Source organism: Lolium rigidum, chromosome 4, assembly GCF_022539505.1.
Source record: "Lolium rigidum isolate FL_2022 chromosome 4, APGP_CSIRO_Lrig_0.1, whole genome shotgun sequence".
Taxonomy (NCBI): domain Eukaryota; kingdom Viridiplantae; phylum Streptophyta; class Magnoliopsida; order Poales; family Poaceae; genus Lolium; species Lolium rigidum.
In genome coordinates, this window is record NC_061511.1 from 40,529,662 (window position 1) to 40,601,750 (window position 72,089).

The 72,089-nt window shown below is 45.1% G+C and overlaps 1 protein-coding gene across 1 annotated transcript; it reads right to left on the reverse strand.

The window, feature by feature from the left end:
* Positions 1–28,497: 28,497 nt before the first annotated feature.
* LOC124646944 (WAT1-related protein At1g44800-like) lies at positions 28,498–32,554 on the reverse strand. The gene is made up of 7 exons (XM_047186978.1): positions 32,131–32,554; positions 31,744–31,806; positions 31,304–31,658; positions 30,905–31,221; positions 30,590–30,755; positions 29,169–29,501; positions 28,498–28,677 (listed from the first exon to the last, which is right to left on the reverse strand). The coding sequence occupies exons 1-7, from the start codon at positions 32,322–32,324 to the stop codon at positions 28,498–28,500; spliced, it is 1,608 nt and encodes a 535-aa protein (XP_047042934.1). The 5' UTR covers positions 32,325–32,554.
* Between the last annotated feature and the right edge of the window lie 39,535 nt (positions 32,555–72,089).

Here is a 72,089-nt window from a genome sequence, read left to right on the forward strand (position 1 = left end):
AGGAACAAACACCAGCACGTACTTAGTGAGACTAGAACTAGGCTATGCTCGCCGGGCTATATATTGCCGGGGCTATATGGTGGGGTAAGCGGCAGCAAAGACTTGCACTATAGAGACACGCTACAACATCCGTCTACTCAGAGGAGGTAAGAAAGCGCATAAGGAACCAACTAGATACTACATAAACATAACCCAGCTAAATACACATATCCCCTTCAATCAAAGCGAAGAAGCAATATATAGGCACTCACACGGTTGACAAGTTTTATTAGATATTAGTTGTAGTAATGCTAACTTACTATGCAAGATTATTAGCAAGTTATTTAGCAACAAGTATAAGGTGCAAGTTGTTCTATGATCGAGTCATACATTCCAAGTCGTCCATAACCACGGACACGGCTTTTCGAAAAGATTTACCCTGCAGGGGGGCTGAAAAATATACGCATACACGTTATTAACCACACCGAGCGACAATGAAATCTCACAACAAGACCGTTCCTAGTTCTGCAAGAAAATCTAGGGGGGCACCACACTAAGCTACCCATAACGAAGTTCGGCCGTACTCCGAAGCGGACTCAGGGTTTGCACCGGTGGCTAGGCTAGGCAAACCACCTGCTTTCGCTAAACGTCCCGCAAGATACAGTACAGAAATGTAAACACCCGAAGGCAACAGGAAGTAAAGCACCCGAAGGCAACAGTAAGTAAACATGGCATACATGGCATAGCCAAATAAAACCAAAGTTGTGTCCCCCTTTTCAACAGACTTGAGAAAAGGTAATGGGTGAGGGGGTCATTAATAATCCCCACGTATGGCAGAGCTCCTAGCTCAGAACTGATAACAAGAACTCGGGTCCTAGGGGACACAAGCGAGACAAAGATCCGATGCTTGCGCAAAGGGGCCCGCCGATGCCACTGCATTAAGTATTATCCCACATCAAATTTTAGTTGCATCAAATTATCATGATTAACTTCACTAACATTATCCATAGATGAAACATGTGTCAACCTCCCAACATATCCCGAACAGATATCGAGATAACAACAGCAACCTAGCATGCGCTACGACTCGCAAGGCTTGCCAAACAAAAACAACTGCAATAGGTGAGGAAGAGATACATATAGGCTCATTGGGGTAACAAGTGTAATGGGATACGTGACTCAATAAAGAATCGTAATATAAGGGTAGCAATAAGAGCGAGAGCAAAATGTAAAATAGGTGAAGAGAGAGGGCTCGCCTGTGAAAAGCTGCAGAAGAACTGGCGGAAAACTTGTCGTATCTCACAACACCACTTCGTGGTCCTATCCGGGAAGAAGCAAGTGCTAGAACACACAACGGATGCAAGTCTTACTACTACAGAAGAAGAACCAGCATACTCGAGATGATATGCATGGCATGGAAACGATGATGCGATGCAACTTATCCAATTTAAACGGAATAGGAATCCAGACACACAATTAGGGTTGAAGTTGCTTTTCTACCGGCAAGATTAAATGTTGATTAGCATGGCAGTAGCATGGCAAGGGTGAGCTACTTCAATTTTAATCGGAGCGGGGAAAATCCTAGTCGGTGTCCAAAATACTCCGGGGTTCGGTATTAGGTGATATGCACAACTACATAGGCACGACATGATGCGAGACACAAACTTGGGTATGGATGGCATATTTGAATTCCTTGCATTTTTCTGAACAACTTTCATATATAACACTTTTTATTTTGAATTACCGATTAAAAGTTATTAACAGATTGATTTTTATTATTTAAAATATAATAACAGAAATTATTTTAATTGGAAAAAGGACCCGAATGAAAATTCAGCCAGGGAGAAGGACTGCGGGTTAGTTTTCAAAACTTGAAGGGGTTTTCTTCAAAAGGGTCAGGGACTGGGGCCGTAGGTTTAGGAGACAAAATGTGAGGAGCCAGATTGCAAAATTTCATATCCAGATCTGGGCCGAGTTTTTCTCATCGGGATGGAAGCGAGCCCGCGCCACTGACGAGTGGGCCAGCGGGCCACGTGGTGAAGCTTCACTGAATCTTCTGTCGAACGGAACTGCAGCGAAGGGCGGGTCGGAGTAGAGTGGTCGCACGCTAGGAGGCAGACGAGCGGGCCAGAAGCGACGGCGTGGTGGCGGAGCCTGCGCGTTGGAGGGCGTCGCGGTGACAGGGTGGAGGCACCGGCCACCGGTGGCATACGGCGCTCACGCACGCAGGCGGCGGCACACGCGGAGAGGGGGCAGCGTAGGCCGGCGGCTAAAGACGTCGGCGGTGTGCACGCGCGGGGACGCGAGAAGGCGGCAGAGGCGTGCAGCGTCGAGCGCTTGTTGGCGGAGGAGCTTGAGACGAAGAGGTCGGGCGCTCGGCCGACGGGGACGGAGGCGAGGTCGCCTGCACGGAGGCTGAGATCGTGGCGGTGAATTGGGGAGGCCCCGGCGGATGATGGAGGATGAGCACGGAGGGTGTGTGCGGAGCTCTCTACGGCGGCGGTGCTCAACGCAGACGCGCGTGAACACGGGAGGAAGGCAATGTGGGGTGGCGGCAGCCAGAGGAGGTTGCTCGCGGGGTCGGGGAAGGCGGCGAGAGGAGAATGACGGCGCGGTGGATGAAGAGGTCGATGCCGGCGAGGTCGGGTCGAGGACGAGGAAGGCTGGCGGCGGCGCTGGGCCTGCTTGGCGGCGGCGGAGTGGGCCGTGGCGAGGCGGCTAGGTTCCCTGGTTCTTCTCTGCTTTTCTTGGCGTGAAGAGGAAGATGGTGGAGGGGAAGGAAGTGGGAAGTGGCGGCGACGGAAAGGGATAGGGGCTAGCAAAAAGAAAGAGGGGGAAAGCATGGTGGTGGTGGTCGAGGATGACGTCGAGGGAGGAGGGAACGCGCCTTGCGTGGCTGGGGAGAAGAAGACGACAAGAGCATCTTCTCACGAACATGTAAGTGGGCCACTTCGGTGATGAAAATAATGAGGCCAAAGAAAAGATTTTGCTAGGGGAAGAAAAGGTCGGCCTTCTCTTCTCTCTATTTTCTAAAACAAAAACAAAACCCCTTTTTATTTGAATTCTGTTTTGAAACCCTTTTTCAAATCAAACCAAAACCAAACTTTGTTTTGAGAAAGAAAACATTTGCAAATAATTTTATTTTGTTTAGTAGATTTGGATTTTTGGGGTTTGGTAGAAGAATAGACAAAGGAGGTTTAATAAATAAACCATATGAGAGAGGGAAAACAACAAAATATTTTATTTGATAATATCTTTATCTTGTCAAAGCCATGATTATGATGTATGCATGATGCTGATGACTTCGGAACGACACGGAAAAACAGGCAGCGGTGAAAAATCTAATTTAGGGTTTTTCCGGATTGTTACATCCATCTTGGAGAAGACATTGCAGGGGATGCAAGAAGAAGGTTTGTTACCTCCGCGCGAGGTATTTCAATGGCGGGTGGTGCCGAAGCAACCACGACCGGTGCCGGAGGTGGGGGAGATGGTACTACTCACCTCCCACATTGACCAGGGCCTCTCGTGTCTACCTTCGGATTTCTTCCTCGAGGTACTGTCTTACTACAAGCTGCAGCCGCATCACTTGCCGCCTAATAGCATACTAGCCATTGCCGAATTCACAGCACTCTGTGAGGGTTTCCTTGGTATTAGACCAAGGTTTGATCTATTCAACTACTATTTCCAAGTCAAGAAACAAACTATGGAAGCAAAAGGGGCTCTGGCTGACTGTGGTAGTATCAGTATCATGATCCGGCTCCTCATATCCTCGAAGTACCCTGTGATTTCCACCAATGACTGAGTCAAAGGCTGGACAAGGGCATTCTTGTATGGAAAGGATTTTTCTGTTGGGGGCACAGCCTTAAAGTTGCCCGCCTTCACGATGGTTTGGCTACAGATCGAAAAAATATCTGGAAAAGGAAGCCGGCTAACCCACTGCTTGAGGATTTGGACCGTCTTACGCGGCAGATCGGAAAACTGGTGGATGAAGGCCTCACTTGTTTCGACTTGGTGGCTTGCTTGACGCGAAGACGGATCCAGCCTCTGCAACATCGCGATAATCTAATGCATGAGTATACGTGGGACAAGGACAAACTCTGGGTTTCGGAGGTTGACCTGCAAGAAGCAACTTTCCATTTGAGTATGAAGAACTTGGTGAAGAACTAGGACCCTGAAACAAGGGATGTTCCTGGTATCACCAAGGACATGTATGAGATGGGCCAGTGTCCCAAGGTAAGCCGGAAATAACTTGTTCTTCAGCTTTTACCACTCATTACTTGCCTATATTTTGCTCACTCGAATCACTTTCCGGCTTGCAGATTGAAGAGCTCACAGAGGCTGACCTAAAAGCGTACAATGGTGTACCTGACTTGGATGAAGCCGGCTCTGGAGACGAGGAGGTAGTGGTGCAGCGGGCTGAGGGTCCTAAGAAACGAAAGCTTTTCGGAATGACCTTGGCAGATCGAAGATGACCAAGGCGGATACAACTTCGTCCGCATCAGCAGCTGTTCTTGATTCGAAGAAGACTTCGAACCTTAAATCACAGAAGAGAAAAAAGGTGGGAGTGAAAAAGCTATCCACATCTGACAAGTAAGACCTTATCTCTTCCAGGTTTGAGTTGTTTACAATAGACATCTAGCTTACTGATTACTTCTTTCATTTGTGCAGGGTGAACAGACGAATCTTAGTTCATTTCTGACTAGCAAATCTTCTCCTGCCCCTGCACCTTCTACCCCGACCTTTAGCAGGCCAAGCTCAGAGATGGCAAAGTATTTGGTTTCAGAGGCGGATGTGATCATCCATGTTGCTCCACAATCTCAGCCGGAGATAATCCCTGTACCATTTACTGAAGGGGTAATCAAGTACACTGAAGCCGACAAAACCATAGCTACTGCCAGTGCTCCTGAAGCATCCAAGACTACTGAAACTACCAAGTCCCGTGAGGTTGAAATACTGACCAAAGAGAAGTCGGCTGAAGCTACGGCTAATGATGCCGTTGAAAAGGCTAAATCCGAGAAAGCCAAGGTGGTAGCCAAGCAGAAGGAAGTGCCCAAGGCAGCAGAGCCGAACAAAGAATTTTCTTCTAAACCGAAGACCGGCTTGGATGCTTGGAATTTTTTGATCAAAGTGTTGTAGCCCACGAGGCTTATGTTGCCTTACCATTTTAGGCGGCATGAGGCTTGTCTTAGCCACCGAAGCTTTACTAACTCTGATGACTTCACCTCTGCAGAAGGATGCCAAGAAAATGGAATCGCAGGCTGGTGAGATTGTGCAGCTGAAACAAGCTTACAACTAGCAACTCCAAGCCAACAAACTGCTGAAGGGTGAGCATGACAAAGACAATGGTATGCATTAGTCTACTGCTTTTATTGCTTTTGCGTTTGTCTCTTCGCCAACTAACCCAGATTAAATCCCTCTTTGCTTTCCCAGAGAAATAGGAAAGGGCAGTGGAAATTATGGATGCCTCCCAAGACTTTGTGCAACTCAAAGATAAGAATTCTGCCATAAAGCTGAAACTTGGAGAATTGGAAGGTGCATACCAGATTTCTCTGAAGGAACAAAGTGCGGAAGACGAAAAGGGATTCCAAGTTTGCGGCGAAGCAGCACTGAAGGAGAAGGAGCAAGACGTCAAAGAGATGAAAAAGTTGCGCGCAACCCTAGAAATCAAAGACAATGAAATCTTCGAGCAGCGCGGTGTGATCAAGGCATCCTTTGACGAGCATGACACAGTGGATGATCTTATCCTCAGTAAGCCATCTACCGTCTTGGCTTGTCCTTTCTACCTTTACTCAGTTGCTTGTACTGATGCTTTGCGTTTTCCATTCCCAGAGCTCGCAGGTCATCAAGATGATACGAGCAAAAATGACCCAGATTCCCACCTTGTGCGCATTCATCAAGTAGCCGAATTGTTTAGGGGCTTCTTGGATTCCATGCGATTTGTCAATAACATGCTTTTCCCGAGTAGCGCTAGTGGAAATGAAGCAGCGGAAACCTTGGAGAAGCTCAAGAATGCCCCCCACCGCCATAAGGCATTGGAAGAGGTCCTCAGCCAGAGGCCACACAATTACTGCCTTGACAATGGTGAAGGCGCATCATCCAAACATCTACTTGTCGGTTGTGACCGGTGCAATTCCCCGTCGTGACTTAGCCGGAAATGAGATTGACCAAGATGCCCTCTTCCAAGAAGTGGAATCTTTCGGCTCGCGAGTGGCTGGATTTGTAGGCCTAAAGGGCGTTTTCGAATTCAAGCCACTTCCAAATGCTGCTGCTCCCGATGAAGAGAACAAGGCCGATGATGATGCCAAGGACGAAGACGAAGAGAGCGAAGGCAGCTCCATCTCCGGCTCCAAGAACCGCTCGGCTGGTCCGTCTTTGTCGAAGGCGGCGGAAAAAGGTGATGAAGCTGAAGAGCAAGCGACGTCCAAGGCAGATGAAACTTCGTCTTCACCCAAGCCAGTTGCGACCGAATGAACTGTTCCTGCAACAAAAATAATGTTCTGTGCTACGTTATTTGAACTTTTGGTCTGTAGTAATACTTAAGTAACTTAGCGTAAGTTTTACCGCTAGTGGTACACGAACAAGTTAAGGATTTTGTTTAGAAAAACTTAAGCATTTTCCTTCTTTTGACATCTGGTCTATGCGTTTCAGAGTTTTCGTAAGATGGCCGACCTCCATGGAGCAGCATACTTGCCGGGCAATAGAGCGAACTATCGCTAGACCGTTTGAACCAAGAGACAATGCTGACCCTTACAGTACCGAAGCATCTAAAGGTATAAACGATGCCTCCCATAGGGGGCTTCACAACGATTTGAGAATTGTGGCCATTGGATCTTTCCATCTGGAGTCACTTGGTGGATCTCATCCATTCATTCCGGCCCCCAAGTGGTTGTCTTCTCTAGCTGAAGTTATGCAACAACCAATTTGTACCCGCTTTCTTCTGCGTTTGGGACCCGCAGCTCGAACGGTCCACTCGTCAGTCGCTTGGGGTGGGTTTCTGGTTGGTTAAACATGACTGTGGGCCAATCCCCAGCCAATCCCCAATTCCCCACTCACGTTTCTGCAGGGGGAGGAGAGGGCCACCCACCCAATCCTCACTCACGTTCTTCTCCCCAAATCCCCACTGACCTTCCTCTCCTAATCCCTCAAACCCTAGGACAATCCCCACCCGCTCGCCGCCAGCTCCCGCCCCTCTCTCTTCCTCAGCTCCGATGGACCGCAGCCTGCAGCGCGATGCCTCCTCGTCGTTGGTAGAGAGCGGGCACGCACGCGCGCACGCAAGGCATGCGCGGGGCGAGCTGGCGACGAAGGAGCGGCGCTGGTGGAGGCTCAGCGCGACGGCGGAGCTGGATTGGTTGCACACATGGCCTTCTCCGATCTGTGGCGGGTCTCGCTGGCCCGCAAGGTCAGCTTCGGCCTCCTACCTCGCATGTCCTCAGGGCCCTCCACGAGCAGATCATGGGAATCCACCTCAAGGCACGTCCTTCTCTGTTTCCCCTTTCACATCTCACTATTGCCTCCATTGCTGAGGTACAAGGTGTTTGATTTCGGTGATGCTTCAACAGATCTCCAAAAAAAAATCTGGGGGTCTCTCTTGTGATTGATCTTAGAATGAAAAGATGGTTGATGTTTTGTCTGAGTCGCTGCTAATATTTGCAGTTTCGACATGGATCTGAGGACATGATTTGAGTATGGAGAGAAGCCCTAAGAAGGGGATTTGTAGGAGGGAGTAAACCATGAACTAAAGCATGTTATTCATCATAATTTTGATGCACAGTCGTATATATGTTAGCAAAGAAGTATCCAGTGATATGTGCTAAGTAAAAAAAGCCTATACTTGCAAGGAATTATTTTTCCAAAGATGATTTAGCATGTCAAACTTGGGTTGTGCTTGTGACAAAGTCATCTCGATGTACACTTTGTGTTTTGAGTACATCTAGATAAGATGCACCACTTTAATAATCAAGGGTGATACTGTAGGATAACGTTGCATAGAAAAACAAAAATTTTCCTACCGCGAACACGCAATCCAAGCCAAGATGCAATCTAGAAGACGGTAGCAACGAGGGGGTATCGAGTCTCACCCTTGAAGAGATTCCAAAGCCTACAAGATGAGGCTCTTGTTGCTGCGGTAGACGATCACTTGCCGCTTGCAAAAGCGCGTAGAAGATCTTGATCACGATCGGTTCCGGCGCCACGAACGGGCAGCACCTCCGTACTCGGTCACACGTTCGGTTGTTGATGAAGACGACGTCCACCTCCCCGTTCCAGCGGGCAGCGGAAGTAGTAGCTCCTCTTGAATCCGACAGCACGACGGCGTGGTGTCGGTGGTGGTGGAGAAATCCGGCGGAGCTTCGCTTAAGCGTGCGGGATGTGGTGGAGGAGAGAGACCGCTAGGGTTTGGGGAGAGAGGGGGGTTGGGCGCCGGCCCTCTAAGGGGTGCGGCCAAGGCTGAGGCTTGAAGTGGTCAGCCCCCTCTCTATGCCCCTCATTATATAGGTGGAAGCCCCAAGAGTTCTAGTCCAAGTCTTCGAATAAGACCCCAACACTAAAACCTCCCAAAAGTGGGAAACCTACTCAAGGGGGGAGTCCTACTCAAGGTGGGACTCCCACCTTTCCTTGAGTGGGGCTGGCCGGCCACCAAGGTGGAGTCCACCTTGGACTCCTCCCCTTTAGGGTTTGGCCGGCCATGCTAGTGGACTCCCTCCGGGACTCCACCTTCCATAGTGCCATTTTTCCGGACTTTTCTAGAACCTTCTAGAACCTGCCATAAATGCACCGGATCATTTCCAAACTTGGAATATGACTTCCTATATATGAATCTTATTCTCCGGACCATTCCGGAATTCCTCGTGATGTCCGGGATCTCATCCGGGACTCCGAACAAATATTCGAACTCCATTCCATATTCAAGTTCTACCATTTCAACATCCAACTTTAAGTGTGTCACCCTACGGTTCGTGAACTATGCGGACATGGTTGAGTACTCACTCCGACCAATAACCAATAGCGGGATCTGGAGATCCATAATGGCTCCCACATATTCAACGATGACTTTAGTGATCGAATGAACCATTCACATACAATACCAATTCCCTTTGTCACGCGATATTTTACTTGTCCGAGGTTTGATCTTCGGTATCACTCTATACCTTGTTCAACCTCGTCTCCTGACAAGTACTCTTTACTCGTACCGTGGTATGTGGTCTCTTATGAACTCATTCATATGCTTGCAAGACATTAGACGACATTCCACCGAGAGGGCCCAGAGTATATCTATCCGTCATCGGGATGGACAAATCCCACTCTTGATCCATGTGCCTCAACTCATACTTTCCGGATACTTAATCCCACCTTTATAGCCACCCATTTACGCAGTGGTGTTTGGTGTAATCAAAGTACCTTTCCGGTACAAGTGATTTACATGATCTCATGGTCATAAGGACTAGGTAACTATGTATCGAAAGCTTATAGCAAATAACTTAATGACGAGATCTTATGCTACGCTTAATTGGGTGTGTCCATTACATCATTCATACAATGACATAACCTTGTTATTAATAACATCCAATGTTCATGATTATGAAACTAATCATCCATTAATCAACAAGCTAGTTAAGAGGCATACTAGGGACTTCTTTGTTTGTCTACATATCACACATGTACTAATGTTTCGGTTAATACAATTATAGCATGATATATAAACATTTATTATAAACATAAAGATATAAATAATAACCACTTTATTATTGCCTCTAGGGCATATCTCCTTCGAGTCTCCCACTTGCACTAGAGTCAATAATCTAGTTTACATTTGTAAAGATATAACACCTTGGCCTTATGGTGCTTTATCATGTATTGCTCACGGGAGAGGTTTTTAGTCAACGGATCTGACACGCTCAGAAACGTATGTATTTTGTAATTCATTTGCGTCTCAACGCATCACTCATTTCCAAATGAGTTGGCATTAAATATGTTTGATCTTATGGTGGAACCTTAATTCCGCGGTCTGAAATAAGTCACTAATATTGTCACATACAATATAGCTTCAAAGTTCGACACTATCGGAACTACACCAAGTTCTCAAAGAACTTCTTGACTCAACATCCTCGGTCATTTGTCAAAACAAATGACATACTCTGCCTTCGTTTTGTAGAATCCATCACAATATTTAGAACTCTTCTAAATCTAACATAGACAACTTCTAGTTCATTGTGCTACCTTTAAAACAACACTTAGTCTAATTTGAGATTGAAATTCTATTTTGATATGTGACAAAATAAATATCGGTGTAACACCTTACAGCGATTTGTTTGTCATTTCTTCATACAAAAATATATATGTATATCCTTAGTTCTTCTAAAGTACTCAAGGATATTCTTACTGTCGTCCAATGATCATCATATGAATCATTCTGGTATATGCTCATAACACTTTATAGCACATGATATCTGATTGTGTACATATTATTCGTGATCTATAATCACTCATGTGTTTTTACTCATTGAGTGTCGGATACACTCAAGTCTTGTTAAACCTTCACATGACAAGAACATTTTCTTAATATTTCTATATTGAACTACTTCAATATCCATCATATGTACTTTGACTTAAACTTATTTATGTGTTTCAATATATCTTCATAGATCTGGACACTAAATTTGTTTCAGTCCATATCCTTTCATTGAAGTTAATTCTCAATGAAACCTTTTAATCAAGTATATAATTACATCATTTATAACCAACTATATGTCACCTACATAAAGTATTATAAATGTGTCTTAGCGCTCCCACTTAACTTCTTGCAAATGCAAGCCTCTTCATCGTCTCTGATGAAATCAAAAAACTCTTTGACTATTTCATCTGCTGAAGATTCCAACTCCGTGATACTTACTTCATCCAATTGAAGCTTGTATAGCTATCTAGTATTCCACGGACCAGCAAAACTCTTGGTTGTATCTTGTATACATACTTCTGTTAAGTAGTGTATTTTGCCATCCTACTAGCATATCTCATAAAAGAAATATGTAGTGATTACTAGAATAATCCACATAGACTATAAGCATTGCTACGGAAGATCTAATCTTATCGTATTCAACTCTTTGAACTTTGTCGTAAACAATTTTTCGACAAGTCAAGCTTTCTTCAAGGATATTTCATCCAAGTCTATCAATTTCATAGATCCATTTACTTTCATAAAGTATTCATCTATCTTGGATTTCATGGCGTATAGCCATTTTAACGGAGTCAGGGCCCATCATAACTTCTTTGTTTGTAGTTGGTTTATCATTGTTCAAAATCAATCCTTTGTTCACAAATCATTTATTTGATCACAAAGTAAACCATACCTACAAGGTTCAATATGTACTTCGATCTCCATGGCTAAAACACTTTGTAGTCATGGGAGCCATGATCGTCGTGGCCGCTTCCGAAACAAATTCCGATGCTGCGCTACTCTGATCATTATGCTCAGGTTCAAAAATCTTATCAAATTATATTGTCCTCCCACTCAAAAACTTCACTAGAAACAATTTCTTGGAAATAAGAAACATTGACAAACACTTTTGTCTTTGTCTCCATAGTGGGAAGAATTCCCAATCAATTCTCTGGGATAACCAACAAAGACATTCATCCGATTTTGGTTGTAAACTTATTTACTTATGCTATGCATACCAAAATTTAAGAAAAGACTATCAGGTTTCATACCCATGCCATAACTCGTATGGTGTCATTTCAACGGATCATGATGATGCTCTATTCAGTGTAAAAGCGGTAGTCACTAAAGCATAATCCACAAAAATATAATGGCGTCATAATATTTTATCTCATCATTAATCCAACAAGGTTTGGATACATCTCTCGGATACTTCATCATCACTATGATACTCCAAGAAACGTGAGTTGTAGAAAAATTTCATAACTCTCTTAGATGTTCGCTAAAACTTGTAATTCAAATATTTCCACTATGATCCAATCATAGATATTTGACTTTTCTATTACGATGATTTCCACTTCATGCTGAAATTTATTTGAATCCATTCAAAATGTTTCAAACTTTTCCTTATTGAATATATCCACATATATACTCAATTCATTGTTTGAAAGTTTTCATGAAGTAGAAGAATCTCCCGCACACAACTATGCCCAGTGAACCACATACATCATCATGTATTTTTCACTAAGTTAGTTGCCCGTTCAACTTTTGGCCTATGAACGGTATTTTAATCATTCTCTTTATAAAAGATTTGCAAGCGCCAAATGATTCAAAAATCAAATGACTCCAAAAATCCATTTGCATGGAGTTCCTTCATGCGTTCCTTTCTAACATGACCTAAATGGCGGTTCCACAAATAAGTGGAATTCAAATCATTTGCCTTATGGCATTTTAGCGTCAGTGTTATGTATGTGTGTTTCACCATTAAGATTTATAATAACTTATCCATCGTACATGGAGTAATGTCATAATTTAAACAACTCATTGTTTTATTTGACCAGAGCAAAATAACAATTTATTAAGCTCTTTATTATAAATTCTAAGGGCTAGATAGAATGCCAACGACGAACATAATAACACTTTATTTTTGTTTCTGACGTGCATTCCTATCATATTCCTTGTCAGTCACTTAGGCCTTTGTATTCTTGTATTGCGTTGTTTTGTATGACACTTCATACCAACCAATATAGTACTAATACCCAAGAATTTCATAGTGTGACTTAACTAGAAATACAACCATAACATGTATATCATTTATATACACCTGAGCTAGACTTTCTAGTCTTTTCTTTTTCTTTTTGCCAAAATATCTTTTGCAGTTTCTCTTTTAGCTTTCCTCATTATTCAGAGAAACATATCAACTTCAATAACTTCTCGGTTTGTTGGTCGAATACCAATAACCTTGAGGTTCTTACTTTGAAGTTGATCATCATATGACAAGTGTTCCAGATTTCACTATTAGTAACTTTGTAATATGATGAACAATTTCACTCATAATTTTATCCATCATATCATGACGACTTTCCGAGACCATGTCCGTACATGCTAGGCTCGTAAAGTTTTAACCTTGGTATTTGCATGTGCAAATCTAGCTTGCACCCGTTGTATGCACTCGTAGAATCTATCACACCCGATCATCACGTGATGCTTCGAAACGACGAGTCTTAATAACGGTGCATATTAAGGATGGTCACTTCATGGATATACGAATATTGTTAGTGCCCCAATAGTTGGAGGATTGTGACGCTCGGCGTCTTCAACCTTCATACATTCCCATAAAACTTATGAGTTTATGTAGTCTCACCAAATTATATTCTATTATCTTGTAATAAGGTCTTAGATATCACATATATCTCATACCTTGATTATTTCTGAAAACTAAATTTTCAGCTCCTTACTTTTCAAACAAATTTGAACTTCAAGTTTGACGGAGACAAGATAACTTTAGGTACTAATTGAAAATATAGCTCTTTGAATCAACAATGTGAGGTTTACTAAAAGTTTGCAATAGGACTTAATCAATTCTTGATTCTTTAACAATACGGTACCAATCCGTAAAGTTTCTTGTCAGATTTTAACAGTATTTCTATCTCAATAACAAGACTAGCGCATGGTAGAAAACGGATGCCAATACTACAAAATTAATTCAAAATACTACTCAGACTATGTTTATGATAATTAGTTCATGTTTTAATCTAATTACAAATGAACTCCCACTTAATACAACATCCCTCATAGTTGTTAAGTGGTACACGATCCAAATCCACTACACCAAAACCGATCATCACGTGAGATGATGTAGCTTCAATGGTGAACATCAACATGTTGATCATATCATCCATATGACTCGTGTTCAACCTTTCGGTTTCCGTTGTCCCGAGGCCATGTCTGTACATGCTAGGCTCGTCAAGCAAACCCAAGTATTCCGCGTGTGCAACATGGCTTACACCCGTTGTATGTGAATCGTTGAATCTATCACATCCGATCATCACGAGATGCTTTGAAACGACGAACTGTTACAACGGTGCATACGAGGGGAGAACACTTTATTATCTTGATATTAATGTGAGGGATCATCTTATAATGCTACCGTCGCGATCTAAGCAAAATAAGATGCATAAAGGATTAACATCACATGCAGTTCATATGTGATATGATATGGCCCTTTTGTCTTTGCGCCTTTGATCTTCATCTCCAAAGCACGGACATGATCTCCATCATCAACGGGCATGATCTCCATCATTGTCGGCGAAGCACCAAGGTCAATGGCACCGTCTTCATGATTGTCCTCCATGTAGCAACTATTACAACTACTTTGAAATACTACTCAACATGAAATTTAAAGACAACCATAAGGCTTCTGCCGGTTGCCACAATACAATAATGATCATCTCATACATATTCATCATCACATTATGGCCATATCACATCACCAAACCCTGCAAAAACAAGTTAGACGCTCTCTAATTTGGTTTGCATATTTTACGTGGTTTAGGGTTTTCGATATAGATCTAATCTACCTACGAACATGAACCACAACGTTGATACTAATGTTGTCAATAGAAGAGTAAATTGAATCTTTACTATAGTAGGAGAGACAGACACCCGCAAAGCCTCTTATGCAATACAAGTTGCATGTCGAACGAGGAACAAGTCTCATGAACGCGGTCATGTAAAGTTAGTCCGAGCCGCTTCATCCCACTATGCCACAAAGATGCAAAGTACTCAAACTAAAGACAACAAGAGCATCAACGCCCACAAAACCATTGTGTTCTACTCGTGCAACCATCTATGCATAGACACGGCTCTGATACCACTGTAGGATAACGTTGCATAGAAAAACAAAAATTTTCCTACCGCGAACACGCAATCCAAGCCAAGATGCAATCTAGAAGACGGTAGCAACGAGGGGTATCGAGTCTCACCCTTGAAGAGATTCCAAAGCCTACAAGATGAGGCTCTTGTTGCTGCGGTAGACGATCACTTGCCGCTTGCAAAAGCGCGTAGAAGATCTTGATCACGATCGGTTCCGGCGCCACGAACGGGCAGCACCTCCGTACTCGGTCACACGTTCGGTTGTTGATGAAGACGACGTCCACCTCCCCGTTCCGGCGGGCAGCGGAAGTAGTAGCTCCTCTTGAATCCGACAGCACGACGGCGTGGTGTCGGTGGTGGTGGAGAAATCCGGCGGAGCTTCGCTTAAGCGTGCGGGATGTGGTGGAGGAGAGAGACCGCTAGGGTTTGGGGAGAGAGGGGGTTGGGCGCCGGCCCTCTAAGGGGTGCGGCCAAGGCTGAGGCTTGAAGTGGTCAGCCCCCTCTCTATGCCCCTCATTATATAGGTGGAAGCCCCAAGAGTTCTAGTCCAAGTCTTCGAATAAGACCCCAACACTAAAACCTCCCAAAAGTGGGAAACCTACTCAAGGGGGGAGTCCTACTCAAGGTGTGACTCCCACCTTTCCTTGAGGTGGGGCTGGCCGGCCACCAAGGTGGAGTCCACCTTGGACTCCTCCCCTTTAGGGTTTGGCCGGCCATGCTAGTGGACTCCCTCCGGGACTCCACCTTCCATAGTGCCATTTTTCCGGACTTTTCTAGAACCTTCTAGAACCTGCCATAAATGCACCGGATCATTTCCAAACTTGGAATATGACTTCCTATATATGAATCTTATTCTCCGGACCATTCCGGAATTCCTCGTGATGTCCGGGATCTCATCCGGGACTCCGAACAAATATTCGAACTCCATTCCATATTCAAGTTCTACCATTTCAACATCCAACTTTAAGTGTGTCACCCTACGGTTCGTGAACTATGCGGACATGGTTGAGTACTCACTCCGACCAATAACCAATAGCGGGATCCGGAGATCCATAATGGCTCCCACATATTCAACGATGACTTTAGTGATCGAATGAACCATTCACATACAATACCAATTCCCTTTGTCACGCGATATTTTACTTGTCCGAGGTTTGATCTTCGGTATCACTCTATACCTTGTTCAACCTCGTCTCCAGACAAGTACTCTTTACTCGTACCGTGGTATGTGGTCTCTTATGAACTCATTCATATGCTTGCAAGACATTAGACGACATTCCACCGAGAGGGCCCAGAGTATATCTATCCGTCATCGGGATGGACAAATCCCACTGTTGATCCATGTGCCTCAACTCATACTTTCCGGATACTTAATCCCACCTTTATAGCCACCCATTTACGCAGTGGTGTTTGGTGTAATCAAAGTACCTTTCCGGTACAAGTGATTTACATGATCTCATGGTCATAAGGACTAGGTAACTATGTATCGAAAGCTTATAGCAAATAACTTAATGACGAGATCTTATGCTACGCTTAATTGGGTGTGTCCATTACATCATTCATACAATGACATAACCTTGTTATTAATAACATCCAATGTTCATGATTATGAAACTAATCATCCATTAATCAACAAGCTAGTTAAGAGGCATACTAGGGACTTCTTTGTTTGTCTACATATCACACATGTACTAATGTTTCGGTTAATACAATTATAGCATGATATATAAACATTTATTATAAACATAAAGATATAAATAATAACCACTTTATTATTGCCTCTAGGGCATATCTCCTTCAGATACTACCGACGGTAGAAAGGGAGATGAGTTTGTTCTATTAAGTTTTTTGTTCATTCTATTTTGATAAAACAATTACAAGAAGTTTATTCCAAAAAGCTAAATTATATTATTATAACTGTTGATGGTTATTTTCTTAGCAGCAAAAAATCTCATCAACTTCTTTATTTGTTGAAACTCGACCAAGGTCAGAGGAATGAGTTCAATGCCCACTAGGTGTTCTCTTTTTGCTTTGTTTCTCCTTATATTTTTGATGTTTTCCCTTGATGTATTCTTGGTTCTCTAATTGTTTGCCAGCTGATGGATGGAAGCACACGGAGGCCGCGGGCTATTGCAATGCCACATGACAACAACTTGAGTTCATCGCCAACGTAACTTTCCTCCCCGGCATTGAGTTTTTTTTAGAAAAATTGCAGCCGCGGACCTATATCAATTATGATTGTACATTCTATAACTGTGTATTTCAAAATTTAGTATTAGTAGCAGACAATGCTAAAAGGTCAAGTATGATTTGAAAGTTCTCTGTGTGGAGCATCAGGCACATTCAACGTTGAGTATCAGGTACATGGCTGAATTCTGTAAGTATAATCGGAGTTACAAACGTCATATATCAGATTTTATTAGCCTCTATGTGGAGCCATGCCACTTGTATTTTTCTGGGTCAAACTGAATACACCATGCGATTGTGTCTCATCCACCAGTTTAGTTTTGAATTTCTTATACATGTACAAGTTTTAAATAAGTTAAGAAATCAGAGGTGAATATATGACTGAATCTAACCATGTGTTGGTGTTTCTGCAAGCTTTTAAGGTTTGCTCACCAATTTGTTCTCATTTCCCCCTTATCTTGCTGCTTTACCAATGCCTACTCTTTTAATGTTTAATTTGGTTTCTTTTTTGCTCTTCTGTACAGATTACCAGTAATAGGCCAGAGCGTCTCCATGCCTACTGCTTCTATCTTCTTATTTAGAGCTCATATGTGTTGGTGATTCTTTTCTATATGCAATGGATATGAGGACAGTCTGCTGACCAGGTAGGATTTTCCTTCTATGAAGATATATAGGATGTTGCTGGGCAACTGTGTCCAATGGGCAACATGGATTATGGTATTTTGGATATGAAGTGGTTTCTCAATCAAGGAAAAGGATCGAGTTTGTGGTTCAGGTACATCTCCATTAGCGGACAAAATTGATACATGAAAATTTTGAAGGCTTATATATTGGTTATTCATGTGTACACCCATCTCTCATATGCTCATCATTTGTTATAAATATATTTAGGATGTTTGACATGATACATTGATTGCTTGGAACATGTTACTTAGAACGCTGCAGTGAAATGTGGAACGAGCTGCTCGACTCCTATGGAATGATCCTGATGTTCCTAGCGACCATCTTGAGGGCAAGCCCTATTTATTATGCCTCCCTACTTTTCATCGTTTGAAGCACAATTTACCAAAATATTATTGTTTGGAGCTCCCTGTGATGTTTTCAGTTCAGGTTTTGAACTATTTAGTTACTTGAACACGTGTTAGGTAAATTTCATTATTTACTATCATTTACCCTTAGTTCTGAGTGCTACTACATATACCGTCAAATTGCACATTCTGATATCCTTTTTGGTTATGATATGTTGTCAGCAACCATCATATTTAGTGAGATTGTTTTATAGAAATTTCTGGTCCTATCAATTGCATATTATTTGTACTTCAGCTGGTAATGTTTCCGTTCTTTACAGGTACTATATGTGTTTGGGTGATGGAGTCTTGAACAATGTATTGTTGATATATTATTTAATATGCTTCTCACTGAAGACAGTGATACATGGGATCGACCCATTCGTTGGACTTAAGGTTGTAGCCGCCGAGGTATTCTTGTTGTTGTCTAATGGCACTGGTGACCTTGCCACTTTCGAAGGTACCAATACCATTGATCTATCTTGCTGATGCCTCTATCTTCTGCATCTTTGTCTATAAGTTCAGGAAGTATGGATTAATTACTCCCTTGTATTTTGCATCGTTGTACATAAGGTCATAAAGTATATCTTCTTATTTTGTCTTGGGGCTCCCACTCAATCTAATTTACGTTCCCCCTGCCCTTGACTTGGCTTTGAGTAGATGGAAGATAGGTGAAGGCCGGCTGAGCATGTGTATTAAAGGTGCACCTTGCCTTCTGGTTGACATCTTTTATCCAAATTGGGATACCCACGGTTTTATAGCACCTCCCAGGTGCACTTGTATTTTGCATCGTTGTACATAAGGTCCGTTTTATGGCACCTCACAGCGAATCCTGGCCGTCCATTCTTTCACGGCGGTCATATAAAAGGTGCAGCCCATGGTGGAAACCCTAGCCGCCAACCCCAATCCCCTCACGCTCTTTCTCTTTAGTTAATAGGTTATGGCATAATGGTGGAGCTTTGTTATATTTTGAGTTGGCGGTTCTTTTTTCAACTACACCTGAAAATTAGGGAGGTGGCAGAAAGCAATTCATTTTTATTTTGATTAAAGTTGCAATTCATATACATTGTCAACATTGCTAAGTAACACTATCAGTTTCTCATTTGCTACAATATCTTTCTCATTTGATCGAGTTTAGGAGGGTTTATGTGTAATTTATCTTTGATCACTCTGACTTACCAATGCTCTTTGATTGATAATTTCAGGCCATGGTCTTATCATCATGAGTGTCCTGAAAATAGTATATTTCTGTTGTTGCCACTCTAAATTTTGATGTACCCAACTGACCACTAAATAGAAAACTTTACAAATCTGATGTCTTCCTTTAATATTGTAGATGTCTCTCCCATCTCCTTAGTGTTCACACAACAAACAAAATCTCCATGTTAATATTTCATCGATGATTTATAGGGCACAACTAATTTATCGCTGGGATTTTACTGGCGTGGATTGATTCTATCAGATTGTATCGCCTCGCCGGTAAAGACCAAAGCACAATGGCTGGATGGACTTTGGGGTATATGATGATTTCCTCCTATACAACTTTGTTCTATTCGAGTACAGCTAAACCGTTTACTGAATGAAAATTTGCATCGGTTATATACTTACTTAGTCTTAAGAGGGTGCCACCAGTGCATTTTCAGATATTAAGAAGGTGGCATGTGGTAAGCCAGGTTAAAAAGAGATTACTTATCGACCTCCTTGCTACATGTCTCCTACAATACATGTTAAGCTAGCACTATGGCTGTGGTTTTATGTAAATAGTGCTAACACAGTTGGGTCATAGTAGCATTTACGTGTTGGCGTCACCTTACAGATGACCTTAAACTGTTTTGTGGAATGTTTTTACCTAATCAGATTGGATGTCAAATATAGCTCCCTAATTCAGAGCTGCTTTACTTGGTACTTACTGACTATGATTTTCTATTGTACAAAACCTCTTGTGTGGCTCCTTTGCGGCGCTCAATAGGAGGTTCGTGGGCTGCCGTTGCTGCCTCATGCTTGGTGCCCATTAGGAGAAGCATGAGGTGGCGCCAAAACTGCGCCAGACGACAAAGTTTGGTCTTATTAACATATCTTGAAGACATCCTTCTCCACAAAGAGGTGGGGTTATTGTCCCTTTTCGGAAAGAAAAGAAAAGACCCTCTCGTCATTTTTCCAAGTTATAGGTTACCATAAGAATCTATATGCACCAAGTTATTCATTGCAGGAGATGCAATGACATTTAATAAGAGTCAAGGGCAGACACTTGACAAGGTTGGTGTTTATTTACCAAAAACTACTCTTTCTCATGGTCAACCTTATATTGCTATATCAAGAGTGACTTCGAGAAAAGGGTTGAAGGTGCACTTGATGAAAATGGGGAACCAACAACACTATAACAGAAACAAGAAATATAGTATACCAAGAAGTACTTAATAATCTCTAGAAGACATGTGCATAGGTATTTATTTTTATGTGTACATTTGAGGTGCATTTTCCTTGCCCATGTATTGTACTTTTACGTCTAATTTCTCTCCTTAATTTTGCCCTTTTATTATGTTTCAGAATTAGAAAAACTTTCTGTTGTTTGATGCAATTTGTATGCTCCAGCTGGCATACTAAGTTACTGTATCATATATATGTAGGCAGATTTCTTAGTCTTATTCGTGTTGTGCACCTTTCTAAATATATTGTACACTCAATGAAACTGTTTCCTGTCTTTAATTTTCTTTTTGCAGGGGTTCCTCTTAGTGTCAAGTCCATTCTTTGTAGCTATATGTGCCGACTGTGAGAACGGCTTTATGTTGTCCATGCTAAGAGGCTAAGGGTCTTAACCACAATTTCCTTTTTCCGGTGCAAGGGTGTGTCCACAAAATCCGCTCACTGTTCTTCGATGTTGACTGCAGATATTTACCATCCTACAACAGTCAACCAAGTACAGATACGCTTTTGTGGATTAGTCCATGTACTTACACATAATGTTAGATTATGTGTTGTCAGTTTGTCACTATGTGATTGCAATCAATGTACTAAATCGCACCCTTACACATCTTTATGTTACTTCTAATTCCTGTGACCGAGTTAACTTAATAGTCAGCTTACAGTTTTTGTTTTCTCTTCACTATTTGGCATTTTTGTTTTCTCTTTACTATTTGGCTTCACTTTTATGATCAAACATATAAGGTTTCGATATACTGAAATTAAACTGCCTACTTCGGAAGAAAATTAGCTCTATACTTCATAATAGAATTTGAAGCAGACTGATATATTAGCTACAAGCAAAGAAGCTTACTCTTAGTAAATTTTGCCCAGAAAATCATACCTGTTAATAGTCAGCAGGCATGTTAAGTGCTCCCGAATTAACTTGATCCTCTATGATTTCGACAGATGTAACATCGGTATGTTCCTCCATTCTCTAACATAGCCTCCAAGCTCTTCTCCTTCATGTGTATGCTGGGACAAAAGAACATAGAATTTCTGCAAATTGAATATTAGAATATATTATGTAATAAATTTTCAGTGGTTTGAAAACGGAGAGTTCTGCGCAGCTAATCACACTTGATAGCACATAGAGGATAAAAGTAATACCATGCGAAAAACCATGTTGCAGATATGGCTTAGGCAATCAACACCGTAATTCATCCTGTCAGCGGCACCAGCTTCCGTTCGGACATGCCGGCATCCAAGTCGGCGAAAAAAACTTTGTGCATAGAAGCGTGAATACTAAGGTAGCAGCGTATGAGTGATAAAGCACTACAAAACATGAACATTTACATGAGCCATAAGATCCACAAGACACCAAACATATGAATGGTCTGTCGAGGTATCATAATGGGTACCAAGGCCGGTACCTTACAGAGCACACACATCATATGAAACACTGGTACGTATAAGTGATAAGTACCAACATGCGGAGGACAAAATTGAAGTAGTTAGCTGAACATGATTAAATTATTTGTAGGTACTAATTCAGCTCAGAGAATACACTACAATATTGGTGGGGCAGAAGTGTGTACAACAATGGAAAGACCCCAACGAAGGGGCACTATATAGATCCTATACCTTCAAGCTTTAGAACTGCATACAACACAGAGTCGATGTGAAAATAAGGATAAGTGCAAAAGTAAATAAGAACATGTGCCTGCATAGTGGAAGGTAATATATCAGAGTATGGTCTCCTAGCAGACACTTCGGCATCGTCATTTTTGATAATCAAAGATTAAGAGAGCAAACCAGCCGAGTCTGAACAAAACGACCAACAAGACGATAAATACAGTTACAGGACCTTATGGCGCCCCAACAAGAGTCTAATCTCCAGAGTACAGATGCACCGGAGAGAATCATCAGCACTCACCCGGCGCACTCAGAGGAGGAGAAGGCGGGCGGGCAGAGCGGCAACCTCTTGGAGGCCTGGGAAGGGACCAGGGTAGCACGGAAGAGGAGGGCCGGGCTGAACTGCCGGCCCCAGGTGAACTAGCCGCAGTTGTGGACCGCGCCGGAGCCTGCAGCGGCTGGCAGGGCAACACGGCAGCATGACCGCGGCAGAGGCGAAGCATGCCTGCGACGCCGTGCAGCAGCTTTGGAAGTTTTCGACGGGAGGAACGATGCGAACCCATTGGAGCAGCTGCCTCCTCCCTACCCCAGCTCCCTCACGAGGCCGCACAGTGGCGCAATTCCATGGCCGGCCTCGCGAAATCGGCGAGATGCCGCTTCTCCCTGCATGCTGATCCCCATTCTGCTATCTTGCCGATGTGGAACATGGTGGCACAAGTTCTGGAGAGACGACGAAAGACTCACCACCAAGGGATGGGAAGCATTGTCAGTTAGCTAGAGAAAAAGGGGATTCCGATTCCCATCCCTGTATTTGCCGATGAGCGGTGCAATTCTTTATTTCTTTTTCTACGGCCAGCTTCTTTCTGATTCTGTTGTGCTGAACGGAGTAAGAAGGGAACAAAGACCAAAAAAAAAAACACTTAGGAGAACACCGCTTACTCATTCCGGCCCATCAATATGGCCTATCAACAGATATACTCCTAAGTGTTTTTTTGGCCAGGCCACTTTATTATAGGATAAAGAACAAAATTAGCACTTCTTGTTTCTTTTTGTTCTTCAGTTAGTTCTTTTTTAATATAATAAATATTCACCACTGCATATTAAAATGATGTACATCTGGCTTCTATATATGTAATACCAGGCCCAACCACACCTTATTACCTGTGTGTTGCTTTTTAGCATTCTTTCGTGCTCAATTGTTTGTGTACTTCCTTTGGAATGAGTAAGTTCTACAGCTTACACAAAATAGATTTCCGTGCATGATTAATATAGTAGCTGCTGAATCATTTATCATTGTGAAAGTCGAGGAATGTGCGCCAAGGTTGCTAGCAGAAGAACACTATAGGAAGAAGCTTGCTAGACTCTGATTTCTTGTTGTGAGATACTATTCAATGGTGTCTCCAAAATAAGGTTGCCTCAACTGTGTCTTACATATTGTGAAACAAATGGATTAATAATATTCTTGAAAATAAAGAGAGCGAATGACTTTGTAATCTGAATTATCATGTGTGCACATCTCTAGAAAATACCCCACTATTTTTTTTACATGTTCATTTGAACAGGTTATAAAAAATTGCTCTTGCATATATTCTCCAATGTTTTCATTGTTTTTATGTATCAATTCTAGCTTTGGTTATTTTTTAGTATTTCCTTATTTTGAGAACAAAATGAGATGAAATTCTAGGTTTTATATTTTGATTTAGTTGAGATAGATAAACAATGATGTTCCTTTTAAATAAATTTTATGTTGATGTGATACATGTCTGGAAATTAATTTTCACATGTGTCTTCAGTTAGTGGGTGAGTTCAGTGGTATGTCCACTGGTCGAGCGGCAAGGTTGAGACGTTGCTGCTGAAAATGGTGGTACTATAGTGAGGAGGCAAATTCATTCTTCTGATGATTAGGGTGCACATAAGTTCTAATGGCATATGGTCTTTAATTAGCTTTGAAGTAATGATACCGGTGTTCACATTTACATTTGGCTCATAGTTGCTTCAAATAAACTAAACTGATAGTTAGGAAACCATCAAATGTATACATGTACTTGAAAATAAATTTCGTGACGCCCAGCGCAGGAAGGAAGCACGGCATGGTGGGAAAGGACGAACCGATGCGGGAATTGGCTGTCGGAGCCCCGCCACGATCGCCCGCCCCTCCCTCTCCAAAATTTCGCTCTACTGCGTCGTGGTACCGCGGAGGACACACGGCATCCGCCCTGGAAAGCGACAAACTGATTGAAGACATATGATATGTTGTGTTCTCCCTGTATAGAAAATAAACATTAGCACAAAGTCCACGGGGTGGTGCGCCAAGGCGCATACCGATGTTCGCATTTACATTTGGCTCATAGTTGCTTCAAATAAACTAAATTGATAGTTAGGAAACAATCAAATGTATACATGTACTTGAAAATAAATTTTGTGGCGCCCGGCACAGGAAGGAAGCATGGCATGGTGGGAAAGGACGAACCGATGCAGGAATTGGCTGTCGGAGCCCCGCCACGATCGCCCGCCCCTCCATCTCCAAAATTTCTCCATATTGCATCGTGGTACCGCGGAGGACACACGGCGTCCACCCTGGAAAGCGACAAACTGATAGAAGATGATCGAATACCTAAAAAATTATGTATTTTGCAAGAAAAATATTAGGGTAACAATAGAAAACTAAATAATATTTACGTTTGAAAGATCCATGGAAGACATTTGAAACAATTTACTTATATTGATCGAGCTAACTATATGCCATGATTCGTATTTTTACCAATAGCTACTTGTGTACATGTGTATATACATATGTATCTATAGAATTAATCACAAAAATATTATGAGTGTCATTGTTTTCCTGCACATTTGGGAAGGCGGGAGAAAAATCATGTCATCGGCAAAATTGTTTACGACTATTAAAGTGGAAACACACTTTTGAACATGGGAGCATATGCTCCTGCTACATAGGAAAAAAATTAAATGGTCAAAAAAATCTAAACCAAAAAATGGCGCCTTATGTGTCAACATTATATGTTATATGTGTGCATGGAAAATTTCACGGAAAACTACTTTTTTGTGTCCTATGTAAAAAAGACAAATAAATTTCTTGTGAAAAGATTTTTTTAAGCACCAAATTTTTTTTTTGCACATTCACGCAAATTGTCAGTTTTCCGCAAAACGACTTTCGAAACACATATGATGTCGAGATGTACACATCAATTTTTTGTTCAGAATTTTTTGATGTTTCCAACTGTGTTTAGAAGACATTTCAAAAACCGGGAGCATATGCTCCCGGGTGCCAAAACGCCTCATCCTGTTAAAGTATTTTTCTTCTATTAAAAGGAATCGGAGTAGAGGCATAATAAGTCATATTCGATCAAGCTCTGAGAATTTTTATTCCACATGTACCAGCTGGAACATCTGCTTGGCCAAGGTAAGTGATGTTGAGGATTTGCCAGGTCATTAGTTTTGAACTGAAATCTATTAGATATGAGTGTTAATTGTTTGGGGTGTGCTTGGTTTGTAATTTTGTGGTTGTTGATGGTGTCTTTTCCTGAAATTGTTGCTTCTTGTTGCAACTTTGGTTTTTGGGGATTGTTTTTTGGCATCACTAATTTAGCCTATAGCAATCTGAAACACCACATTCCTGGATGATTTGTCATGCTCCCATTCTGGCTTCCATGGTCGGGTTCGTTCTGCTCTTCTCATATTTTGGGCATATGAACAAAAAAATTAGTTTTACATTCACCATATTATGGCCATAGGTATAGTCATGTTCATGTGTGTGCCTTTAAAAGAAAGGTGATGAACTAAATAAAATTTGAAACTTTATTGTCATAGGAGATTAATAAATTGTGGTAGTGACATAGTGTATATGAGCAGTGACACAGTTTAGATCATGAACAATACCGTAGACTCAGATTTTGATCAGGACAACTAGGAAAGAAGGGAATCTGTTGTATATATGTTAGCGAGGAAGTATACGAGTGATATGTGCTAGGTAAACATTCTTAAACTTGCAAGGAATTATTTTTCCCAAGATGATTGAGCATGTCAAAATTGCGTTATACATGTCAAGAATCCTTAAGTACATCTAGAAGAGATGTACCACTTCAATATTCAAGAGTGAGATTACTGATGGTAGAAAACAGAGATGAGTTTGTTCTAAAATTTTATCTTTGTGCATTCAATTTTGATGAAATAATTACAAGAAGTTTATTCTTGAAAAATATATTATTTATTACGGATGTTTAAGGAAATTTCCCTCGCAGCAAAATTTCTCATCAACTTTATTTATTCGGTGAAATGCGACCAAGGTCAGAGGGACGAGTTCAATGCCCAGTGGCTATTTTAGAAAACAAAGGTACTGGATGCCCCTTTTCTTTGCTTTGTCTTTCCATATATTTCTGATGTTTTCCCTTGATGCATCCGCGATTCTTTGATTGCTTACCAGGTAAGATATTGTCTTTAGTGCATGCATTAACCAAGAACAACATATTCAAGATTGGGATATCTTAATTCAGACCTTATGTGAAGATGATTTTCTTTGATTTATTGTGTATTTTATAGAAAAGATGATCCTCCACCACTTATATACATGTTACTCTAATTTGTCGTAATATGCATGCTTTCCTGATTCCTCAGTATCAGTAGCTTGCATCTCTTCTTTTCCTATACCCACATCTCTTCTTTTCCTATATCAAATTGCTAGAATAATTTATGAACTTCAAATATAATAAGTGAGCAGTACAAGTCTATATATATGTTGCTTGCATTTCTCCTTTTATGTGTTTGCTCCTGCTTGTGTGTTCAATTGTGGATCTTCTCTCTGTTTGGAAAGATTCTCCATGGATCCTTTTGTATGCTTAAATTCTTGATGGAAGATGGTTTGATCACACCATGATTCCTTAGTTCTTGGAACCACACCAAAATCCAACCACATGGACATTTGAAGTATTGTAGCATGGAAAATTAAATTCTTTTACATGTATGTGTATTTGATTTAAAACTTAAAAGACGAGGAATCGGTTATCTCTTAGGCAGCCATATTCATTTTTATAATACAAAAAACTCTAGCTGTACATTTGTATTTTGAAATACATAAGTTGTTGAATAATTTCTTTACTTCATTCCACATAAATTTTGCAGGTTATGGTAAGTCTGAACCAATTAGCGAAGCTGATGGAAGTGCTTTGCCTGTTGCTGATCATATAAATGGAAGACCTCCTGTTTTATACCATGTCCTTTGACTTAGAATGTGTGCTTGCATGTTGGTTTCCCAAACTGTTCTTAGTGTGAATGCATTGTTTCCTTCAAATTCATTTCGTGTTATCCCAATGGCTATTGATGGTTTTAAGGCATCCCAATAGCTATTGACCGTTTTACATGTACAAGTTGAATGGTAATTTATTATCTTCTCTTTATTGTCAAATTGCTTCTAAGATTATAGTATTCTGTTGTATCAAACGTGAGCTAATCTTCTTCTCTTACCGTTTCTTATATGTGGCTCACATTTAACTATTGGTTGATTATCTTTTCATTGCAGCAGTGTTAAGTTTTGGTGGTGCAAGTACCTATTAAATATACGTTTCCTCTATGGTGTGGCCTCTAAAAATAATGCCACCGACAACGCTTATAAGCAGCTTATGTAGATGTTGTTTTTGATGTTGCTTCCGTACTCCTAACAGACACATCGAGTGTTAGTTACTATAATAATATTCTTCTATTACCCTTATTGTATATAAATGTTTGCTATTCCGTGTGCATTATCCTAATTCGATCTTATAGACTTTGTTTTGTAAAATCAAAGAAACCTATTACCATTTTTCCAATTTATTTTATCATCATTGTATAAAATTTAAATCATTGCGAATTTCACGGGATCGTGCGCCAAGGCGCACATTTAAATCTAGTACTACTAAATAGCCTACACATAAACAGCCAGACGTGACCCAATCCGGAAAAAGTTTAGGCTTATGCCCTTAGGCGGCGTTTTTATTCAAGGTGGCGTATCATATGAAATAAACACGAGCAGGTGTACTTTCATGTATTCATTGATAGCATAGAATATGATCAAACAGAAAGAAAGTGTAAGACGGCATGATCTCAGAAAATATGAGCGAAACACAACTTTATTTCATTATATGATCATATATTGCAGGAATAATCTTAAAATAAAAGGGATGTAGCTGTGCTATATTGCATGGATGATTTGACTCGGAAAATTCATCGTATGAGGATGAGGATTCTTCGTCTAACGTGCCCTTCCTCTCCTTGACTTCCTGTTCTTCCTTCTCGCGAATATCGACGAAGTAGTATGATCCATTATGCAGCACTTTGCTGACTACAAACGGTCCTTCCCAAGGCGGGGAAAGCTTCTGCTGTTGCTTCTTCTTCTTCTTCTTCTTCTTCTTCTTCTTCTTTAAGTGAAGGACTAGGTCACCTTCTTTGGGCGGCTAGCAAATTTTCTTCTTCAAGGAGGTCAACAACACCTTGTCTGGCTAACTCTGCATCTTCCTCGTCGTAGGCGGTAATATGCAAGACATTGTGGAGAATATCACTGGGCAGGATAGCTTCTGCTCCATACACCATGAAGAAAGGGGTATAGCCGGTTGATATCTTAGGAGCAGTTCGTAAGCTTCAGAGTACAGATGGCAGTTCTTGTGCCCAAGCCCTAGATGCTCACTGCAAAGGCGTCTCAAGACGGAGCTTGATACCTTGTAGGATTAGGCCATTGGTGCGCTTACACTGTCCATTAGACCGCGGGTGAGATATAGAGGCTAGGTCTAGGTGGATACCCATCTCTCCACAGTATTGTTCAGCTTGCCTTGGAACAAGTTGCTGCCATTGTCAGTTATAATACTATGTGGAATACCATACCTGACAACTATATCCTTGACGAACTTTGTAGTTATAGCGCCGTCGGGTTTTGCTTCAACCCACTTGATGAATTTATCCACCGCAACGAGTAGACATGTGTATCAACTCGAAGCTGTCACGAAAGGGCCAACCATGCCAAGCCCCCAAATGGCAAAAGGCCAGGTAATAGGCATTGTCTTCAGCTCTGTAGCTAGAACATGCGGTTGACTCGAATACAACTGACAACCGACACAGGTCTTGACAAACTTCTCGGCATCCGCCTTAGCTGATAGCCTGATCCGGAACTCTGCCGCCTCTGCAGAAAGGGTAGAACCAGATCCGGCTTGCGTCTTGATCTCCGCCGATGGGGCGGGGAGGTTGTTGTTGGAGTCGAAGCCGGCCTCCTGGCCGGTCCACCCGATGAAGATGTGGAACTCACCAAACGGGATGACCGTGTAGGCGGTAGGGTTGACGGCAGCCAGAACCCATGTTTTGACAGCCGGCATGAAGGGGATGTTCCCGTAGTACATGACGCGACCGATGGCGATGTTGTCGCCGATGCCGCTAGCAGCTTTCGCCTGAATCTGAACTCCAGTCACAAAAATATGAAACAACTATAATTTAGATTACTAAAGCCTAGAGTCTAGCTCAATATCTCCCGACCCAATTCTAATTGTTACGCAATATAAGTGTAAGTGCATCTGCCGATCCAGAAAAAGTAACTCCATAAAAAATCCAATTCAAGAAAATTGATTGCATATGTCTACTACTCAAGAAAAACAAAGAAGCACAATATGGAGATGGCGCATCAAAGTGAGGGGGAATCTTCCCGCAAAAAAAAAGTGAGGGGGAATCAGATGAGGGGAGAGCCATACGTCTATCTGCTGCTTAGTTGGGTGATAGACTCGAGTGTGGAAGGTGATGCTGCAGCTACAGCCGGTCAGACCTAGATGGAAGCCCTGCCAGGCAGAGCTCCGTGCTTTATCTGGTGTAGGAGCCGAGGTTGATGGTGGCAGATTGGGTAGGAGGCGGAGGGGACAGGGTGTCGTCTGCAATGGCAGTGGGACGGCCGAGGGAAGGGGACAAGGCGCTGTTGGCGGCGGCCTCGGTGGAGACGAGCGGAGAGTGGTTAGCAACGGCCGACAGGCAAAAGAAAGTGGAGGTGGGAAATTTGTGGTTACCTCGTCCGTTAGATAGGGATCCGCACTATTTCCATCTGGGGCCACATGACCTCGCGACGAGTGAGCGCGCCGATTGCCAAATAGTGGTCAGCCAGGAAATAGAAATTGGGATATATTATTGCACACAAATTAAAGCTATTAATCGCAGTACGTGGACCAGAAATAAGCGATCACGATCAGTTCAATCAAAAGTAGTAAATTAATTCCCTCTCTACAATAGCAGAGGGAAGCAGCACTACATGCACGCACGACACAGGCTGGTCTATTACCCAGCTACATATATAGATCTCAAAGTCAAAATGTAAAATAAGAAACTAGACCAACGTAGGACACATGCAACTTCTTTTCTGCATTACAAGTTACTCTAGCTTGATCATACACGAGAGATCGACGAAATGCATGCGCGCGATATACAACGGATGGCCACAGCTAGCTAGTAGCAGATCACACCCTTCACCAGCTCCGGTGTCTCCACGTCATCGATCGGCGACATGCCTGCCACCATTGGCGCCGCCGTTACTGCTGTTGCCGTTGGCGACGACCGAAGTGAGCGGCAGGGCCAGATTCTCGGCGGCCGTCTTGCTGTCGAGGATGTCGTTGCTCTTGCCCCAGATGAGGGAGTAGAGGCCGAGCACTATGATCGCTGCGCCAATCACACTGTGACCACAGAAACTGGAGTAATTAAATTGGTTATTAATTAATATAATCAGATAGTTGTGTGCTTAAAAAAAACTACTCGTTAAAACATGGTGGAGCTTAATCAAGGGGACGAGCAAGTAAATTATTAATTTGGTTTTGATACGTACCTTCCTAGCGTGGTCTCTTCTTTGAGGAGAATGGAGCCCATGACGGCGGTGATGAGCATACAGAGTGGCTGGAACGCCGTCACGAACACCGGGCCGCGCGTCTTGGTCACCAGCCCCTGCAAGTAGAACGCCACGCCGGAGCACACGATGCCGGAGTAGACGACGGTGAAGAGGCGGGTATCGAGGCCGATGACCCAGCAGGCGCCCATGTTCCGGCGCTCCGCCACCAGCGTAACTGCGGCGTTTACCACGGCACCCATCGCGCAGATTATCGACGTCAGCGTCAGCGGCGCCGGGTAGCTATTCAGCGTGTTTGACTGCGCACGTCACGGTCACGTCGGTTCATCGCTCGGCAGGGCCGGAGACTAACTAATTCAAGGGTCCGTCCATCAACTTTACCTGGAGGACGAAGAAGCCGGCCCAAGCGACGCAACACGCGATGATCATGACGGTGCCGGCGAGCCAGGTGGCGCTGCTCTGGGCGGCGGCGGCCGCGGACGGGTCGGCGTGGTGAGCCCACGGGAACTGCACCACGGGGCCGTGGTACATGATCATCAGCACCGTGCCGGTGACGGTGCAGATGGTGCCGGCGACCTTGGCCTGGCTGTGGAGGCTCCGGAATCGGAGCTTCTCCATCCGGAGGATGATGGCCATGATGAAGGTCACGGTGGGGAGGATGTTGACCAGCGCAGAGGAGAAGCTCGCGGAGGTGAACTTATTGCCGAGGTAGTACAGGTTCTGGTCAATCACAGGCCTGCAGGTCGTCCATGTTAGTACTAGTACTTACTCCCTCTGTCCTCGAATAAGTGGACATCTAGCTCTAAACTTTGTTCACGTACTCGAGTAACGTGAGGCTGCAGACCTTGACGAAGATGGGCATTGTCATCTTCGGTCTCAGTCCCCTACAATTAATATAGCAAAATTGAAATTAATTAGTTTCGACTAACTACTAGCACTCCCTTCGTTCCATAATTCTTACCGGGTGTACCTAGCTATACTTACTAGTACTTAGAAATGGAGGGAGTAATAAAGAATTATGAAATGGAGGGAGTAATAAAGAAGGAATTAGAAGTCAATATATAGCCACTACTTACCGGGTGTACGTACTTACAACTCGAGTAATAAGAAAATAAAAACAAGTGTCATATCATGCAAACCAGTACTCGAACACTTTGTATCTATGAATCGCCGGAGAGAAAACAGCGCAGCTAGCTAGGTACCTGAACCTCTCGAAGATGAGGGCGAAGGGCGTCATGACGGCGGTTGCGACGATGTTGCGGTAGGTGACGAGCACCAAGTGGCTCATGCCCTGTTTGAGCGAGGCGACGGAGACGATGTACATGCCGGCGTACCCAATCTGCAGCAGCACCATCATCATGTACGGCTTCACGTCGTCCAGCACCTTCTTCCCCACGCCCATGATCCAGCACGTACTCAACACACACGGACGGACAGAGATGATCGAGGCACACTGCTCACACGCACCGGCCGTGTTAGCAATAATCTAACCTTTAATAAAAGAGTTAGCGTTTAAGTCTAGTCAGGTTAATTAGGCAAGTTTCCTAGTCGGCTTGGCTTTGCATGCCATGTAGTCAGTGCTAGCTGGTCCGAGTAGTACTAGGGTACTAGTTGAGTCTTTGTACGAGTAGGTTTAGCTGAGTTTGGATCGGTTTGAGTTTGGGTCGGCCAGCTAGTAGGCTTTGGTCCTATATATACACACATATACGTGTGATTTGTACAAGTTGTAACCGTGGGATTTGACAGAAATAAAGAGAAAAAATAGACGGGCATGACACGTGACTTTTGCAAAAGTTTTGCGACCTTGTGTGCGTCTGATTTGATGTGATCGATCCATGTGAGAATCCCAACATGTGAGGCTGTGGCGCGGCCAAGGTCACACGCTCTAGCTTGGGTTGCTTCTCCAAAACTCCAGTATGCGGCGCTGAAGTGAGCTAGCGGACGAGCGTATTTATTATACACGCTTTATCTGATCAGTTTGTTATTTTTAAGCAGTAGTATTGTTATGTATGATACATATGTTCTGGACCCCGTTGTATGCATATGGATCGACCATGTCGGGTCGTCTGTATATAATAAAGCAAAATTTATGATGGAAATATGTGCCACTACTATTCAGTCGAAGCTACATTGTCTCCTGCCAATGTTTTATCTTATACGATTAGTTTTATACTAGGATAGGAAGTTTGACCAAGCTTATGGGTAAATAATATCAACATCCACGATACCAAATATATAAATACAATATGAAAATATATTTCATGGTGGATCTAGTAGAAAAACCCCTCTTTAGTACCGGTTTCAGAGGGCCTTTAGTACCGATTTTGTAACCGGTACTAAAGATTCGGGACTAAAGCCTCCTCCCCTTTGGTACCGGTTTCTTACGAACCGGTACTAAAGGGTACCGGTGCCATTTTTTTATATCAAATTTTTTTATCTATTTTTTCGCTCCCTCTTTTTATCTATTTTTTCGAATTATTTTCCACTCCCTCTTTTTATCTATTTTTTCAGAATTTCTAATATTTTAGTTATTTGACAAGTTTAATCTCTAACTACACTCATCTCTAGTCAAATTACTTACTCGTGGTCAAACTTCCCGCTCGGTCACCCATCCTCTCAATACTCCAGCACTAGCACACTTAACTTCCGAGTTCCTTCCCATCTCACTTCCAAGTACTTCGCGCGCATGTTATTGCTAGTAGTATCATATCAATCCTATTAACATGTTGGTCACGATATCACACTTCTTTATTGTTTGAATTCCACATGATTATTTTAATAAACAAAAGTAAAGATGTAAAAATAATATTGAATAAATAAATAAACAATAAATTTTTAATTATTTTTACTTTTTAAATATATTTTAAATTTTAATTTGTTTTTTCCTGAAAATTTGTAAATCTAAAAATTTACTAACCTTTATGGTTAAGTAATAGTAATCTTTATGCAGGAAGGAATTATTAATTTAAATTTAAAAAAATAAAAAATATATAAAATTCTGAATTTCGGGCGAAAACTAAAATGTTCCTGCTTTCATATTTACATTTGGAATTTTGAGAATCTACAAATTGGCTAACCGGGTAAAAAATCATTGAAAAAAACATTTCTATACCTATCAATGTAGATCATTGAAAAAAATTATTTCTACGCCGTCTGAGCTATATTTATACGCTTCCATATGTATCCAAATGTATGGTGAGCCTATGTAGCAAGCTTTATTTTTTGAGGTAGGTCATGGAAGCTTTTCCGGATATCTGCCTTTCAAATATGCATATAACCTAATTATTGCAAATTTAATGAAAATAAAGTTCACAAAAGGTAATCTGGAAACAATGCAATGCTCTATGATGTGGAAGAATTATCTTAGACGGGTAAATTTACATGACTGTCTGAGATAGGAGTCAGTCAAAGGCGTAGTGGGATAGTGAGATAATAATTCTTATGTCATTCAGGTGCAACACATAATCATATGAAATAGGTAGTGAAAGAGGATTTGTGTCACTCGAACCAATTGGAGGTCGGTTTTTTATTTTATTTTATGGCAGTTTGAAGCTTTTAAAATAAAAATAAAAAATATCCGTGAATACGTACACTGACCTGTACTCGTGCAAATTTTCGCTAAAAAGGGCGTCAAATTTTGGGCTGCAAAAAGAAAAACTCCTATTTATCTCAAACTTTATCTTTTATATGTTGCTTAAAATACAACATCTTTTCTAACGGAACTTGTAGCGTACTTACTCTATGTGTATATGAGATGAATTTTTTTTCATTATATTTGGATATCAAGAAATAAACTGTTTCCATTTTTTTTAAAGAGACCACTGGTGCTCTGTTAGTCAAGTGCAACTAGCCGGTACTTTGCCGGATTAACAACCAGCCGGCCTCTGGGTTAGATAATTAGATTGATAGGCATGGAATCTAAAATTTTGGTATACGAACCGGTACTAAAGGTGTAGCGCTGGCCCCACCGCCGTCTCAAATTTGGCGCGAAACAAGATCCCAACGAACCGGTACTAAAAGTTGCCGTCGCCCTGGGCAGCGAAACTGGTACTAATGCAACTTTTAGTACCGGTTCGCAACCTTTAGTACCGGTTAGTAAGGAAATCGGTACTAAAGTTCAAATCCTTTGGCCGTTTTTCTACTAGTGTAATAATATTAGTCTAGCATTAGGTATAGATGTTGATATTTTTAGCTATATATAAACTTGGTCAAAGTTTGACTTAGGACATGACAGAAGTAATATACCCTATATTTCGACATAAAAAGAGTATTATGGAAATGTTGTATCAGAGCAGTGAGAAGTATACTTCCGGTTGGTGGTTGATGAATGTACATTCATGTACTCCCTCCGATCCTTTTTAGTTGATTCGGAATTAGTACAGTCAATTAAAAGGGATCGAAGGGAGTACCACAAATTAAGGTGAAGGACTAGATGCGTTTAAGGAGATGTGGGCATCTGTCGACGTGGAGCTAGCTTTAAATAAAGCAAGGGCGCACGGAACAGATGCATGTGCTGAGTTGATGTCCAAGGACTTGGTGCTGTTTAGGAATGAAGCATCCATATTCGGACCAACTTAGTGGCGCAACAAGATCGAGATAGAGACTCAGAATAAAATCAGACTCGAGCCAGGATATCGCGAAATGACAATTGTTGCAAGAAAAGCTATATGGCGATAATTAACATTAGTTAAGTTGTTGGAAATAATAAGCCGAAAGGCCTTTACGAATGACAATCATTTCCTTTGTTGGAAAAATATATATGCCAAGAATAAGAATGACTCGAGCCTGATATATCGAATAGTAGTAGTGCATGACTGCTCATTGGTCTCGCATAACTGTGGTTTTACATCTATGTCGAACTAAACAAATTAAACCGAGGCATGAACAGAATCTAGATACCAAATTGCGGGAAGGTGGGGATAAAACCTGATACAAAATTGGGAAGGTGAAGTGCCAGAATAGAACTTGATACTACAAAATAGAGGAGGGCAAGCGGGACTGGCTTTTCAGAACCTGGGTGCATGTGAACCCACTTTTTCAAAAGTGTGTTTGTGATGTAAAAACATGTTTTAAAAATCGAAACACAAAATGAATGCAAATGTGATCTCAAACATGTGCCCTGGACATGAGTTTCGTGACGAAAAAACCTTGTTTTGCCTCGGCAAAAAAGTGAAATTTTGCAGGGCTATATAGCAGTATATATGTGACGTATTTTGTCTTTTTTAGATTCTGAAATAAAAAAGTGGTTTCTCCGCGAAAACTTTCTACGCACACATGAAACATGCATACGTACCCCGTTATTTTTATTTCAGAATTTTTTAACATTTGGAAAATGCATTTCCCACCTGGGTTCACGTGTACCCAGGTTCAACTGGGACTTTTCCAGGGCAAGCGCCCTACAGAAAAATTGCTAGTTCACACAGTTGAAGATGCCACAGGAAGCTTGTGACGAGCTACTACGATCACTTGGCATACGCAAATGGTACCTTCGCGGAGCGATTAATGGCGTGAAATATTGTGTGATGCCAATGTCTAGACGTGCCCACACAAGCGTTACCACCAAGGGGAGAAGATCAGGGCTGCAAAATTATGGTATCAAAAAGGCATTAGAATCAAGTTGCAAGTTAATCAATAGTTATTAAGTATTATAACCTAAACTCATTTCATTCCATCCCACTTAGATTGTTCCAACCAAACGGAATATGGGACCACCAAATATGGACCATTCCATCCCCAAAAATCTGGATGATCCATCCCATCCCTCTTAAGTCAGCAACCAAACGCACGCTAAGGGCATGTACAATACTACGGAAGACTAGCATCCTCTTACCAGTCCACGCCATCTAGAGAAGATAATATATATAAGTTGTACAATGCATTATCTCTTATTGTCACCCTTAGCAACAAATGAGAATTAATTAAATTTTCGTAGAAAATTGCGTTGCTAAGGGAAGACAAATGGTATAATGGAGAAAATAGTCTTCTCTTATTTCGTAAGAGAAGGGAAGACAACTTTCTATTTCTTAATTCTCTCTCCTCCAACTAAGCAAAAATCCGACGTGGCAAGCGTAAGGGAAGGCTGACGCCACCCAGCACTTGTACTCTTCATAGAGGTGCGCCCGCACCATGTCGTCTGCAGGAAGGAGCGCGTGAAACTCCTCCATGAGGTCGATCACCCACCGACAGTTTGAAACCACCTCCGCGGGCCTCTTACGTGCGCGAGCCCACTTCTTCGAGGCCGCACGAGCCCACTTAAGGGACGCAGACGGTTCTGGGGACGAGCCCACATGTCCGACACCAAGGCACGATACGAAAAACCCACGAGCGTTCAAATCGGAAGGTTTGGCTCGCAGGTGCGCGGTGTTGAACAGCCGTCCCCCCCCCCCCCCCCACCCTAGCGGAATTGATGAGGGCTCGATATCAAGGTGTCCATTCGACCAGGTGAACCGCATGTCTAGCAGCGGCAGCTCCTGCAACTCCAAGTCATCGGTGAGGCCGTTCAAACCATCGGCATCACGTACATCAAAGTTGTCGTTGCTCCAGTCCGTTGAAATCCCCAACAATCAGCCACGGGACGCCATCAAGGTCAGCGAGAGACCTGACCTCGTCGAGGAACGCGGTGTCGCAGGGGGCGTACACATTGGTGATGGCGAAACATTTAATCGAGAAATGATTGGTCTAAAGTTTGCCCTAACGAAACATAATATTTTTAATAAAAATATTAAACTGAAGCCCCACGCAAAATAAGCACCTAAGAAAAAGAAGAAAAAAAGAGTATCGCGGAGGAACCTGGGCTTGGACGATGTCGATTTCGTGGGATTATATGTCTCGGTGCCGGCTAGTTCAATTTATGGCACGATATGGCTGTGACCTGCTTGATTGTTTTTTGGTCCAGATTTTTCTGCCAGGACACAGACACAAGCACCGAAAAGCCTAATAAGACATCACACAAGTATGGCATTGTGAAGGACCGCGTGTGGGAGAAAAGAACCCCGTTGGGGAATATGACCGCTAGGTTCTCCTCTCGCGCTCTCTGGAAGGCGACTCTGAGGCAACCACGGGCACGACGCAGTGGTGCGCCGCCCCGCCGGCCTCCGCGCTTCCAGGGAGCTCCACGCCCTGCGGTGGTCGCTTCTGCGCTCTGGCCAGCGAGTGCTTTGATGAGGAGGAGGTAGACGAGTGTGAGCTTGAGCCGGGGACCGGCGCAGCGGCACCCGTTCCTGGGGCGGGGCCAGCAACGGTAACCCTTGGGGACTACCTCGATCGGGCATGGACTTCGGTCAGGAAGCTTTCGCGGCGTGCAGAAAGACGCCGACGGGCGGCGCTTGCCCCTGGTCGTCGGTGTCGAGGGATCACCTCGCCAATGCCTACGGATTGTAGACTTGGGTTTCGGAGAAGAGCGATGATGGAGATTCCGGGAGCGAGATTGGGCACACGATATACCCAGCTTCGGGTCCCCTCGGTGGCGGATCCCTACGTGCTGCTAGTATATTTACAGGGGGCCGCTGTAGGTGGAACTATGTCGTCTCTCTTGTCTATATTGCTCTGTTGTCTATATCCCCCCCCCCCCTATCGGGTGCCCTGGCTGGCTTTATATATACAACCAGCCTAGGGTTTTACAAGAGTCCTAGTCGACTACTTCTTCAGGTTGCCTTCTTGGGCCTTCTCCATATTGGGCCGAGCAGGGTATGGTAATAATGGGTACCCAAAAGGTATGCCCATGACAGTAGCCCCTGAGTATCTAGAGAAGTCAAAGACTTGCGTAGAGACTCCAATCATAATCATCTCCGAAGTCGAAGAAATACAAGGCGGGGCCATTGATCCGGAAATATATCAGGTCAATGCCGTAGATCATAAGTAGCGTAGACGCTGTCAACGATTTTCGAAGTTATTTTTCTATCGGGTGCGCGACCAGCGCTCCCGATGGGAGTAGCCCCCGAGTCTATGGGCAGGTGTTTGCACCTGGGCATAGACTCAAGTTGTACTACTCGATGAAGAACTTGACTATATTCCTGGGCGCAGCCCCTCTTTTTATCGACTCCTGCTGGAGGACTTGATATAATTGTCGAGTCCTGTTGGAGAACTTGATGAAATCCATGTGCTCCCGATGGGAGTAGGCTCCACTCGAGTCGCAGAGTCGAGTTGAGTCTAGAAACCTTGATTTATTAACCATGAAAATATTGGATCGAAGAATCGGGTTGAATCTTACCCTGACTTTTCTTCTTGATTTTTTCAACTCCAGGCCATCGCAATTTTTATTCGACATCTATATTGCACAGGGATATTGGTAAATGCGGCTGGTGCTTCTGACATATCAGGAACCAGTTAATTGCTCTTGTGGCAAATCCGGATAAACCTACTTCAGACCCGAGTCACTGGACTCGAATTCGGGAAACTAGCGTAATTCAGGACGTGCCGCTTTAGAACTTATCGAAAACTGAATTCCAACTAAGTTATCGGGTACCCAACGCGTCCGCTGGGATTTTCTTCACATATGTTGATGTGGATAAAGTGGGAGAGCGCATTCGGGTGCGATGTCACGCCACACAGGACGGATCCTGTGGTCTTACCTTCGTGACCCTTTTACAATTCACGGCATTCAGAGTTTTAACCGCGGCGGACGCGCTCTGAAAATATATTGTCGAGTGCCTTTGTTCGGCTGATGGAACGACCCATTTTTTGGGTTCTTCTATATTTTTCTCGGGCGTGATGCAATAGCCAAATGTATTGGGTTTTTCTATATTATCGTCGGGTACACCGCCGGTGCTGTCGATGGGAATAAATAACAAGTCTGCGGACTCGAAGATTTTTCCATCTCTATTTTGTCGTCTTCTTTCTTTGAAGAATTTTTTCGTCAACTTCCCTTGAAGTAATTTTTTCAGCTAGTATGCGATTGAAATAAATGACGAGTCAGTAGACTTGAAGATTTTTCCATCTATATTTTGTTGCCTCCTTTCTTTGAAGAAAATTATTCGGCGCAGCCCCCAAGTGTCGATGAAATCGTCGGGCACAACGAATAAGTAGTGTCAAAGTAGAAACTGTCGAGTAACGTATGTGAAGGCCACCAAGTCGTTGATGAAGAAACCGCCGAGCCCCCGAGTGTTGCTGGGACGATGTCATAATCATTGCTTAGACGTCCTATTGCAATTGTGACCAAGGACAAAGTCGTCGTCGAGCCCCCGAGTGTTGGCTCCATGGATACGTGATCTTGTGTAAAAAAATAATACCAAGTGGAGAAAATTCGATTGCATATTTAAATTTACAAAATGAGACAATTAAATGGATGAATAGCACATGTTCTTTGTTTCGCCTAGAGAATCATGACCACACACGCCTGGATCACGACGAAGGTTGCGACATCTTCTGTTTATTTTTTACTTCCGATAGAGAATTCGATGAAATTGTCAACCCCATTGAAGATTGAAGATTACGCCATTAAATATGAAGCATATATTGAAGATGAATCCGCTCATATCATAGAGGATGAATCCATTGACCCGAAGAAAATAAATCCAATAATAATCATAGATGATAAATCCATTGACCCGGAAATGCGTCGAGTAGTATTATATTAGATGAAACCAATGATAACCCGAAGAAGATAAATCCACTGAGCCGAAGATGATAAATCCACTAAGCCGAAGAAGATAAATCCACTGAGCCGGGGAAGATACATCCAGAGCCGAAGAAGATAAATCCACTAAGCCAAAGAAAATAAATCCACTGAGCCGAGGAAGATATATTCACTGAGCCGAAAAAGATAAATTCACTAAGCCAAAGAAGATAAATTCACTGAGCCAGGGAAGATATATCCAGAGCCGAAGAAGATAAATCCACTAAGCCGAAGAAAATAAATCCACTGAGCCGGGGAAGATATATTCACTGAGCCGAAGAAGATAAATTCACTGAGCTGAAGAAGATAAATTCACTGAGCCGAAGAAAATAAATCCACTGAACCGGGGAAGATATATTCACTGAGCCGAAGAAGATAAATTCACTGATCCAAAAGTGCATCAGGTCAGTATTATATAACTTGCCGCAAAATCCATGCAAACAATGGTAATGTTTCTTGCCCTCACGCATAGTAGTGCTTAGCCTTATCGCATAAGTGCACAACTTTTCCAATATCATAATTGAAGTCAAAGTAAATGGTCTTGCCTATCGTAACCAACAAATTCTCGTATAGTAGAAAACAAATTCACAAAGATAAATTACAATAAAAGATTAACATCCAAGAAAAATTATTGTTGAAATATTCTAACGATGAAAAAGACGTGTTTATGCATTTGATAGTCAGGTACTTGAATGCTATATCAATTAGGTCATTGCATATATAAATGAAATAATACGCAGAAAGAATGGGTTACCGATGAGTTTTACTTCGCAGTACCCGAGTAATCGAGTGTATTTGCGGTAACGATGTAATGGTGCATCCCCGAGTATTCGGGTGTGGCGAAAGTAAATAATAATTAACTCTTGGAAGAGGAAAACTTAGCTTTTTTATCGACTGCGACGGAGTCGACGTGGAAGTAGGTCGTCCGGCAGACGGAGTCGACGAAGCGGACGCAGCCGATGAAGCGGAACCATGCGGCGTTTAGCCGAAAATATTCGACACGGTGGAAGTAGTCAGCATGGAGGAGAGAATCATCGAGTTCGCGGCGGTCGAGCCCCGAGCGAGGCAAGTGCGCGTTGTCGGGTTTACGGCGGGCGAGCCCCCGAGCATGTGACTGCACGCGGCGAAGTAATCGGAGCTTGTTCCGATCTGAAGTTGTATTGGAGCGCGGAAATCTGCGCGCAAATAACAGCACGAGCCGAAAAATATTTGGCCAAATAAATTTTACGAATAGTAATTAATTGGAAATATAGCACCTGATGATCTCTTCGTCGGATGACGAAATCGTGATGGTATGTCCGAACGGGATGAGTCCATGACGAGTTGTGCTCTTCCTCGGGACTTGATCTTTTTTCCTTCTTCGTGGAAATTGTTAAGACATCTGGTTGCTTGCATCCTTGACGTCGCACGCGACGTACTGCTTGAGGCGACGCGTACTGTCGGGTACAACTTCGGTTGTCTGTGACGTTGATTTTTCCGAGTAGCGCGCCAGCTCTTGCGTACGCGCCTTTTTTCCGATTGACCCCTGCCGTAAATTGACGATGAACCGGCCAGATGAGATCTGGTGATTGTTGATGACGAACTCAATGGATCCCGCCTGAATAACGAAATCCAATCATCGTGATTCCCACAGACGGCGTCAATTATCGAGGGATCACCTCGCCAATGCCTACGGATTGTAGACTTGGGTTTCGGAGAAGAGCGACGATGGAGATTCCGGGAGCGAGATTGGGCACACGATATACCTAGCTTCGGGTCCCCTCGGTGGAGGATCCCTACGTGCTGCTAGCAATCTAGTATATGATCATAAGTATGTTTACAGGGGGGCGCGGTAGGCAGAACTATGTCGTCTATCTTGTCTATATTGCTCTGTTGTCTATACCCCCCCTATCGGGTGCCCTGGCTGGCTTTATATACACAACCAGCCTAGGGTTTTACAAGAGTCCTAGTCGACTACTTCTTCGGGTTGACTTCTTGGGCATTCTCCATATTGGGCCGAGCCGGGTATGGTAATAATGGGTACCTGAAAGGTATGCCCATGATAGTCGGGGTTCGCGGTTTGGCCGGTGTGGCCAAATTGGGACATCGCGCCCCCAAATCCAGTGCCCGGCGGCCCCAGCGGTGGCCTCGGCGTCCCGGATCCCATGGGGGCATCACAGAGCACCACGAGGCAGGGCTCTCCTTCTCATCCCCTGGCTTCGCCGGCCCCTTCGTTGGCGGTGTGCAATCTCAGTGAAGGAGAGGGAGCTGGAGACGGTGGGAAGCAGAGCGGCCTAGATCGGGGCCCAGGGGCACAGTGGGCCGCGGCCTAGGCTACAGCCCACCGTGCGGAAGCTTCCAGACAACACTCTACAGATCCGTTACATGACGTCCACGTTACCAGGCAGGCCAATCCTACGGCCTCGCCCGCTAAAAGGCCTTTCGGCCCAGCAAGAAGCCCACGCTCGAGTCAGTCACCATTTTAGTGGCTGTGGGTGCCTGTCGGAACCCTAGATCCCATTCTAGGCTTCGCCGCCACACTCACAGACATCCGTGCTTGGTTGCGTGCCACCAGATCCACAGCCACCATCCCCCGCCGTCTCTCACCACCATCCGTGCAGCCAGCTGGCTCTGGTGTGCCATTCTCAATGGACCGTGGGAGAAATGACAAACGCGCGGGAAGCAAGCGCTCCTTCGACGAGTTCAGGGTGGATGAAAGGAGAAGGTTTGATCTGGAAATCCTTCAGTGCAGGGAGTATGACGATGAGCGCCGTCGCTGGGAGAGGGGCAGCGGGGTGATCCGCGGCGGCGTGAAGCCGAGCCTCGATTCGAGGCGGGTCCCTCCAACACCTAGGACCGTCCCAAGAGAAAGAAGATCGGGGTTCGCAAGGTGAACTCCAGGACAAAGGCAAGGGCGGCAGAGCCGGCTCAGGTGCAATCTGCTCCGATTCCCTCGGTGGTTCACTCGTCGCAGATGGCAACACCTGACCCAATAGCGCCGGTGAAGAAGATAGGTCTCAAGTGCTTCAATTGTAGCAGGGACGGGCACTATCAATTGGGCTGCCACTTTCCAACTCACTAGAGTGTGTGCAATATGGACATCCATACTACAGGTATGTGCCCCAAGGCGACCAAGCTGGCGTCTCTCCAGTGGTACATGAACGCGGTGGATGGAGTTGGTTTCCACTGCTTGGAGGTGAATGATGATATCCTTGACCCTGGCGTGAGAAGCCCGGCCCACGCGGCGTCGGTGATTGCAGCGGAGAACAAGCTCTCTTGCCAGCTTCTCACACAAGATCTGAAAGAGCTGGTGGAGGAAAACTAGAACTAGCAAGTTCACCAGATGAATGCAACAGATTTCGCGGTGGCATTCCCATCTGAGGCTAGTTTGACCTTGTGCAAGCGTTTATGCAAGAACGTGGGTAGGATTGTACTCCCAGTGAGCAAGGTGTCCGTGCTTTTTGCTGATGTGCCAGCTGATCCACAAGCCTGCACCGTGCTATCCAAGGTGTGGGTTCACCTCAAGGGAGTGCGAGACTACTTCCGCAATTCTGAATTGTTGCTTGAAGGTACCAAGATGATAGGAAGGCCAAGTATGGTGGACGAGGAGTCCTTGTCGGACCTGCAGGGCCCGGTGCACATGCTGTTTCACTCTCAGGCACCGGACAAGCTCCTGAAGAACGTGCTCATCTACACCAACATGCAGGGCTTCAATATAGGAGTGGAAGTTGAATTTGCCAAGCGCACAGGGGGAGATCTTTCGCATCCGCCGCCAGGGCCTGATGATAAAGATGAAGATGATGATGAGGAGGAGGAGGAGGAGGACGATGAAACTGAGGACTAGAGTCAATATGAACGACACTGGAAGCGTCCTAGTGCTAAAGACAGGGCGAAAGGAAAATAAAGTGAAGTGTCGACCAAGCAGCGTGAGGGGACAGACACATCGCAGCCGGTGCAAGCAGTTCAGATCGCCAAAAGTCCAGTCTCAATCACTCAGGTGTACCAGAAGAGACGGGGCATGAAGGTAGGCGCCAAATCTTTGGTGGGTAGCAGCAGTGTGCCACTTCCCTCTGCGAAGGATCATTCCGCTACAAAACCTGCCTCGGCTCCGGTTAAAGTCAAGTTGCAGCCGATCCCGTTCAACCAGTATGGCTCCAATCTGTTTGATTCGAACATGTTTGGCCCCTAGTTGATTACGATGCAGTCTCAGTCTATCCAAGTTGATATGGCTATGGACAAGGTCACTGAAACCCCGGTTACTCCCCTAGTTGACTCCACTACTCCCTCCCCTTCAATTCTAAAATCTGCTAAGCTCTCAATGGCGGAGCGTGTGGAGATTGGGTGGGAGAGCCCGTATGATTAGGAGTTTGACAACGAAACTCTCGCATGCGAGCTTGCCAAGTTGAAGCAGAAACAAGATGGCGAGGTGGAGAACCCTCCGATAGTGGAGGAGAAGCAAGTGCTGGACCTTGCGGTGGAGGTGGCAGCTGCAACCCCGGTGTCCAAGGCCAAGCGTTCAGCCCCTGTGGCTCCCGTATCTGGCACCCACCGAAGTGCGAAAGGAAAGGGCGCTGAGGCGGAGCCGATGCTCACGAAGGTGACGCGGCGCGCGATGGAGCTAGAAACAGGTAACTCTGTCACCCCTGACGTGACGTTTTTGGCTCTTCCTTCTCTCCCCGACTCGCATTTTCTTGGAGTGGCTCTCGATTGCGGTTTGCATTTCGATCTCCTCTCTGGCTCCACCACGGCTGTTATTTATCTCGTTCGGGCGAAGGAATTGGCACAAGCTAAACTGACAGAAGCGATTGCAACGCAAAAGATAGTGGAGGAAGAAAAGAAGAGTGCTGAAGCTCTAGCGCAATCATAGCCATCATACCCACCTACTGCAACTGGTGCAGTTGCACAGGACTCGCAACCATCCAGTGCAGAGTGGGCTGACGGTGTGACTGGGGATCCTGAGTTGATCCTGTTTTCTTCGCTGTGCTCCAGGTCTAAGAGAAAAAAGAAAATGCAGGTGGATATTGGGCCAAGATCTAATCTCAGAGACACTCGAGCTCACCAAGCACGGTCTTCTACCAGTGTGCAACAATGAAGGCTGTCAGCTGGAATATCTGAGGCTTCGGCAGGAGAGGCCGTCGCACTCAGTTGAAGGAGTACATCAAAAAAGAAGCAATTGATATCATCTTTCTCTAGGAAACAATGCGCCAAGATTTTACAGATCAAGAGCTGAGAGATTTGGTTAGTGGGGAGCTCTTCCAATGGCATTGGATGCTGGCTAATGGCTGCTCTGATGGCATGCTGTTGGGATTCCGTGAGAGTCAGTTAGAAGTGGGTTCCATTGACAAGGGTGAGTTCTTCATCAGCGCCTCCCTTTTTCACCGTCCAACAGAATTCAAGTGGGAATTCATCGGCGTGTACGTCCCAGCTGATCATGGGCGATCAGCAGCCTTCCTCTCAGAGCTAGAGGCTAAATTTATCTCGTGCCGCTACCCTGTGTTGGTAGGGGAGATTTTAATTTGATCCGAGGTGACTGACATGGGTACACCTAATTGGGCCCATGGCATTGATACCCCTGGTGCATATTAGGGAGAAGCCTAGGAAGTGTTAAGGCCTGGAAGCATCCGAAGCCTAGGAACTAGATGAATCGAATAAGGAAAGGCCCATCTAAGGAGCCGACATAGTCATAGTTATTGTAAACCGACCCCAATTGGACTCTAAGACCTAGCCTCCAATATAAAGACTAAGAGGAGCCAGCGGGAGAGGACATCAAATCATTGTTGTAACCCTAACTTTTGTTCATAATCAATACAATCATCGGACCACCTTGTTTGTCTGGTAGCCGACGAGATCATCCAGCGCACCTTTCTTCCCCGAAACCCTAAGTCCATATCCATGGGCATTGTCGAGGTTAACCCTCATCAATTGGCATCGTCTGTGGGAAGCTTGGGTGCTAGAGTCATGATTTCGGCGGTTTTTTCTTCTTCACCAAGCGACGACTCGACGATCTTCGGAGGCCAGATCCGCTTCGGCTCCATCGATCTTCGCCCGCAACCACCCACCCCTCTCGCGGCCATCGATAACCTTGACCGGGAGACCGATCTGACGATCGGAAGCATCAACTTCCGCATCGGGTCACAAGGCACGACTCATCTCTCAGATCCGATCTATTTGGGTCCGTCGACAGAAAATCCCGCATCAGCGGCAGCGTCAACATCCTATGTCGGCTCGTCAGGCGAGGAAAGCGGAGGAGATCTAGCCGATCTCTTCGACGGGATCTCCTACAATTTCGAAGGCGAAGACTCATCAGATCTACTACTTCAAGACGGCGGTGCCATGGACGTCATCGACTTCAACTTCACCGGCAACATCGACTCCGCTGCAAGCGAAGAGGATCTCGCCGATCTTTGCGATGGCGTCTTCTATGACTCCGAGGGCGAGTGGTCATCGGGTCTACAGCTGCACGACGAGGATCCGACGATCATCGACTTCGAGCTCGACAACAACACCAACCCCAGTACCAGGAAAGTTCACCCATACCCTGATGTTTGCACTAACAACGTTCATTTCACACGTCATCAGATATGTGTGGTCATAGAGAACACATCGGGAGTAGAATCGGAGGATTTCGACTCCACCAGCAATCCGTTCGTCAATCTTGCAGATCTCACCAGAGGAACCAGGCGCCAGACAGCACCCGAAGCTGGCGGTAACACTAATGGGGCCAAGGGTCCGCGTGCTGATCGAGTCCAAGTTTGGATCCCGGTGGCACCCTAGGACAAGGCGAGGAAAGCCATGAGTGGCGAAGCTCCCATGGCAGAAGATGCAACCCGGCAAGAACTCATGGCATACCAGTACCTGCTCCATCGCCAGAAGCTTGAGCTCATAAAAATCCAACAAAGCCTCAACGAAAGAAGGGCAATAGCCGACGAGTCGAGTCGACGTCGGGCAAAGCTAAGTTCTACAGGAGGCACCCACGGAGGAGGACACCCGAGGAGATCTGCCTCTCGATTAAGTCACATCCTCGCAAATGAAAGAGATCATCTGGTGCGGGATCTAGATCTTTCCTTCATGTCAGTGGATGCATAGGGAAACATAGTACCCCAAATGTCGCAAGCAGCACTCGTAGCTGCGCAAACCTACCTGGTCGCCACCCAACCAGCGGCCAACGACCAGAGGGCGGCCATCCACCCTCGTAGGCCTCGGCATGACCGAAGCTTCACTAGCCGATAAAGAGGTCGCCCCACGACCCGAAAGATCTCCACGTCGTCGCGATAGCCCTCGACGTGAAGTAGCAACTCAAAGGTCCAGGTCACCACGTCAGGTACAGATCAATGCACGCGAAGGATATGCCAGGAATAACATTACTCAGCAAAGAGTCAACAAATCTCGGCAAGAATGCGATGAGCGCGATTGTGACGATGATGATGCCGAGATGTGCGGTGCAAGCTGCTTTACTTGTCGGGTTCGCAGAACGCCTGTACCCAAAGACTTCAAGTTACCTCATGATCGACAGAAGTTTGACGGTCTCCAGGAACCCGAGTCCTGGCTCAGTGATTATCAGCAAACTGTCAAGATACTGGGGGGGGCACGAAAGCCACCGCGATGCAAAGTTTACAATTGCACCTGAGTGGAGCCGCAAGATCATGGTTAAGGAAACTACCCAATGAATCCATCAGCAGCTGGGATGATTTTGCAGATCAATTCATCCAAAACTTCAGATCTACGTACAAGCGACCCGCGTCCATTGAGGAAGTGAGGGCGTGCGTGCAAAAATCTGGGGAGCCGATGCAGGCATACATCTAGCGTTGGAACATCATAAAAAACTCAGCCAAAAATTTTTCTGACGAGAGGGCAATCGATGCTTTCAGTAACGGACTGCCGAACCTCTTTGAAGCTGTAGGGAGCTTTTGATGAAAAGCAGAAAGAGGCGACAAATCTCGGGTTCGCGGGAGCTCCCGGAACTCTAGCACTCAATGCACCACCACCTCCTCCGCTGCCAGCACATGGAGCCGCACCAACCAGCAACAACCCGCAGCCAATAGGAACCCGAATGAAGGGTACCAGCCATCCAGGGGAGCGATCAACATGATCCAGAAGGGAAGATTGTCCAATAGGATTCAAAAGTTGATCACCCGACAAGTGAGCATTGCAACCAAATCACCCCCACCAACAGCAGAATATCTCAACTGGTCCGATCACAAGATAGAATTCAGCAGAGATGACCATCCTCCTCGAGTACCTCGGCCAGGACATGCGCCCTTGGTTCTTCAAGCTCAGATTGGAGGATTCGACGTGGGTAGAGTTTTCATGGACGCTGGAAGCGGCATCGACCTCATCTATGCTAGCATGCTGAGATCAATGAACATATCGCTAACAAACCTCGCAGCTTCGGATACTTGTTTCCATGGCATAGCTCCTAGGAAACCCAACGTCCCATTGGGTAAGATCACACTCGACGTATTTTTCAGTTCACAGGAAAACTTCAGACGGGAGAAGATAGAGTTCGAGGTCATGGACTGACCATCGCAATACCATGCAATTCTCGGACGACCCGCATATGCATGGTTCATGGCAGTTCCTCACTACACATACCTCCTGCTAAAGATACCAGGACCCAACGGAATCATCACGGTCAAAGGAAGCTTCACTCTTTCAGACAACTGTGATAGGGAATTCAACAAAATCTCCGAGTCCTTCGGGATAGCGGCCGAATATGCAGAACTCAAGAGCGCCACCAACTACAACGTGCTGCTAGAGGCAGGTCGATCCTTGCCAGATCAAGCTTTCAACTCCACCAAGGACACACAGGAAGTTCAGGTCCATCCGAATGACCCGAAGAAAACAACATTCATCGCATCCAACCTCGACGCCGCATAGGAAAGCGCGCTCGTCGAGTTCCTCCGTGAGCGCTGGGAAATCTTCGCTTGGTGCCAGGTGTTCCCAGAGAACTCGCCGAGCACGCACGTAATCTAGATCCCAACGCTAGACCAGTTAGATAACCTCTCCGTCGCTTCGCAGAGCCAAAGCGCAAAGCCATAGCCTCAGAACTTCATCGGCTTGAAGAAGCCAAATTTATCAGAGAAATCAAGCAAGCAACATGGGTGGCCAATCCAGTACTGGTGCCAAAGAAAAATACAGATGTCCTTCGCGTATGCGTCGACTTCACTGCACTCAATAAGCATTGTCCAAAGGATCACTTCCCACTCCCGCGAATCGATCAAATCATCGACTCGACTGCAGGCTACGAGCGTCTTTCCTTTTTGAATGCCTATTCGGGTTACAATCAGATTAGGTTGAAAGTCGAAGACCAAGACAAAACATCCTTCATCACACCATATGGCGTCTACTGCTACCAGATAATGCCCTTCGGGTTAAAAAAACGCGGGTGCCACATATCAGCGTATGATGCAACAGTGCCTCGGAGGGGAAATCGGCAAGAACGTCCAAGTGTACATTGCCGATGTAGTAATTACAACGAGGCGAGAAGCAACACTCATTGATGACTTACGTGAAACCTTCGACAACCTTGACAGGTATCACCTCAAACTAAACCCGACAAAGTGTTCCTTTGGTGTCCCTGCAGGGCAACTCCTCGGATTCTTAGTATCGGCTCAAGGGATTGAGGGAAACCCCGAGAAAATTCAAGCAATCATGATGATGAAGAAGCCTACAAAGTTAAGGGAAATCCAGCAGCTAGCTGGTCGCGTGGCAGCACTGAGTCAATTCATTGCTCGGCTATGAGAGAGGGCACTACCGTTCTACACGCTGATGAGAAAGACAGATAAATTCGAGTGGAACGAAGAAGCCGACAGGGCCTTTGAAGATCTCAAGCAAGTGTTATCAACACCACCCGTGTTGGTAGCACCCAAAGAAAAGGAGCCGCTGCTACTATACATCGCCGCAACCCACTAGGTAGTAAGCACCGTCCTTGTCGTCGAACGAAGCGAGGAAGAAAAAACCCATGGGGTCCAACGACCAGTATACTACCTCAGTGAGGTACTCTCACCGTCCAATCAGCGTTACCTGCACTACCAGAAGCTAGCATATGGTGTCCTCATGACAGCGTGAAAGTTACGCCACTATTTTTTGGAGCATCCGATCATAGTGGTCAATGAAGCTCCTCTGTCGAATATATTGAATAACCCTGAAGCAACAGGACATGTCTCCCTCCGGGGAATTGAACTTTCCCCTCGGGACATCACTTATGAAAAGTGAAAAGCTATAAAATCGCAAGTGCTACCAGATTTCACAGCAGAGTTGCTGGAACTCCAGAACGCGGGTCCTCCGGATTTATCAAGTGCTCTGACCATGTATTTTGATGGATCCAAAAGACTTGAAGGAGCAGGAGCAGGAGTAGTACTTGTGTCACCACAGGGAGACAAAATGCGATATGTGCTACGGATGAGTTTCCCCAACGCATCCAACAACGAAGCTGAGTATGAGGCCATGTTGCACGGCATGCGGATGGCAAAAGCTTGTGGCGCAACTCGCCTCAAAATCTTCGAAGATTCGAATCTTGTCACTCAACAGGTGATGAATCAATGCAAGCTAGCCGGCGGCCATGAAGATCCTCTCTTCTGGTGACAATGGATGTGCTTCTCCTTTGGGACTTCTCCCCTGGAAGGGCATTGGCTACTCAGGTGCGTCGACGCTTCAAATCATCTGTTCACTTCTCCCCTTCCCCTCATGCCAAGGAGTTCTTTCTGGTGGTCTCGTTTCTGGAAGCCTCCTTTCCTCTTTCCGAAGAAGCAGTGGTGGCTGCTTTGGAATGTTGTTTGGGTGGATCCGCTGCTGGTTTTCGTGTGGTACGTCTGGCTGATAAAAAATTCAGATTCTCAGTGGCTTCCAACAAGGTTGGACATTTTATTTACTCCTTAAGAGAAAGAGTGTGGCCAGATTTCCACTGCATTTTTTCTCTCTTTCGGGGCGATGGCTTTGCACCTTGTTTTTTCCTCCAAGGACAGGATCTGATAAGAATGTGGAATCTGGTTGGTCTTCTAAGCCTAGTGCATCTCAGATTTGCATGAAATGGGTTCCACGTACATCTTCCCTGGCTGTGAAAACTACTATGGATGTTCTTAGTGTTAATGCCTTTGATGGTTCCTCCTCGGCTGAACTTGCAAAATTTGGTTTTAAGGTGCCATCTTCTTCTCCATCACCGATTTTGTCTTCACAGCAGCTTGATGAACCATCACCTTCTGCCTCAAAAGTTGATCCAAAAATTTTTGAGCATCATTTCGTGGTGGGAAGCTTGAACTGCTCATTTTGGGATAGATCCTTGGATCAAGGGCACATTAATTCGGGATTAATTTCCAGGACTTTTATTGGACACAATTTTAGGAAACCAAATTACTGGCAGGACCGTTTCAGGTCAGATCCGAAATTTTCTCCTCTAAATCTTAATTGTATCTTGGACCAGAGACAGGCGGGATACTCGGATTTTGAAATTGAGAGGGCGATGGGTATCTGGGGCCTGCCTTCCTCGGATATCATTCACGAGCTGCTTAATGGGCCAAAGCCCAATTGCCCGGATATTCTATGTCTACGGTGTCTGTGTTGGGGTCACTTAAAAAAAGATTGCAGTTCAGAGATAAGATGCCGTTGCTGCTACAGTCTGGGCCATATGGGCCGTTATTGCTCTAGTCGGTGCAGACAATGTGCTATGCCTGATCACGTTATGGAGCAATGCCCAAAGAGGAAAATCTGGAGAATTAAAAAGCATTCCTTGCAGGTGGATTCTCTGGTTAATGCAGACGCTTCACCTCCTTCGGAGAAATATTCTTTACCCCTTGTTGACCAGGAGCAGACGATTAATGAGTCTATTAAGGAAGTGGATCAGGGGATTAACGATTTTAACGGAACTGCCGTTCCCCCTTCCAATTCTGTCTGTCTGCAGGATACTTATATCTGCGAGGGGAGCGCTTTTCTCCCTTTTTCCTCCTGGAGTGCTCCGCCACCTCCGCCTACCTCTCCACCACCGCCCGCCCCCCCGTTACCCACCTCACCACCACCGCTAGTTGCACCGCCGCCTTCACTGGCGGAAGGCGGGATGGCAAACTTCCCTGTGATGCCGTTCCGCTTCCTCCCCGGTCCCGTCACCATCGAGCCAAGCCCAGAGGATCGGCTGCAGAGGAGCCCGTTGATCGTTGGCGATCCGCCGCTTCAGCACGAGGAGTACGCAATCATCGTGGTCATCCCAGAGCTGGAGGACATCGACAAGGAAGAAGCTTTGGCAGAGGTTTGTACCATTCTGAATCGGGATCATAATGCCCCAGTTACTGGCAGAGTTTACAGCATTGGGGTGGGCTTGGTTAGAATCTGCTGATATTAGGGATCATTTGATTGAGACTGGGCCGCATGTTATGGATAGAGATGAGATTCACATGTTTTCTGTTGTTCGCCATGACGAGGGTCTGAATATGCGTTTGCCTGTGTTTGAGAGAGAAGCTTGGGTACTCATGTTGAATTTTCCTTTGGATTATCAAACCAACTACTATGTCAACAAAGTTGTTTCCCTATTTGGCAAGTTAGAGCTGTGGCACAACCCCCGCTTGGACATGACTAGAGTGCTAGTCAAAGTGTTAATCAAATCTGTGCGCTTAGTTCCTTTTAGTTTGGTGGTTACCCGTGCTGCAAACCTGTTTGGTGTGTTAGGCAGATCATGGTATGTTCCTGTCTATATTCTGCATGGCAGATCGGTGAACCCTCAGTTGGTTGGAAATGAAGACCTGGTGCCACCCATGAATGCATCACCTCACCCTTACTCTCTGCCCTATCTGAATTTAGCACAGCAGCATGCACATGATATGCAGGTTTGGCAGCAACAGAATGCTGATGCGGCTTGGGAAGCGCCGCAAGGTTTGCAGGCAGACAATGGGGAGTGGGGTGATTGGCCGTATGAGGGCGAGAACTGGCGTGCCATCACTGGGTATGCTGGCAGCTCTATGATGGATGGAGTAATTCCTGAAGGCAATATCTCGGATGATCCAGACACATGGTCTCCTTCACTATCTGATATGGAGGACGCTGCTGATGATGTAGTCCATGGCAGACAGAGTGGGGAGGTACGTTTCCTTAGAGCTGGGGGAGATAATTTGCTGCTGCAGGTGGAGGCTCTGCCAGGAGCTCAGAACTCCTCCTTTGAAGTAGGAGAAAGTTCTTCCAGGCTTAACTCCATGATTGTGATTCCATCTCCTGATACTGCTGCTGCTGATCCCTTCTCGGTTCTGCACACTGATGCTCTAGGGTCTTTTGGAGTTGTGCAATTTAAGTTGTTGTTTGCTTTCCTCAGTAACAACATTTACAGTATAGTGCAGTTTCTCTTGGATGGTGAAGCAGAACCTGTTTTGCCCCTGGTGTGCATGGAGGAACACTCCTTGGAGAATCTGTCAAATTTCAGTACTGAATTCAGAGACAACATTTTGGTGCTTCTGTGCTCAGGCTGGTGTTTGGTTCCTCTTGCTTGGATAAAGTTTCTGCCATTGCTGTATCCAACCTGCTTCACCCTACCACTGGAACTGGGTCGTGTGCTTTTCAGTATCTGTTTCTAGGTGAGGATGGAGAGCTGTGCTGGGTGCCAATTGAGCTGGAGCCAATGGATTCAAACGCTAGCTGGGCTGATGGACATTCTTCGGTCAGCAATGCTGGGCTGGATGCTGGGCCTGTTGCTGGGCCGAGACGTCCAGGAAGGCCACGCAAGTCCCAGGAGGTGCCTAAGGTGAAGTCTCTCGTCAGATACTGCACTCGCAACAACAATGAAGGCTACTGTCATCAGGTGTTGGCTGATACGCGTCGTCCTCGCAAGACAGAAAAGGCAGTTGCCCCAGCCGTCCTACAGATTGAAGAAATGCAACGAATTGGAGTTGAAGAATGCCAGATTGATCCTGCTGAGCGCCTCATGCAGGAGAAGAAGAAGTCGAGCTGATGGCCTTCTTCACGTTTATCTTCTGCATTCCATTTCCCTTTATGTTTATGAACTATGGTGTGGTTATTTTCCTGGTGTGTGGTTGCTTTTGTGAGTGTTACTCAGTATGAATCGTGGAACTCTTAATTTTAATCGTTTGTGGTATGTGTTAAGCTGGAATATTAGGGGAATTAATGATCCTGCTAAATGGCCTTTGGTTCGTAACAAACTGGAGGAAAGCAATGCTGCTATTGTTTGTTTACAGGAAACTAAAAAGAGCTCTTTTGACTCCAGCTTTATTAGAAATTTTGCTCCCAAATGTTTTGATCAGTTTGCTTTCATACCATCTAAGGGAGCATCTGGGGGTCTGTTAATTTTATGGGTTGGAAACCTTTTTTCTGGCAATGTGTTGATGGAAGAGAGCTTTGGACTTGTGGTGAATTTTACTTCACATCTATCTGCTGAAGTGTTTAATGCTGTTAATGTATATGGTCCATGTGAGGGAGTGGCTAGAGAAAATTTTGTTGCCTGGCTTTTCTCCCTGGATATAGCTGATGATTCTCTTTGGCTTGTTCTCAGAGATTTCAACTTCTATCGCTTTGTGGAGAATCGTAATCGTTCTGGTGCAAACATAACAGATATTGCTACTTTTAATGAGATTATAAGTTATTTGGGGCTCATTGAACTGCCCATCAAAGGAAGATCCTTCACTTGGAGTAACATGCAAACTGACCCTCTCATGGTGCAATTGGATTGGTTTTTTACCTCCAACTCTTGGACTCTTAAATATCCTAACACTATGGTCAAGCCTCTCTCTAGGCCCACTTCTGATCAAACACCATGTGTAGTTTCAATTGGCTCTTGTATCCCCAAAGCAAAGGTCTTTCGTTTTGAAACTTTTTGGTCTAGGCTGCTTGGTTTTATGGATGTGGTAAGACACATTTGGGATATTAACTGTCCAGGGGATGGAGCAAAGTGTTTATCAGCCAAACTGAAATTATTAAGAAAAGGCCTGAAAAAATGGAGCTCTAGTTTTCAGGTACTAGATTCCTTGATCAAAAATTGCAACTCTGTAATTTTCCAATTGGACTCTTTTGAGGAGCAGAGACCATTGCATATTTCTGAATGGAATTTCCGCAACATTGTTAAGCAGAGACTGCAGCATCTTCTCACTTGTAAGCAGGAATATTGGAAAAAAAGGTGCACAGCTCGTTGGGTTCGTTTGGGGGATGAAAATACCTCTTTCTTTCATTCTATGGCAACTATTCGGTTCAGAAAAAACACAATTGCAACCCTTGCTCGACCTGATGGTTCTCTGGCAGTTGATCACCAAGAGAAGGCAGGGCTTCTTTGGCATGTGTACAAGGAGAGGCTTGGAGTTTCTTTACCTATTATGGAGAATTTTGATTTCTCTCAATTCTTTTCGCCTTTGGCAGGATTGGAAGAGCTCTCTAAACCTTTTTGCACGGATGAGATTGACCTAGTAGTGTCACATATGCCCTCTGACAAGTCGCCGGGACCTAATGGGTTTTCTGGACATTTCCTTAAGGTTTGTTGGCCAATTGTGAAATAAGATTTCTATAGGCTTTGTGAGGAATTTTGGGTGGGCACTGTTAATCTACAGAGTATAAATGATTCCTTCATCACATTGATTCCCAAAATTCTTTCACCTGAGGGTCCAAACGACTTTAGACCAATTTCTTTACTCAATATCTGTCTCAAACTGATCACTAAAATTTTGGCAAATAGACTACAAGAGAAGATTCTACATTTGGTCCATGTTAATCAGTATGGTTTTCTGCAGTCAAGAAATATTCAGGACTGTGTTGGATGGGCCTATGAGTATATTCATCAGTGTAAGCAGGGGGAAATGGAGACAGTAATCTTAAAACTGGATTTTGCGAAAGCTTTTGATACAGTCGAGCATGAAGCTATCCTCAAAATCTTCTCGGCCTTTGGGTGCGACCAGCGTTGGATTTCATGGTTAAAAATGATCATGTCAAGTGGAACCTCAGAGATTTTGCTCAATGGGGTACCAGGCAAGAAGTTTCATTGTCGTAGAGGTGTTCGCCAGGGTGGCCCTCTTTCCCCTTTATTATTTGTGGGAGTTTCAGAACTACTCCAGGCAATGGTGAATGGTCTATTTCACTCACGGGTTTTGATAGCCCCTCTGAACATTCCCAACACTGATTTCCCAATTGTCCAATACGCCGATGACACTTTGCTAATTCTCCAAGCTTGCCCAACCCAACTTACTGCCTTGAAAGAAATATTGGAGAATTTTGCACAAGCTACTGGTTTGAGAGTTAATTACACCAAATCCTGCCTGGTTCCTATCAATGTTGCACAAGATAAGCTACAGAGCCTTGCAAATACATTTGGATGTTCAGTGGGTCAGCTGCCTTTTACTTATTTGGGGTTACCTCTGGGGGTGACTAAACCAACCATCCAGGATCTCTCTCCATTGGTTGGACTAGTGGAAAGAAGGCTTAATGCAGGTGCACGCTTTCTAGGATATGGCGGGAGATTGGAATTTGTAAGATCAGTCCTCTCCACCTTGCCAACTTTTTACGTGTGCTCCCTTAAAATTCAGAAAATTGTTATTAATCTATGTAACAGAGCACAACGCCATTGCTTGTGGGCAAAGGAAGAAGATTCCTCTTCGATGAATGCACTTGCGGCTTGGAGCAAGGTATGTAGGCCAAGACAGCATGGTGGCTTGGGAGTAAAAAACCTTGAAATTCAAAATAAGGAACTTCTGATGAAACAACTGCATAAATTTTATACTCGAGCTGACACGCCATGGGTTAAACTTGTCTGGTCCCTTTATGGGGATAGTGTTCCTCATACTAAATCTGGCAAAGGCTCGTTCTGGTGGAGAGACATCTTCAGTCTGGTGGGAGATTATCGCAGCATCTCGAGAGCCAAAATTGGGAATGGCACTTTGGTTCTCTTTTGGAAAGACTTTTGGCAAGATGGGACACTTCTGTGTGACAATTTCCCACGCTTATTCTCCTTTGCTTTGGATGAAGATATCTCGGTGGCATCTTTGTTATCTGCGGAAGACATTACTTCCAAGTTTTTCCTCCCTCTCTCTATAGAGGCATTCCAGGAGCTGCAGGTGGTACAGCAAATTGCTCATGACAATCCTCTTTTGCTTGAAGCCCATGACCAAAGAAGATTTGTTTGGGGGGATAAATATACTTCAGCTAGGTATTACCGATTCTTGTTTGAAATAGTGCCTAAGAATGAGAAAATGATTGCTATCTGGTCCTCAAAAACTCTACCCAAAATCAAGGTTTTTCTATGGCTGCTCATGCTTGATAGATTAAATACAAGGGATATTATGAATCGTAAGAATTGGATAATAGATGTTGGGACAGATTGCTCTCTATGTCCTACGGCCAGCCGGGAGACAAGTTCTCATTTATTCTTTGAGTGTGAATTTGCTCGAGGTTGCTGGAATGAAATCAATTTGCAATGGCCGAGCAACAGATCTTTGGCAGAAGGGTTTTGGGAAGCAAAGAGAAATTTTCAAGGACCATGTTTTGTGGAGGTTTTTGCATGTGCTGCATGGAACATTTGGAAATCTCGCAATGACTTTATCTTTCAGGACATCCCCTTCTCCCTAGACAGATGGAAAGTAGGGTTTAAGAGTGATCTTTGGTTACACCACTATAGAGTTAAACATACGCTAGTTCAACCTCTCCTTGACTGGCTCCTAGATTTCTCTTTTTAATCTTTCTCTCATGTTCTTTTTAGTAGCCTTTCATCCACCTTGATGTAATCTTTTTCTTGTTGGGGGCTTCTTTACCCCTTTGTACAGTTTTTTCTCTTTTGTTCATATATATATATATAAAAATGAATCAATGCAACGCCATTAGCGACAACATGACTGCATATCGGGACATGTATAATAACTTGGAGGGAACTTTTGATGGCTACGAAGTCTCCCACATCAGTCGAGCAAGCAATGACGAAGCCGATAGTCTCGCCAACATCGGATCCCAATGTTTGCCCATACCATCTGGAGTTTTTTGGGAACAGATCAGCGAGCATTCAATCACAATCAAAAAACCAGCTGATACCATCAAGCTGAAAGATCATAAGGGGATAAGGTGCAACCAGACTCGGGGGCTGCGCCAGCTTTAGAGCCATCATCAGAAGCACCCAACCATGATGAAGAACCCAAAAAAGTCATGATGATCGAGATCCTATGGATGCAACCATATTTAGCATACTTGGTAAACAAGGAGCTCCCAGAAAATCTAGTCGAAGCTCGATGAATCACTCGACAGTCAAAAGCATTTGCAGTAGTAAAAGGTGAGCTTTACAAGCGAAGTATATTGGGTGTCCTCCAGCGACGCGTCACACCCGACGAAGGCAAGAACATACTCAGAGACATACATGAAGGCATATGTGGGCATCACGCAAGCAGCCGCGCAATTGCGGCTAAAGCTTTTAGAGCGGGTTTCTACTGGCTCACAGCCGTCCAGGACGCGAAGGACATTGTGCGTACTTGTGAAGAGTGCCAGCGGTTCGCGTCAAAACCCCACGCTCCCGCAGCAGGACTGAATCCAATACCTTTGGCTTGGCCCTTCACCCAATGGGGACTCAATATGGTGTGGAAACTACACAAGTCATGGCCAGGAGGACACGTCTTTCTGCTAGTCCCAGTCGACAAGTTCACCAAGTGGGTCGAGGCAATGCCCATCACCAGTCAAGTGCTACATCGGCAGTCAATTTCATCAAGTCCATCATTTTTCGTTTCGGAGTACCCAATAGCATCATCACCGACAATGGTTCTAACTTCACATCCAGAGAATTTGGAGAGTACTGCGAAGAGTTGGGGATACAACTAAATTTTGCGTCGGTTGCTCACCCACAAACCAATGGTCAGGTGGAAAAATCCAATGGGCTCATCTGCAATGGCCTCAAGAAAATGCTACTAGCGCCACTCGAAAGAGCAAAGCACGCTTGGGTAGATGAACTGCCCTCCGTCCTATGGAGTCTGCGCACAACTCCAAATGCTACAACTCAAGAAACACATTTCTTCCTGGTCCATGGCGTCGAGGCCGAGCTTCCAGTCGAGATAATCCATGAGGCCCCTCGAGTCTCTGAGTATGAAGAAGTTTCTTCCACGAAAGCACTCGAAGATGATGTCGACACACTCAACGAAGCAAGAGATGTCGCACTCGCCAGGTCCGTGGCGTACCAGCAGAATCTGCGCAACTACCATGGTCGTCGAATCCAGCCCAGGTCCTTCGAAATAGGAGACCTAGTCATTCGACTTAAGCAAGAAAGCCACAGCAAGCTGGAGTCCCCATGGGAAGGACCATATATTGTCACTGGGGTGATTCCTGGAGGAGCTTACCGCCTCAAGGACAAGAAGTCTGGGAAAGACCAAGGCAACCCATGGAACATCGCGCAGCTGCGGCGGTTCTACGCTTAGCATTTAGTATTAAGTTTTTACTCTCAATAAGGCCTACGGCCAGGCTATTCAGCCAAAACTTCGTGTTCGTCATAAATAAAGGACTACGGCTAGGCTATTCAGCCAAAATATCGAGACTGTCATAAATATAGGCCATCAGCCAGGTTCTCCGAGCCAAAACATGTACCTCCATACTCGTCGTTTAATAAAGCTAAGTTCCCTATATTGAGTTCTTGTTTTTACTTATTCTTCATACTTTCACACCCGATACTCAGGGATATATCACCCGAATATTGTTAATGAGCCATCGGCTCCGAGCGGCAAACGCCTAAAACAATACGTTTTGACCCGAGTAGCTGATATAGCCACAAAAAGGCATCAGGCTAACGAAACAGGTCTCACGTAAAGCAAACATATATTCGAGTTCTCAACAAAGATCTTGCATTAAAAAAAATTATGATACAATATATCAAGTTTCATATACTTCACATTGGGTGCGTTATTTTACAGGGGATCAAATCAACAACACATACAACAAAGTTAATAAAATAATCAGCATCCTCATCAAGCATACGACGGAATATCCTCAGCGCCGGTGTATGAGAAGCAGTGTAATGCGGAATCATATCAACAAATCCTCCGCCGGGAGGAAGAGGAAGGTCCCCAGAAATAGCTTCGAGATCAATCCCTGGATGCTGAATGCGAACGAAAGCAAGAGCAACCTTGGCACCAGCAACCAGTTGAAGCCTGATATACCGCCGAACTACCTCAACACCTCGGAATCTCTCCATTAACGCAACAAGTCCTTCGGGTTGAGGATCTCTGGGGAACATGGTGTTCCATACCATGGCCAAGGAAGCACGACAGCACTTGACGAATTCCTCTACCTCGGATTTCGATCTGGAAGCAGCTGCGGCGCTAGCGGCTCAAGTTGGATGTACCGTGGAGGAATTGCTGAGTGCCCGTGATGCAGTACTACCCATTGCTGATATAGCTCCTAAATTTGTCTACGGGGCCAACTTGGTCAGCAAAGAGCGGCTGCATAAACTGCCAACGCATATGCGGAATTTGCATCAGTGGTACCTTGATGCGTGCAAGGAGAACACAAGTTACATCGTGGCGGATATCCCAGAAGATTATTACTTCCGAAAGGAGGAGATCCATATTGAGATGAATGAACTCTGGCAGTTATTCAATTTAGACTCCCTCGACAAATCTCTCATGAGTTGCTACTGCTTGTAAGTTGTTAACTACATATAAGTTCATGTTCATTCAGTTGTTCCTGTTCATTGCATATACTCATTATATCTTATGTGTTCTCTTATGCAGATCGAAGATCATTGAATGCAGAAGTAATAAGATGTTCAATGTTGGGTTTGTTGACCCAGATAAAGTACATCATGACACGGTAAAGAATAATGCCGAAGAAATGGGGGGAAACCTACTAAGGTTTATAGGGGAGCAAAGCTTCTGTGATTCAATACTGTTTCCTTACAACTACAGGTGAGAGTCTTACTGATCTGTTGTGCACATTCAATTTTTCTTACTCGATGTTATGTGTAATTCATGACGTATATATATATAAACATGTGCAGTTTCCACTGGATTCTGCTAAATATTCAAGTTGATAAGGGAATAGTTGAAGTAAGGGACCCATTGAGTAGAGGCCTAGACGGGTTCCGCGACTTGCAGAAGATTCTCCAGACGTAATTTCAATCATTGCCGCGCTATATCTTTCGTGAGATATCAATTAATTATCCACTCATTCAATCATTCTTTTGCCTGGCAGGTGTTGGAGAGCTTTGAAGAATAATATTGCGGGTAACTTCGCAGAGAAGCTAACATTTACTCTTGTACCGTGCGCCCAGCAGCCACGGGGGACGAATCTATGTGGATACTACGTTTGCGAGTCCATTCGCATGTTAACCACCGAGAAGCACAACGATAATAGATTCAACGTAAGCAATAACATTCACAACTTTAGTTTATTATCGTCAGTATTTCGTTATCAAGATTGATATAGTCATATTCATCTCATTTTCCTATATAGGTCGACTTCATGCGGGAGAAGCTCCAACCACACGAGCACATACTAGGAATTACGGAGGAATTGGCGGGACTTCTAATGAAAGAAGTAATAGACGACAACGGCTTGTTTAGTCCAAATAGGCGCAACAAATGATCCCCATGTATTAGTTCGAATAGACGACGGGCTTTAGTCCCGGTGGTAGTGAGCTCCATGTATATGTGTAAGGGGAATCTACGAAGTTTTGCTCCCAATATTTGTTTGCTCGATCTATATATAATGAATGAACGTGTACAACTTGTAGTAGCGTACAAATATTTGTTATGCAACTTTTATTTTAAAATGAAAAAATGAAATAAAAGGGGGGGCGGTGGCGGGGGGGGGGGGGGGAGGGTTGCTGCACACCTCGAACCCTAAAGCAGCAGTGTTCTGCGCGCGCCACGTAGAGGCCCTTTTGTCGTGGGTGGTAATACCGCCCGCGACAAAAGGGTGTGCCCCTGGGGCACCCCGCGCCTGCCACGTGGTGGACCATATGTCGCGGGTGGTAAGCGACCCGCGACAAAAGGATGGACCTTTTGTCGCGCCTTCGTTGTCGCGGGTGGCCGCCCGCGACAAAAGGCCCTTACGGCCCGCGACAAAAGGGCTGTTTTCCACTAGTGCCTGCAATAACGCCATGGTGTACGCTCGCTTATGATCGGCCCAGAAGTCATTGCATGTCCCTGCAGAGGCTTCAATAAGCGCGTTCATACGAAGCTTCATTCGTTTTTCTTTGGCTACTGGTCGTAATCGGATACCTGCAAGGACTTGGGGGCTTTGCGAAGCTTACATAGCATAGCTTCACTCGCTTTTGAGATTTCCTGCAGCAAAGGCTTTGCGATCGGCAGCTCGCTTCGCCTTGGAAAGAGCACCAGCAACTTGGCCTTTCACCATTTTCAATTCACTCTCCAGCTGCTTGACACGTCGAACCTTTTCTGTGTATAGCGAAGGTTCTGTGGATCGGGTAATGGTGTTGCCAGGTTTGGAGGTGTTGGGTGCCAGCCCTGGACCCGCAAGATCAGGCGCGGAAGTCGAATTAATCAAGTCATCAAATATGGGCTGAAAGACAAGAAGGACAACTCAACACGAGCATCATTGCAGAAACAACAAAAAGTACCCATTAACATTTGGCTTTATACGATTACAAACGAGGGAGCATTCAAATGCCAGTACTAAGCCATATATATGGCGAATTCATTACAAAACACAAAATTAAAAATCCTAAAGAAGGAATAGAGGCAGTGTATTGCACCTCAGAGGGGGTGGTGCTGGCTGACGACATTGCAGCCGAAGACCCCTGGGCTGGATCTTTTGCGGGTTGCAGCAGGGCAACCAGAGCCCGGGAGAATTTCTTCACGGCCTTCAAGAAGGGTACCAGAGACTTCGACTGGCTAGTTTCGTCTACTGCGAAAGAGGAGCTGACCTTCTCCCAGTGGACGTCCTCGCCATGCGCCGCTGCCATCGCCATCGTCACTCCAACGTCGGCCTTCGTGGCTGTTCGCCGGTACTCCAGTACCGGATCTTGCTCGGTGTTGAAGGCGTCAGCGAGGTCGAGGAGATCTTCGGGTTCCTTTTGCTTCGGGAAAAGACTCCCAAAGAGCCGCCGAAAAGCTCGGCGTGATCGGACCAGCACGTTGCGAACTCGCACGCTGTTCACCTCCAACGTAGTCAGAGCGTCCAGCAGCGGATCCTTCCGCTGGTCCTCTTTCAGTTCGTAGGACGACCGAATTTTCTCTACTACGGCGACAAAAGAAGCAAGTAAAAGCGAAGGACGAAGAATGGAAAACTCGAGGAAATGGCAACCAGAGAATGTCTCAACTTACTTGTGAAGGAGGCATTTAGAGTATCTAGTCGTTGGCGGATGTCCGCTTCGTGGGTTGCCATCTTCTACTTCTCCTCTTCCCACCTTTTCTCCTCGGATGTGGCCTTGGTCCGGGCCTCTTCGAGTGCCTTTTCAGCGGCTTCGAGCTTCTTCTCAAGCTCATCGGCACGCTTGATGGTGTCCTCTCGGATAGCCTCAGAGTTCTCCAAGGTAACTGCAGCACCAAGGCAAGAAAATTGAAATTTCTACTCAAGTCACGAAAAAAATGAAGTACTTGAAAAAGTAAAAGTTTTTACTCTTGAGTTGAGCGGCCTCGTCTCGAAACCTGATAGTGCAGGAGGCCATGGCCAGCATCTCGAGAACACTTGGCTGAAAAAGACGAAGAGGATTACGGTCACCAAGAGATTCGAGTAGAAGGAAGAAAGCAACGAAATGCAGGAAAGTTCAGAAAAACTTACGTCGTCCCTAGCAGGAGAACGCGGGTTCTCAGCAATTTGGATGCCCTTGTTAGCATCACTTTTCTTACTCTTCTTCTTGGGAGGCGCCAGGGGGTTTTCCTCTGGATTCTTCAATATTTGTGAGTCCACGGTGTAGTCCCGCGGACTCATTGGCTTACTTGGCTCACGATGAACGCCTTCAGCAGCGTGTCAGCAGTAGCGTCCTTTGGAGGTTCTTCCTTGTCCCTGCAGTCCAAACTTTGGGTTAAAGAAAGTGGCAAATATAGGTCACGGAAGAAGATTGCAAGACAGAAGAAACTTACGAGCTGATGTTCTCGGTCATGTCAAACCAATCATGGGGAGCAGGAGCAGCCGAGCTAATTGGGACAACAAACTTCGGCTGTGAAGCACTCGAAGACTCAGAGCCCTCGTCAGCATCGGCTCGTTTCCTTTTCCCTCTGGCCTTTTCGTCCTGTGAATTGGCAGGGGGGTGAAACCTCGGTATGGTAAGATTCGGATAAAGCATCCTCCTCTTCCTCGATAGCTTCTGCATCTCCCTTAGGATCCACCGTAGCTTCAGATTCTTTAGCGGCTTCGGGTTCTACCCCTCCCTCATGCACTGGAGGAAGGCAAGAAAGGAAAATGTGATCCTGCGTAGTCAAAGAAAAGCATTGAAAAACTAAGGAAAAAGTAAGCAAGTCAAGAAGAACAAGTAAAACCGAAAACTTACAGATGGTGGTGGATGTTTCTTGTCAAACGGTGTAACTCGACAAGGGGAGGGGATGTTGTCTGAAGCGGTGAGCGTGGTGAAGTGTCGAGCTATCTTCTCGAGTTCAGCGGTGGACAAGTCCTCCTTGGAAACCCTTGTCGGGTCCTTGGATCCCGAGTAACACCACATGGCATGGACTCTCGCTTGGATGGGCTGAACTCGCACCCGAAGGAAGTGAGTCATGATTTGCAGACCCGACAGATCTTTGCCTTCCCCGGTTTGCAGGGCGTGGACCCGGGCCCCAAGAGGCTTGGTTTCCTGGAATTCGGCTTCAATCAATGGAAGATCCCACGACTTCAGCTTCTTCACTTCTTTTGTCGGGTCGAAGGGGGCAAGACCGAACTTTTGTTCTCCGATTTTCTCGTCCTTGATGTAGACCCATTTCTTGCGCCAGTTCTGGATGGACTCGGTCATCTTGAAGTCAAAGTATTCGGCTTCGGCTCGAACAAAGATGATGGAGCCACCGCCGACATGGACAGAGGTCCTTGTCGCGTTTCGCCGGATAAAGAACAAACGCCTCCATAGGCCCCAGTGTGGGTCGATGCCCAGGAAGCACTCGCACAAGGTGATGAAGCACGCGATATGCAAGATGGAGTTTGGCGTTAGCTGATGAAGCTGCACGCCGTAAACAAAAAGAAGCCCAAGAAGAAATTCGTGGGCAGGAAGGGAAAGACCACGGAAAATGAAGGCGAGGAACATTACCCGCCAGCCTTCGTCAGGACGGGGAACGGTCTTGTCGCCGGCAAGCTTCACCTCCGCTGCCGCGGAAAGCAGCCCAAATTGGCGCATCTTGTGGAGGTCGTTTTTGGTGCACTTTGACCTTTCCCATCCTGTGGCTCGAGACTTCCCCGAGGTAGCGTCGCCGGCGGTGCGCGTGGTGCGCGTGGCTGGTTGTTTCTTCCCCATGCTGGCAAAGGAAGTGATTGGTGAAGGAAGTTGGAGAGGAGAGAAGAAAAGCTTGAGCTCTGGAGGGAAAGAACAGCGGCGAGAGGAAGAACGTGAAGATGGGCGGCACAATGAGAGAATGGGCGCAGGCACAGTGAAAGATTCCCTTTTATCCTATGGATTGACCAAGGAGAGCCGTTTGATTTTACGGACGGTTCCCGCGGCATCCATCTAGGGTAACTGCGTGGCACGATGAAAATGAACCGTCCAGCCATTTGCCCCACTATGGCGAAAGTCAAGGAAGTAACTGCACGACGCGCCGCACGATGCCTCGGTTTTCGTGCGGTCGTGCGGTCAAATCTGGCATTGTGGACATCATCACGCCTGTGTCAGACTGCATCATGGGCCCACCTATGATGCGTCAAATCAGAGCATCTGCTGATGAACTCGAACATGCCATCATCGTCATTGCTGACGTCATGAGCGAGGAGGAAAAAAGCTTCGGGTAGAGAAAAAGTGAAACAAAGAAGAAGGTTCAGTCGAGTAAAAATTTGACCGGAAGAATAATTTCTGAGCCTATGATCGGTTGCACGCACCCGATCATAGCCTCGGGGGCTACTCCCATCGGGAGCGCTGGTCGCGCACCCGATAGAGATACAATCTACATATAAAGGTAAGTAAAAGCATAAACAGGTAAGGTGAATGATGCCTAAGTAAAAAAGAATTCGGCTACAAGTTTTTTCGGATGCATAAAAATCTTTGAGCCTATGCTCGGCTACAAGTACCCGAACATAGCCTCAGGGGCTACTCCCATCGGGAGCGCTGGTCGCGCACCCGACGGAAAGAAAAATCAGCAAGGAAGGTTAGCCAAAAGAAGAAAAGAAAAATTCTTCGAGTCCATTATCGGTGGTAAACACCAGATGCTTAGACTCGTCAATTACTCCCATCGGGAGCACCGATTGCGCACCCGAGTAAAATGTCAAAACTTCGGGTAAACAAGAACCCGACAACTTTAGCAACTGCAACAGCCAAACAAGGCAGTCGATGAAAAATAAAAATATCCTCAGACCGCATTCGCCGCGATAAATGTCTGAATGTCATGTTCGTAAAGACATGAAGGTAATACCCCAGGATCCATCCTGCGTGGCCTCGCACTTGCACAAGCTGCGCTCTGCTAGATGTTTTCCATATCAATGATATGATGCAAAATCCCGACGGACGCGTTGGGTACCAAAAAACACAAAACTGGAATTCAGGATTCGATAAGACCTCCACGGCACGAACTGAATTACGCCAGTATACCGAATTCGAGTCCGGGGACTCGATTTTGAGGTAGGTTCTCGTTGTTTTTGCCCAAAAGCAATTAACTGGTCCCTGATCCATCTAAAGCACCAGGCTCGTTTACCAATATCCCCAAGACAAAATATATGTTAAATCACAATAAAGTTGCTTACCCGAAATATCGGGTTCGTCTTACAAGAGAATGAGTCAAGATTTGGAGATTCAACCCGAGTCTACGACTCGAGTAGAATCTCGGGGGCTACTGACATGGGTACACCTAATTGGGCCCATGGCATTGATACCCCTGGTGCATATTTGGGAGAAGCCCATGAAGTGTTAAGGCCTAGAAGCATCCGAAGCCCAGGAACTAGATGAATCGAATAAGGAAAGGCCCATCTAAGGAGCCAACATAGTCATAGTTATTGTAAACCGACCCGAATTGGACTCAGAGACCTAGCCTCCTATATAAAAGCTAAGAGGAGCCAGCGGGAGAGGACATCGAATCATTGTTGTAACCCTAACTTTTGTTCATAATCAATACAATCATCGGATCACCTTGTTTGTCTGATAGCCGACAAGATCATCCAGCGCACCTCTCTTCCCCGAAACCCTAAGTCCATATCCATGGGCATTTCCGAGGTTAACCCTCATCAGGGACCAAGAGAAAAACAATTCCAACATTAACTGGCCGCTGGTTAATCTGTTCAACGACTGCATCGCAAGGCTAGCGCTCCGTGAATTGACGCGTACTAGTGCGGTGTTCACATGGACTAACAAACAAAGAAACCCTGTCAGAAGTGTTCCTGACAGGGTCCTTGTCTCTCCAGAATGGGAAGCCCAATTTCCCATGTCTTCGATGCTGGCTGAAACAAGAATTGGATCTGACCACATGTCAACACCCGGATTTTTATGTCCAGATGCCTATTATGCCATTCATCGCAATCCCAGGAATATTGTTTTTGCGAGACATAATAGATTGATATCACAACACATCATTCATTACATACCATAATCGTCTTACAAATAAAGGATCACATGATCCAGTCTCATTACAATAATCACTAGTGGAAAACGGGGCAATAGGCCCGGTCCATTTGGGCCTTTAGACCCGGTTCCCGAACCGGGATCAACTAGGCGGGACTAAAGGGGGTACCCTTTAGTCCCGGTTCAAAGATAAACCGGGCCTAAAGGCCTCGACACGTGGTGCGGCCAGGGAGCTCGCGGTGGAAGGGCTTTGGTCCCGGTTCGTGGTACGAACCGGGCCTATGTTTCTCTGCCGCGGCAGAGAATTGCTATTTCTCTGCCGCGGCACAGATTTAGGCTGTACCAGCGTTTCTCTGCCGCGGCAGAGAAACAGGGCGTTTCTCTGCCGCGGCAGAGTTTCAGCAATGCAGATATATATCATTCAAGAAACCACAAAAAATCGTCATGAATATACATAGACATCGTCAACAGTACACGACATAGTCAACACAGTACACGTAATGCATGCATATTTACAATACAACATCTCCTGAACGAATATCCTCCGCCGTCACGATCTTCCGATAGTGCTCTCCACCTGGGGTAAGGACCTCGGTAATAAAGAATCTCGCGATTTCCTCTTGAATTGCTTTTATTTGATCCGCTGTTATGAGAGTGTCCGCAGGCGTGTCATCTATATTTAAAAAAGGAGATCAATATATGAATGGAACTCAATACAATAGATGGTACTAATTAAGATTAATTGTGAAAATTTGTTATCGTACACGAGTGTGGTGTATTTGGGCATCCCCACCCTTGGGACAGGACATGTCACGCATGAAGGTGCAGACGTAGTATCCACATAAGTTATTCCCTTGTTCTCGCCTCATACACTTTACGAAAAAATAGTTCGATCAAACTAATAATCAAGCATCGTATTGAAAGTAAATATCATATATAAAGTTTCACGGACATAGCTATATATATAGTACTACTTACAGGGTAATCTCTAAATGTAAGCTCCGGTTTCCATTCACCCGGAACAGTATTGATGAACCGTTTCCAAGCCCTGCCCGGCAAAAAATAATGAGTAAATGAGTAATTGATTAGTTGATGATATCTTCGAATTAGAGCAGATGAAGATGCCAATACGAAATTGATTGAAACTACCTCTGGAGGATGGCAGCCATGTCCGCCCATTCCGCATATTCTTTACGTTTCGAGTCCATGACGTTTACGACTCCAAGGTGAAGATCAATGATTAGAAGAATAAAGTGGAAACTGCACAAGCATAGCTTAATGATTACGAGAATAAAGTGGAAGGTGCACAAGCATAATGTATGTTATATATAACACTCACTTGAAGTTGTAGGGAAAGAATATATCCTCTTTGTCTGCTTGCTTCTCTAAAAACATTACGATGTTGTCCTCTGTGTCCTTGGGGTACCGTCGAGACAGTAACTTCATGAACTGTGTTTGGGTCTATGAACCCCAGCGGTAGGAGCTTGCCTCTTTTGTATTCCAGCTTCTTCATTCCGCATAATTAAATGTATAGCGTACACAAAGAATATAATGAGGATAATTGTTAGTGCAAATGAATGAGCTACAAACTTAATTACACAAATAAATCACTTACGATGCAGTAGCAACCGATGACAGCTTTGTCGAGGGCGTCTTGATTGAATAACCGAAACAGTTCTTCTAACTCAAGGTTTATCTCGTCTTCCCCCGGAAGTAATGCTCATCTCTAAGATACACCGTGATGTAGCTTTCACATCTTCGACGAGGCTTTCGGTACTAGTCATGCAACCTTCGCATCCGAGTCCCTAGACGCGCGAGCTCGCCGGGTTTGACGAGATCAGATCCGTATCTATACTTGTTTACCACTTGAGCCGTTGGATAGTAATCTTCGTACTCAACCGATGCTCCCCGAGCTCTAGCCGCCCGTTCGATCATCGATGCCGTCTCTGGATCATGATATGGCTCCACGATGAAGTGGGGTGCAGCCTGAATGTCCTGCTATCCAAGCTGGGCGACTTTTTTTGCTTCTTTGCTCGCTCTAGAGGACTGTCCAAGAGAGCGGTCATAATCAGCTCTCAGCTCAGGTCTCTTCATTCTCGTCTCGGCAAAGTGCTTCACTGTCTGCGGTGGAATAAACATCTTCTTCGGCGCAAGAAACGCCTTTTGCTCTTCAGTCTGCTCATGTGGTAACAACTCTGGAGTCTGTGCCCTCATTGGAGTTGATGATCTGTTCGGAGCTGTAGGAGGTGCCGCGGACCGCTTCCTCTTTTGCTTAGGTGGAAGCGGCGGAGTCTCCTGACGAGGAGGAGGAGGCGGCGGAGTATTTTCACGTGGAGGAGACTGGTCATGGATAGGGGAATCATCATCGTGCAGAGGAGAATCATCACGCGGAGGAGACTGCACAGGTGGCGGAGGAGGCGGAGGTGGCCTGCTTGTTGGCTTCTCACCCGGAAACACAATGTTCTCCTTCCGCCATTGCACGGTGGTTCTACGGGCTTCTCCCAGTTCTTTGATTTCCCCATCTTCACCTGCGGGGTGCTCAAGCACCAACCCCTCATACTCTCTCAACACTTCATCCACCATCACAACGAGCAAAGTCGTCTTCGACCGGACGGCAATGGTAAGACCTTGTAGGTAAGAGGATGCCGACCGCCGCCTTGAAGGATAGGTTGAAAACTTTAACATGCAGCTCACAAGGACGGCTCTCGGTGAGATCATCCACGGGGGTAGCGAGGAGGCTCGACCACCTGGTCATCATCATCATCATTATCCACCTGCTGAGAGGAAGCCACGCTGCTTTTCCGGTATGGTTGAGATTGCAGCAGGGCGAGGGCATTGAGCAGTGCAGGATCTACAGCCTGCCCCCGAGCCATCTGAGATGTAAGTACTTGGGTTACCATGGTTAATTGGGCTTGCATGGTGCTCATACCCTCCTCTAAGTTAGCCGGGCGGTCCGTTTCCCTTGCCTTCCTCCTCTCATGGCTTTTATCGAGAAATCTCTTCCTTTCCGCAGGAAAGCCATACTTCCACGGAACGGAGCTCCGCCGTGCCTCGTGTTCGTCCGCCGTGTTCTTTGTTCCCAAGGGCACGTTTCAGCTCATCGTTCTCTCTTTCGGGCTGGAACAACCCCGCCTCCACGTCCCTATGTGCTTTTTCCAGGGCATCAATGGGAACCTTCAGATGAGCTTTCTTATAGATGCACTTCCCTGTTTCTGGATCCAACGTTCCCCCAATCCCGTAGAACCACTCCTTGCACCGTTCGATCCAACCGTGTGTCCCTAATCTGATCCCTTTATCGGTCGAGCTCCGCCTCAGCTGCCTGCCACTCGGGACGGTTAGCCCTGTATCCACCTGGACCTGGAATTTGGTGATATAGCTTCAACGCAAGCATTTGCCTTATTTATTTCCGACCTTCTCAAAAATTCTTCCGACTCCGTGCTGTACTTCACGAATTCGTCCCAGTTGATTTTTACCTTCTCACCGTCCGAGTCTTCTTTAACTTGATAAGGCGGCACAATCTTTTCTTGTGGCTCTTGAATAGTTCGGCCATCTTCTTCTTGCCAAACTCGCGGAGGGCCTCGCTCCATCTTGGCCTTTTCAGCGTCACCCCCTCTTCGGGTACTATGTTGAAATGTGACATGAGCTTGTTCATAATGCTGTTTTTGGCTACATCATCGATATAAAGACCTTGAGCTTCTTCCTCTGCGATGACAGCACTAGTCCCTTCGGCTTGTGCCATTCTCGAACGGTGATCGGGACGTGGTCCCTAACAAGCACTCCGCATTGAGCTATAAATGACTTTGCACCTTTCTCTCGGAGCAATCGGTTTACCATCCTTCTCGATGTGGGTGATGTCGTGCCTAACACCGTCATCCAACTTTTTGGCCGGGCCTCGCTTCCTCGACTTTACGAAGAAGTGCTCGATCCGGAGGGCTAAAAAAGAAATAGTTCATAGTCGAGTACAATTTCATTAGTTAATGCATCTAGTCGATCAACAGCGG

What these genes read in the sequence shown, in the direction of transcription:
- LOC124646944 (XM_047186978.1), bottom strand. Translation starts at nt 32,324, where the DNA reads ATGGGCGTGGGGAAGAAGGTGCTGGACGACGTGAAGCCGTACATGATG. An exon ending in TGCAGCCTCACGTTACTCGA is followed by an intron (nt 31,659 to 31,743) that starts GTACGTGAACAA and finishes GACGACCTGCAG; the next exon opens with GCCTGTGATTGACCAGAACC. An exon ending in AGAAGTTTGTCAAGACCTGT is followed by an intron (nt 28,678 to 29,168) that starts GTCGGTTGTCAG and finishes ACTGCTCCTAAG; the next exon opens with ATATCAACCGGCTATACCCC.